At 42.0% G+C, this 72,089-nt stretch overlaps 1 protein-coding gene across 14 annotated transcripts; it reads right to left on the reverse strand.

Annotated features, from left to right (window-relative positions):
• Positions 1-8,763: 8,763 nt before the first annotated feature.
• Positions 8,764-49,224, reverse strand: SNX19 (sorting nexin 19). 14 transcript variants are annotated; one of them, XM_025356699.1, is made up of 12 exons: positions 48,995-49,202; positions 47,411-47,466; positions 44,329-44,467; positions 42,968-43,068; positions 42,716-42,835; positions 40,640-40,770; positions 39,280-39,376; positions 38,611-38,791; positions 35,959-36,088; positions 13,464-13,648; positions 12,471-12,558; positions 8,764-11,404 (listed from the first exon to the last, which is right to left on the reverse strand). In XM_025356699.1, the coding sequence occupies exons 2-12, from the start codon at positions 47,411-47,413 to the stop codon at positions 11,272-11,274; spliced, it is 1,308 nt and encodes a 435-aa protein (XP_025212484.1). In that variant the 5' UTR covers positions 47,414-47,466; positions 48,995-49,202; the 3' UTR covers positions 8,764-11,271. The 14 variants fall into 14 exon arrangements, with proteins under 14 accessions (XP_025212484.1, XP_025212476.1, XP_025212485.1 ...); XM_025356691.1 differs by having other exon boundaries at positions 46,983-49,224; XM_025356700.1 differs by lacking the exon at positions 47,411-47,466 and having other exon boundaries at positions 44,148-44,467.
• Between the last annotated feature and the right edge of the window lie 22,865 nt (positions 49,225-72,089).

The following is a 72,089-nucleotide window of genomic DNA, read 5'->3' on the forward strand; positions in this document are numbered from 1 at the left end:
TGTAGGGCAGCAGAAATGCCACTGAGCTAGAAGCTGGAAGACCCAGGTCCTGGCTTTGCTAATAATAATGACATTTATCATGCACTGTGTGCTAGAGGTTGTTCTTAAATATATTAGCTCATTTAGCTCCCTTGCCCACCCAATCTCTGTGAGGAAAGCACTACTCTTATGAGCATTTAATGGACAAGAAAAACTAAGCCACAGAAGTGTGAAATCACTTTCCTAAGGACACAGAGCTAACTACTGGCAGAGCTGGGATTCTACCTGGTTGGTTGTCAGCATAGCCCATGTTCTTAATCCCTGTGCTGCTGCCTCCCAATAAACTGGGCGAGTGATCTTGGGCAGAAGACAAATTCTCCGCATTTCGGTTTCCTCTTCAGCAAAATGAGGACATGAATATTAATAACTTGCCAAATTACCTTAAACAGTGATTGTCAAGATCTAAATAAGACATTGGAAATGAAATACTTTGTGATATAAAAAGTCCTATACATGTGTGAAGTCTGTTCCTCAGAGCAATGATGAAAAGATGAAATGAGATGGCTGATGGGAAACGCTGTGGGACATGAACATAAGAGTGTGACTTGGATGATCAGTGCCACCACCATCCTGGGAAAGGCTAACTGGTGGTGAGCAGGCTCTTGGACTCCATGAAAATTTAAGGATGCAGCTTCTTTTACATATCTCTATAGTATCTTTAGTCAACTTGATTTTGGCAGGTTTAAAGAGGAAAAATGAAGGATAGGAAGTTTTTATCCTAGAAGCCTAGATAAAGTCAAGTATATTCCTTTCAAGAAGAGAATCCCAAGGTTTCTTTCCTTTCTTCCTTCCTTAAATTGAGACCCAAATGAGGTGGGAGAAATCTCTACTGAGATGAGATTCATTTTTAGGAGAAACATGGGACCATCATCGTTGTTCCGGAATCTGGCCATGCACTAAGAGACAGCTTCCGCTCCCTATCTGATATTACCAAGCTGGACAGCGACTTTTCTATGATCCAGTTCAACTTCTTTGTATGGAAGAAACTGAGGTCCAGGGAAGTGAAGAGATTGGTCCGAGATCACTAGAACCCATGACTACAAGGCAGTTCTTCTGAGGCCAGGCAAATGTGTGTTCCTCCCCATTTCACTGCCTTTCTTTTGGGTGGGTTTCGGGTGAGGGAAATTTTTATGAGAACCCACATCATAATCCTGTGACAATTCCAAAGAACGAAATGATTAAAAAAAAAAAAATCTCTTCTCTGAAATGGCTCCCTCTCTGCCTTCCTATTGCCTGAAGAGTTAGCCACAATCTGGCTGAGTCTCGAAGATACTCTGAATCACCTGTTTTCTTGTGGTAAGAAGGTGCTTCCAGAAGGCTTTTTCCCTTTTCATGCCTTCCCTTTTCACGTACTGGGGGCACAGACTCTCTCCTACTGACAGGAAGAGAATTAGCCTCCTTTGGTGTTACTGCTCCTTCCCACTTTAGCTCAGCATTATACACACAAAACGGGTGGGTGTGGAGCCCTTTCACCAGGGACTGGGTTGCAGAGTCTGTTAGTGGAAAAAAAAGCAACACCCTTTCTGAGCCCAGAATTCATCAGATTTTTTTCCTGTGGCGATACGGAGGCCCCTTCACCCTGGCAACCAAGAGGCTACAGCTGGATATGTGCTTATGAGATGGGTCATAGTTAAGAGCTGCCAGCCTGGGGTCTGTTTCTGGGACATTTCCACCTTAGATTAGACAGGCATTGGAGTCAGGAGCTAGCTGGTTACTGTAGCAACAGGCCTTCAAAGCTTCACATTTCAGATGGGAGCTGCTATGCTATGAAACTTGCTCAGGACATCCTTTTTCTCAGTTTGAGGTTAAGTACTCCCCCGCCCCCCACCCCCCACCCCCAGTATATTTTCACAGCAGAGAGGAGGTCTGGAGGAGACAAGAGCCTAAGGCTTCACCCTTGCTCACTGGAACTAGGCATTCTTGCTGTCATCTGGTTTAGTCAAGGGGGTTGTGAGGGGTGTGGGCTCCACTGTGAGTGTAGAAAAGATAGAAAATTGCCAGATGGGGATGAGGATTCCAAGCCTATCGGGAGGAAAGAAATATGTTACTCACTGCCACAAGAAGGTTGCCAACTTCATTTATGGCTCAGCAACCACTTGCAGGCAAAATCTGTTACATGCCTGTCACTAGGCTATGCACCCGAGGATAGAGGCACTAGATGAGGCTTACAAGATAGGATAAGGAGAAAATTGTCTGCCATGCTATATGCTGGAAAAACTCTGGGAAACAAGACAATCTGCCTCCAAGGGATTAACAGTCCAGTAGGGAAGACAGACCAACAGGCAAACGCTAAGGGCAGGTTAGAAAGCTTGACTAGTGTAGGTGCTTCAAAATGAAGACAGCTGTTTACGTCTCAATCAAGTTGTGTGGGTCCAGCCAATTTAAGATAAGCTTTGTTTAATTACATTTTATGTTTGAAAAGGAAACTTCATTACATTGCCTATCAGTGCAGGTGAGTAAAAAGGCACATGGAACTATATGAACAGATGCCATCAACCGGTTTTTGCTTTTACTTACCATCTTTCCCATTTCAGCATTAATTACTCAGTATTTTCTCATCAGTTTTCAGAAACTTTCTCATGGAGAAACCTGTAGAGGGATTTGGGGAGAGGAAGCTTTATCAGGATCTCTGGGGGCTATTTTATATTTTCCAATGTCTGAACTGTTTTTACAACAGATTTTCCACAGACAGTTCAAGTGACTAAACTTTCTGAGTCTCAGAAGCTGGGACTTAAAACCAGGGGAAGAGATGTGAATGGCTAAACTTCCTAGTTGTGTGAATAGTTTGCAACATATAAAGAATTGGTCAAAATGTTGATTCTTAGGGTCGGTGGTTATTCTGACTTCACAGAAGAGAATATTTGGCCAACTTCCCTCACACAATATCAATTGTGGAATCAAGTACAGGGAATATCATGCATTTAAGGCTCACATATGGCCTTAAGTTGGTGTCCATATTGATTTAACTATCAAAAAGACAATTAGATTAGTGGGGTAGCCAAGTCACCTACAAAGACTGATGAGCTGATATAGAAAAAAAAAAAAAAAAAGGAATAAAGAAAAAGCAATTTTGAAGTTCTGTGAGAACAGGAGAAATGACAGATATAAGAGTTTTTTGAGAAAGTTTCTTCTCTGTTGCTAGTTTTGTTTTTAACAAAGGAGTTTCAGAAATGAACATAGAGATGTAATTGGGTGAGGCTGCCTGCTAGATGAAGAAAATTTCTATCACTTGGGAAAAATCCACAGAAATCCTAATCCTATTAAAAACTTAAGTCATTCCACCCCAAGAGTACTCTTTCTTCCATGTCCAAAACCATACGTGGAGCTTGCTTGTGTTTCAATACAAGCTCTTGCCTCAGTCCTCTCCAGATTTCGAATAGGAGGTATATAACCCTGCTCTTCAGCAGAAAGACCGCAGCTATTCCCGCTGCATCCACATATGCATGCTTACTTCCCTTTGATCTGTGGCAATGAGCTCTGGCGCTGCAAATGTCATATGCCATCCGCAAACCCACATGGATGCAGGGTACACACCTGAACAGGGGGTAGCCTCTGATGAAAACATTTGAGCAACAGATTTCTTTGTCTCATCCAAATAGATTCACTGAAAAGGAAACTTTTTGGGTCCCCACCCACATGTAAGATGTACAAAACTGTCTGGGGCAGGTCTGGTACAAATTAGCCAGTGCCCTCCACTGAAATAAGTGGTTAATCTCAAAGAGGTTTACAGTGGTTTCTCCACGTATCTTCACCCTTCAAGCCTTACCTGCAAGCATTTCCATAAAAGTCACCAGCACACCATCTTTGGGATGTGGAAGGTCGGGAGAAAGGAATAAACGAAATGAAAGGAACAGTATCAAGATCCAGACTTATTCACAAATTTTGCCTCTTAAATAAACAATCTTTAATTAAGTAAACTTTAATATTTATTTTGTACCTATCATGCACTAGGTATATACATATAGTTGGGGGGCATAAGGACATAATAGGACTAAAAAAGATAAAAGTTATGTTTGTTGCCCTTCAAGAATTATAATCTCTTACTGAGGACTTCATATACATGCACATTGACTAGAGAGGCAGTGTAAATAACTAAAGAGAACGTGGGGAGAGTTTTGGCTGGTGCAATAAGACAGTGCTTCTTGAAAAGGGAACTTGAATTGGTCCTTATGGGCAGAGGCAGCCCTACCTGCCCAGCCGGAGGAGAGCAGGTCATCTACCACGTGGAAGGAAGGGCATGAACAAAAAAAATGAAAGCAGGAAGGAACATGGTGGTTTGGGCAGAATAAAAAATCCCTAGATTTTTGTGGAACTTTCTCATCTAACCTCCTGCCTAAATCATCTATAATACATTCTGTCCCCAAGAAAATGTTCTATTGCCAACCAAGCCCATATGATTCTCCTAGAGATGCACAAGTCCTTAATGAAAGCTGCCCTTGCTATTCTTGAATAAGCCACTTGCATTTATAGATAACAGAGGGTCAACTTTATAAAGTGGCAAGGAACTGGCCTGCCGTCAGCTCACTGAATTTGGATTCTATGCAAGCTGCATGTGTAAAGGAGGTAAACTCCAAAAGTGTTTTTCCTTCCTTAATAAGGTCTATTCTCCTTAGTGTCAAGGCATGAAAAGCAGGTATTTCATATCAACATTCATGGTTAATCTTTTTGATAGTTTCAGGAGTAGAATGATTCTTCACCCAGGGGTGCGGGCAAAAGGGCTGATTACCTATGCTCACAAGTCACCACATCCAGTTGAACACAGTATAAACAAATCATTGCTTTTGTTGATATTTGAGTCCTTTTGTCTGCAATCAGGGACTTCTGTGTTTATCAAGCTAGGTCTTTACTCTCATGGGTTAATCAAAGTTTCTGGAAGTAATCACAGTCAACTCTGCCTATAACAGGGTGCAGCATGGAACATAAGGTGGGAAAAAAGACAAAAGTGTGGATGACTCATACATTATTCACAAACTTACCTTCTTAATCACTACAACATTTTAATATTAAAATTAGCTTATACTTCCTAAACAAACACTGGTGACAAAGGGATGGGGTTAAAAGGAGCAGATAATGTCACTTCAAGAAATGTTTTCTAAGTTTGGATCTTGATACTGTTACCTTCGTTTTGTTTTTTTAATTCTTCCCTCCTAACCTTCTGCATCCCAGAGATGGTGCGGTGGTGGCTTTCATGGACGCGCTTGCAGGTAAGGCTTAGAGAGGAAAGACAGGTGGAGAAACCAGGTTTTGTCAAGCTGGTGAAGAGACATCAGAGCCAGGAGTAATTCCCCGCAGCCTGTCACATGCTTGTTTCCGCCTCCAAGAAAGCAGAGTTAAAATGGACTTTCAGACCAGAGACAGGTGAGGATGACAGGGAGGCAGCGCAAAGGCTCCACAAGTCTGAAAATAGCATCGTGTGTCTGCCAAGGTGACTGTGGGTGCCCAAATTTCCCCTACCACTTCACAGTGGCCTTGGCTTTACAGACTGTTGCCACCAAGTCACAGAAGGAAAAAGATTCTGATGATTTTCACTTGTTTCATGCTTGATAATTAAAACATTCTTCTGGATTTCCTTTTTTTTTTTTTTTCTCTTAAACCAGTCAATGTTGTCTTTGTGTAACATGAAATATCAGGCAAGTCTTAGGATGTGGACATCATGTTTGGGGCAATGTCTCCCTCACCGCCTCTCTCATCCTTTATACCATAAAAGAGTGATAGCAATAGGCTAGCTGAAATTCACCCTTTGATGGTTTCATTTTCTTGTCTACAAAGGGAGGTGAGCGACTGCTGCCCTGCGATTTCTGGCACTTCCAGTGGAAAGGAGGCAGAGGGGCCAAGTTATGGCAAAGCGCGCCCAGTTAGGCCTTCATCTACAGAAGTATCATGGTTTCCCTTCCTCCCCAGTTACCATTCTTTCCCTGGTTCCCATTCCCTTCCACATCCAGCAGCGTGGGCTAACCTTCCTCTCCTCATCCTGGGAAAACACATCTTGCTCCGGTGCAAAGTTAGATTGGACAAACAGCTGGTGTGGAGGGAGCTGTGGGAGGTATGGTTTGCCAGGACAGCTTGGCTGAATGGGTTCCTGCAACAAGGCATCTCCAAATGCTCCCTACCCCTCAAACAGCAGAGGAGGGTGATAATCATGCTCTTGACATTTTTAGAGCACAGCACTTACACTTTTACTAGGCCTTACTCCGGACCTATTGAATCAAAATTTGCATTTTAAACTGATCCTACGTGAATCACACAAACATTAAAATTTGGTAAGCAGTATTCTAACTCACTAGACCTCAGGTCCACAAACTATGCCTCATGAGACAAATCTGGTCAGCTGACTATTTTTGTAAATCAAGTTTTACTGGAACACAGCCACACTTGTTTATGACTTGTCTACGACTGTTTTTATACTACAGTGGAAAAGCTGAGTAGTTACAATGGAGACCACACTGCTGCAAAACCTAACATTTAGTCTCCAGACCTTTACAGAGAAAGTTTGCTGGCTCCTATACTAGACTGTAGACTCCTTGAAAGTGAGAACCTGGTCTTGTTCTGCTTTGTAAGGTAGAACGGCAGTTTAGTATAGTGGCTATACATGTAGGCTCAGAGGCAGACTGACATGATTTGTATCTAGGCTCTATCACTCCCTTGCAAATGACTGTGGGTAAGACATAACCACTCTGTGCCTCATGTTCCCCATTTATAAAATGGGGATATATTAGATTGGTACAAAAGTAATTGCATTAAAATGGCAAAACTGCAGTGACTTTTGCATCAACCCACTACATCAGAACCTACCTTTAAAGGTTGATTTGTGGGTTAAATAAGTGAACATATGTAAACTCTAAGTAATGCTCTCAGAAAACGTTAACTATTAGCTGGTACCAGGCATTTTGAGAGTAGACAGAGGATTTGCTGAATGTTGGCAGAATGACCCATCCCTAGAGCAGACACTGTCTATCAACACCCATTCTCTGCTTCTTTCTTGCTAACATCAATTATTTCTGTAGATATCTGACCTTCACGGAAGATGACCTCATTTCTGGGGGCAAATACTATTGAAAGCCAATCACAATGCCATTCTCAGTGTCAGTGGATTGGCATGAGATGGGTAGTTCTAGCCAATGAGTCATTTAAGAGTTTTTTTTTTTTTTCTTTGATTTGGGGTCTAACTCTGTCACTTAGGCGAGAATGCAGTGGTGTGATCATAGCTCACTGCAGCCTCAAATTCCTGGGCTCAAGTGATCCTCCTGCCTCAGCCTCCCTAGCAGATGGAACCACAGGCGAGAGCCACCATGCCCCACTCATTTTTTATATTTTTGTAGAGACAGGGTCTTGATGTGTTCCAGGCTGGTCTTCAACTCCTGCCCTCAAACAATCCCCCTACCTTGGCCTCCCAAAGTGTTGAGATTGTAGGTGTGAGCCACTGTGCCCGGCCTAGAAGAGGATTCTTGAAGGACTTCTGGGAAATGGTTCCTTCATTCCTTAGAAGAAAACACAGAAGAGATGCTCCTGTTCTTTTATGAATGTTATCTCTGGGAGTGATGCCTGAAACTACAGCACCAGGAAGGCCGGCAGTCTGAGAACAAAGCTGACCTAATTAATGGCAAGGAAGAAAGATGGAAAGAATTCAGGCCCCTTAAGAGGTCTCAGAGTTGCTGAATCACCAAACTCCTGGGCTTACTTACTCACATACTAATGTTATGAAAGAAAATAAATTTTCCTCATAATTTCATTCCTGTCCAGAGCATCCTGATTCATATAGCCAGGCACCATAGTTACACATATTTTTACTTCCTCCAGGACCTAACAATTGGTGTTGGGTGCTAAGAGCAAAGGAAGAGCAGTAGCTGGAAATGAATAACCTGGGTAGGACACAGGAAGACTCAAAAATGTTCCAGGCTATGTAAATCAAAACCACAAGATACTAATATCACCTAATACCTTTTAAGATGCCATTATGAAAAAACAAAACATTACAAGTGCTGTATGGGATGTGAAGAAATTGGAACCCTTGTACATTGTTGGTGGGAATGTAAAATGGTCTAGTCAGTATGGAAAACAGTATGAAGGTCTTCAAAAAATTAAAAACAGAATGATATATGATCCAGCAATCCTACTTCTGGGTATTTATCTAAAATAATTAAAAGCAGGGCCTCAAAGAAATATTCATACTCCCATGTTCACTGCAGCATTATTCTTAATAACCAAGGCATGGAGCCAACCCAAATGTCCCTCAATGAATGAACAAAGAAAATGTGGCATAGCCATACAATGGAAGGTTTTCAGCCTTAAAAACAAAATTCTGTCACATGCTATAACACAGATGAACCTGGAAGACATTATGCTAAGTGAAATAAGTCAGTCAAAGGAGGACAAACACTGCATGATTCCACTTATATGAGGCGTCGTCAAACTCACAGAAGCAGAAAGTAGAATAGTGACTGCCAGAAGTTGGTGGGAGGGGAAATGAGGAGATGCTGTTCAATGGGTATAAACTTTTAGTTATGCAAGATGAAAAACCTGTAGCAGTCTGCTACAAAATAGTGTGCTGCTTCTAGTTAATAATGTACTATCTCAAAATAAACAAATAATGTTCTGTACACTTAAGAGGGCAGATCTCACATTATGTGTTTCTTTACAACAATAAGAAAATCACCTTGTAAACTGGAAATTTCCAAAATGGAAATAGGAGTAGCCTGTATTCTTTTTAAAACTTATACATGCTCCTAGGCTCAGGTTTAGGAATTTACTTTCCATTTAGGTTTTATTAAGTCTAATCCAAAAATGTGACAATGAAACTGTGAGTTATATGTGATGAAAAAGTACAGCTTTCTTGAATTCAAATAATCAATGGCAAGGATCACATTTAGAATTGGACAGAAAGAACACCGCATCCCTGCCTCGTCTTTTTTATAGATATTAAGAAAAGGGAAAGTAGTCTTATTTCAAATATCAAAATTCTGACTTAAATGAATAAAATTTAGTCACGAGTACATACAAGAAACAAGCAAACAAAACAACCTTCCTGGATTAGCACAGGCCCAATTCTTCCCTGCCTTTTCTCACCCTGCCAGCTGGGAGCATCTTTTCCAGAACCTGTGGCTCTCTACCAGTTGTTACTCTCTTGTTGTCTGAACCTGCTACCCAAAATTGGCAGGTCATTTTCAAAGTTTTGATTGTTCCCTTGGCAATATCCATTATTTCCCTCCTGGGTAGAAGGAGGATCTGAGGACAGCTTATCTTTTTGGGGTACATGGAGTAGAGGTGGGGACTCTTATATAATATGAAATAAAAATAAGTTCTTTGGGCTGGAAGTGTCAAAAGATTCCTTAGAATTTACAGCCACAGGGATTTCATGGTGTGTCTGATGTACTGATTTTGTGCCACATTTGAGCCAGAACTGGCAGCAGATTCAAAGCAACACAGGTGGCTAAGTACACATGAAAGGAAGGTATGGGGAGAGAAAAGTGGCATAAAACAGGGCTGCCCCCTATGCCCATCGAGAATAGGATCTTAGCCCTCACTGAAGGAGCTGAATGATCAGCTCTAATACATTGGCTGGACTCCTGTAGGTACTCATGGAAGGTAGAGATGCTGAGCAACCTTGTCTTGTCAAAGTCTAGGGCTGGAGATGCTTCAAGAACTTTGGAGCCATAAAGTCACTGTAATGGTCAACTTTTAAGGCTAGAAGGAGCCATGAGACATCTCATTCATCTCCTTGCCTTTGGGCAAGAATTGCACACCTAAGCCTCCCAAATAAATCAGACACAATTTAGGGTTAAAAGCCTCCAGAGGAGCAAAAAAGTAAAAAGATTTTACAAGTTTCTCTCACAAACCACTTTGTGTGCTCATCACCTACTTCAGAATCTAAGAGAACTTTGATACTTGTTTTTGACACCCCGTTGCCTTCTCATCAGTCTAACTCCAAGACCTTCCTTCAAGTGGCAGGCTCTGGTAATTCAGTGAAAGCAAGGCGCTAACAGGCAAGTGTGAAGCCAAAGGGCTCCCAGTGACATCCTTGACACCTTTTTGCCAGCTATTCACATGTGTTTAATATACAGCACTTCCCTGTGACTGTCTGCATCCTTTTCCATCACCGTTTATCCTTCTCCAGCAATTCCCAATTGCTTTGCCTTGCTAATAGATGTTGCAGTCTGACAAAACACCTTTGCCTTCATGCTGGTGTTGTTAAAAGACTAGTTATAACCATAAGGAACGGGAAATAAGAAGCTATTCCTTATAAGTTTGCTAATCTTATCTGTTCAGAATAATAAAAGTTCTCTGTCAAAGACTTACAAAGGGAGGTTTCATCCCCTAGGCTTGCTAGTCCTACTCTTTCTGCATTCTTAAGACAGGAGGCAAGTGCTTTACCTTCTCCTTGGAAAAACTGAGGCTGAATATGCAGCTTGTCATGCAATTTTGCTGAAGATATAGAGAGGGTCACAAATTCAAAAACTCCATTGCTCTAGGGCAGGGGGTTGGGAGAAAAGCCAATAAATGAAATGTGTGGTACAAATGCCTTTCAGGAAAGGGTGTGAAGGGTGGGGTGGATTTACCAGAAGCTTTGGCAGTCAGCTTTGAAGTCTTCTGGAAAGGAGAAGTGTAGCCTCCCAGGGAAGCAGCCTCATGACATCTTCCATAAGGCTGATGTGTTGGGAAACAGCAACACATGAGCAAGAAGTTCCTTGAAAAATTTTCTTCCCTCCTCCTTCTTCTGGAACTGTTGGGAAACTAGATTAGACCCAGGAGTCTGGTTTGTGAGAATGGCCCTGAATGAATTTTTAGTTTCCGGTTAGGAACAGAGAGCTCAGAAGGTTGTTTTCTCCTCCAAGGAAATCTGGCCACGGTTTTTTTCCTGTTCTATCCAGAGCTTGTGTGCTGGTGGATTAAGCACATGTGTGCACAGGGCCAGGATTCTGGCAAACAATCTCAGGGAGGATGGCAAAAAGAGAAGCAAAAGGGGCTCATTCCTTTACCTCACAGCTTCTTTTCCCAAAGGAAACAGGATCTACTCACCAGCAACAATCCCAATGTTCCAAAAGAAACATGGAAATAAATGTGCATGCAACTGGGACACATATACCCCTGCCACCTGCTACAAATGGAGAAGTGGGAGGGAAGTGAGCCACTGAGAACTTAGGCCTTCTTAGCTGTAGAGGGCACAGGCTTCCTGACTGGTCTTTGGTGCTGAGTAACTCTACTTCCCTGAACTGGGAAGAATGCGTGAATAACCAGCTAAGAGGAGACACCCATCCTCTTGGAGTTGCCTGGGGTATCTGAGGCAGAGGTGGTAGCAGCAGACTTCTCAACAGAGGCACTGAGATCCAAGAATTCCAGGATGATGTCCCCAAGACAGTAAATCAAATGCCTGAAACAAATGGGCAAAAAACTTACGGTTTGGCTCAGTCAGGAAACACAAGATCCTGTTTATGACATTTATTTTCTCCTCCCCCATCACCGATATGCTAAACTTCAATAGCTTGATGAAACTTCGCTAAGAAATTAATGTTTTTTGAACTAATAAAGCCTCTGGCCCTGATAAAGGCAAGAACAGTTTTATATAAGACTAGTTTTACATAAGACTAAGTTTTATAAAATTCCATTTCTCTTTACGTAGTTACATTAGCACTGCGCTGAGGAACTGTGATAACAAATCCTTGAGATGTCAGGTTCCTAGACACTTTCAGAGCTCCTGACTATTGCTGTTTCTCATAATTAATTACCTTAAATTTATAGGCTGCCTTACAGGCAGTGAGGCAAAGCCAGGATCCTTGAGGAAGTTAACAAACACAGTCTGCTTTGGGGTAGGGTTTGAATGTAAGATTACTCAATACTTCCAGAAGAGTAACAGCCCACGGGATGGAATCTACCTCTTCTGGATTATTCTAGGACTCCTCACCCAGCATTTCTGGTCCCTTTATGAAATTCCAACCTTACTATCTTGTCTACCTGATATGAAGCAAAGACAACTCCTGGTCCTGACATGAATCACAGCTTTGCTATGAGGCCAGGGGCTTATGGTGAACATCTTTACGTGGTCTATGACACACAGGCCAGGGTATGCTCTTGGAGCATTCACAGCGGCTGGCAGATGTTGGAAAGAGCACTGAGCAAGTATGCTGAACAAGCCTGGAGGATAAGAGGTCATTTTCAGCAGCTCATGTGGGGGCCTGCATAGGGTTCTTCCAAACACAAATGGTGGTTTGTCCAAGAGTGACTTCCTAGCACATGAAGATCTGCTCGGAAGCCTGATGGTGTGGGTTTTACTTAGTGTGTGGATCTGGACATCACACTCTGTACTCAGTGCCCAGATCAAGTAAAGACTACAGTCCTATTCTTCGGACTGTGGGCTTTTCACTCAGAAACCTTGGATACCTCTAAGATCAGAGACGGCTTTAACTATGCTGATGTTGGAATAACATTTTTCCACTTACCTGTTGATAAGCGGTTGTTGTAGTGACTCCAAGACTAGACCCCAGCTCACCTGGCATTTGTTCACCCCAAGAATTTCTACTACGAGATCTGAGGAGGAAAAAACAGATGGAATGTGTGTGTTACCACTGAAGTTTTAGATTCTAAGGACAGTCTCTCCCCAGGATCTCTGCCGTTTTTACATAGGTTCGGTATTTCGGGCATACCTCTAAACCACACAGCCAAACTAAAATCCTCACAAAACAGGGAAAACCTGAGAAAAATTTGTTTCTTAAGTTAGGTGTCTACGTAAGAATGGGCTTCAAAAATTATTTTGTAACCTGTTACTCAAATGCAGGTACTCCTTCCAATGTAACAGTTTAGGTTGGCAAACACAGTTATAATGATAAGGGTAAATAAAATTGATTGTCCAGAGCTAAGTTCACAACTGTTTCCTAGTTATCACAGTCACAGGCAACAAACTGCCTTCCTGGCCCTCTAAAAATACAACGCAAGGAAAAACAACCCTCTCAGATTTTGTTTTTACTTATTGCTAAAGGCCATGTACCATACTCAATGGCTGCAACTTATTAAGTTGGAGCTTCTGTGGGATGTGTGATTTTCTTCCTTGGTCCCAGAATGCTATGAATTGTCAGAGAATCTGAAGTCTTCACCTCCTGGAAATGGCTCTGAGACCTGTCCCTGCAGGCAGACTTCCCCAGACCTGCCTGCAGGTAGAAAGTTATTAATCTAAATATCTGCAGGATTGTCACCTAGTATTTAGGGTGCAGCCATAGAGTTCTTTTCCATTCCCTTGGCATCAGCTGAGCAAGGGATAAAAGAATTGCAGCCCTGTTTATTTTCCTATTAGCCTGAGAAAGGATGGGTCAACAGAGTTTTGAATGTAGCCACATGCAGGGCCCTTTTACAAACAGGAAAAGGTGAAGGGGTAATGGTGGCAAAGCAGAATGGAAGGGAACTGTGACTGGTATAATTGATCTCTTTGGTCCACTTACCTGGGAGGACTCCCATCAGGCTCTGCAAAGCCTGTTTCTCAGCAGCCAGTTTCTGCTCCTGGGTCCTTACAGGCCGTGGAAACTTAGGCAAAACTCCACCAGGCCAGATGGACTCCTGAAGAAGCCTGAGGTACTGCACCCAGCGCTGTGGACTTGTTAAATTAGCTACCTGCACCTCTAGCCACCTGTGGTAGAAGAGAGACGAAAGTTTAGATAAAGCTAAAGGAAAGGAAATAGTAAGGCAGCGGACTGACTGTTTATGTTCCCCTGCAGATTTGTATGTCAAAATCCTAACCCTCAAGGTGATGGTAGGAGGAGGTGGGGCCTTTGGGGAGGTGATCAGGTCATGGGGGCAAAGGTAAATGCCCTTATAATAAGAAACCTGAGAGAGACTTCTCACCCCTTTTGCCATATGAGGACACAGGGAGAAGACAGCTGTCTACGAATCAGGAAAAGGGCCCTCAGCAGACACCAATTCTGCTGGTACTTTGATCTTGAACCTCCCGGCCTTTAGAACTGTGAGAAACAAATTTCTGTTGTTTATAAGCCATTCAGTTTACGATATTTTGTTATAGCAGCCCAAACAGACAAAGATACCATCAGTTACATAAGCTATCAGAACAGGACAAAGTCAGCACTGATTCTTGCAATGGAAACCAAGCCAATTCAACAACCTGGGATAACAGAATTTGAAGAATGAGTAACAATAAGAATCGTGTTATTTACTGAGTGTTCACTATGTGCCACCTACTGTACAAGCGGTTTTACAGAAGAGAACACTAAAAGGGCCTTGGTCTCTGGGCAAGGCTGCACCTATACCTTCTCAGCTCTCCTCTGATGGGAAGCATCATAACCTTCTTGGTAACATGTACACACAGCCTTTAGAACTAAGGGTCTGGCGATCTTTATACAAATTCTTCTCTCTATCCTCCCTAGCCATATCCCCTGGACTTCAAGTCCTCATGACTGTCTTAGGGATTTCCTACATCTGCCCTTTGTTCGTAACAGTTCTCTCACTAACAAGGGCCTCTTCTCGCCTTGCCTGAAGAACAAGTCTCAAGTCTGCTTCTGGCAAGACCTTTTTCAACCCCACCTCCTCCATGAAATCCTTGACCACCACAGCTGGAAGTGCTCTCCTTCTCCACAGACCTCCTTTGGCAGGTAGTTCTGGAACAATTGCTTTTTAAAGGTGTTTATAGCTTTACTTCTTCAACTAAATTATAAGCTGTAAGAGTTCTGTGTCTTGTACTTAAAAAAAAATTTCCCACAGGGCTTGGTGCTCAAGAAACGGTTGACTGACTAACTGTTCTTATTTCAATGAAAAATTTTCCCTTTGTCTTACTTTCAAAAATGAGTCAATTACTCTGAGGGGGAGGTATACCAAATCTGGAGTTCAGCTGGAAACTTAGAAAGTGGTTCAACACTATTCTTTATCTGTTCCTGCATTTTTTTCAAAGTGATATGGTCAGAAGCTGAGGTTCAAGGCTGTTGAGGCCTCCCCTTCACCCACCTCAGTTCAGACTGACTGAGTCATGGATTGGTCATGGATGGACAATCAACCACTTCTATTCATGCGTGGAAGACTCGTTTGATCCTGCACCACATGGCAGCTCATGCCATCGCTCCTCGCTCCTATACTCGAGTCACTTGTCACTCATCCAAGAGCAGAGGGGGCTGCCAAGGCAAACTTTATTTAACCTCCACTCTGCCAGACAGTCTGCATTCCACTCAAGCTGGGCATTCCAGCCATGGGGGCTGCAATCCCCCAAGCCCAAGGCTCACAACTGATTCTAAGAATAGGAAGTGTGTAAGGTAATAGCAGGGCAAGAATGGCAGCCATCGATGGAGATCAAGAGTGGCACAAAGCTGTTCTTGTCCAAAATAGCCATCACGATCGTATTTGTTATTATTAGGGCCACATCTCCTTTTTATAGGGCTTTTCATTCAGCGAGCCTAAGATGCCTGATGAAAGGGATCCAGTAGCAAGAATTCCTGTTCCGGCTTATATAAGAGGGTCACTAGAGGGAGGTGGCTGCAATGACCTGATCGGCTTCTCTGCAGGGAATTAAGTGACCCAAGGTCTCCCTTCTTCACCTCAAGACGTGTATACTTCTGCAACTTTTGCTGAGGAGAATGACGTGTCTTAGGGTCTCATCTAAGTGTCTTGAGGGAGAGGGGCAAAGTCTTGCAAACTAAAATCTTCAGCCACATGATCCTCCCTAGACTGAACATATTACACACCAGCAAACCTGCGTACCTCAGCCATCTTCTGGGCATGTCTTACAAAGCAAGAGTTAGATTCTTCTGAATGAACATTAATTTATCTGATGGGACAGGACCTCACACGACATTATGACAAGGATATCCTCCTTGTTCTCTTGCATGCTGATTAAGTGTCACATGTACATGTGTTGGGTGCAAAATGAATTTTATCATGTGGCAAAATATAAATTTATAAACTTATATGAATCTATAAGACAGTTTTTCAAACTCTAAATGGAAATGTTGGGGAGACACATAAAAGTATGAAAAGGTAAAAATAAGCACCTGATGATAAGGATGAGTCTATGAGTCAAACAAATTTGTGGGAGCTAATAAGCACAACTCACTGACGAAAAGGACTGCCACCTCTGAGTAAGTATCAACTGCTGACGAGACAAATACACTGTCAAGCACTGTACACACAAGGCACAGAACTGGCCAACAGGAGGCCCTGGAAAAAGTCAGGCCCAGGAATGTAAGAAACAGGACTTCTATAAACTAGCAGAAATAAACTCCCTCCAGGCCTACAAAGAGGGACAGAGTTTAGAAAGTGGCTTCCAGTCCCTGGGAGCTGCAGAGTGCCAGCTTTCCTTATTCTTCTCCATACTCTGAAGATAAAAGACACAAACCACACACTTGCACCACACACAATTTAAACATTTGCTCTCTTTCCTGGATTCTCCTCTTGCCTACGTTCTGCCCACCCTTCCCCCTGTTGGCAAACAGAAGCTTTATCCTAGGCCTCTGGGCTCACATGGTCTTATTTCCTAGCCCCAGGCAGCCTGTGTAGAAGACCAAGTGCAACACATCTTTCTTGTTCGCAGAACTTCTGAGCGACGGTGTCTCGTTAAAAATGATGAGCGTGCCAATCTGGAAGGAAAACATGATAAAGCCCAAACCAAAAACATCACCACCACTACTGCCACTGTCCTCACACAATACAATCTCGACGTTTTTTAAGCTGTAATTCAACTTCTAAGACATACTTTATTATCACCCACAATGCCTTTCTCAAGTTGTAAATGACCATGTTCAGGGATTTGGTAGACTCTGCCTTGCCCAACACCTGGATGGAACCAGCTGCCACAGGTTCTTGAGAGCAATGAAGAAGGTGGAGATCTCTTCATCCAAAGATCTCTCCTCTCCCTTCCATCCCCACCTTCCCTTCCTTTGGTTCTGTCATCCTTCTCTAAGGTAAAACTCCATACACACCACCATTTCATTATCTAGCTTTATTAACTCCCCTAATCATGCTTGGTGTATTTGGAAACTGGCTACAACATGGAAGACAAAGAGATTAGGTGTAGGATCGTTAAAAGGGACAGACGTCGCAACCTCTCCATTAACTCTCTTCATCTCGCTATTCTACACTGCATCTTTCTATTCTTATCATAGGAGTGGGAAGGTTAAAAGGAGATTTGTATCACTATAGAGCTCTCTTTAAATGGAAAGGATGGAATTTATGTGTCTGAAATCTAATACATCATAGGAGCTTTTCCAGCATCAGTTTCTGGAATTTGCTGGTACCACTTACTATTAGGCTGACAGAAACCTAAAGCTTCAAGGTCAAAACACACACATGTTCCTCTTACTATTCATTAGAAATTACTTATAATAGGCTGGGCACAGTGGCTCACGCCTGTAATCCCAGCACTTTGGGAGGCTGAGGCGGGCAGATAACCTGAGGTCAAGAGTTGGAGACCAGCCTGGCCAACATGGTGAAGCCTCGTCTCTACTAAAAATACAAAAAAAATTAGCTGGGCATGGTGGTGCACACCTGTAGTCCCAGCTACTCAGGAAGGCTGAGGCAGGAGAATCCCTTGAACCCAGAGGCAGAAGTTGCAGTGAACCAAGATTGCGCCACTGCGCTCCAGCCTGGACGACAGAGGGAGATTCCATCTCAAAAGAAAAAAAAAAAAAAAAGAAAAGAAAAAGAAACTACTTATAATAAATCATTTACTAAATACAAATGCTATTGTTTGTGTAATACAAGATGCATGAAGTAAATACGCTAAAATAAATATGGTAGGGAATAGCCTCAGATAGCACTGGTTTTATTTTCCACTCTACTACTCCAGGTCTGATACTTGATTTAGAGATACCTCTTTCTATTATCCTGCCTTCATCCTAAAGAAGAGAAGAAAAAAGAACCCAAACCAGGTCTCTCTCTAAGCCACCTCTGAATGATTCAGAGCCTTACCAGGGGGCCTGGAAATAGCCAATAAAATGGCAAGAAAACCCCACCATACAACACCATTTTGACCCCAAGACATTCAAAAGCTTCACTTATGCCAGGCAGGGGAGAAGAGAGGATGTGGAGATCAGGGCTTATCAGTACGCTGGGACTGCACATCTACTCCATGTTCAAGGGAACCTGGTCTGAAATAGCCACAGATACAGGAATGAAGCAATGACTAAAAAGGAGACAGTTTAATACTAGGGCTTAAGATGGCACTTCAAGGTTAGCAGAAGGTCATTTCCCATCAAAACAGCAGAATCAAATCTCATGAGTAAGAGGAGAAGGCTTTAGAGACCATGTCTAATCCAATTAGCCAAATCCCCTTCACTTCTTTTCTAAGACAGCAGCTATAGCTGAGTGAGAAAGGGTCTTGAATCAGTACGGCTTAATGAAGAGGAGAAAGGGAAGAAGATACTAAAATCATGAAACAGAAAATATTCATAAGATCCACAACAATATTCTAAATGAAAATGCCTGGTGCAGTCTAAATACAAGAAAAATAACAGGTCCATTCCTTCCAGCCTATTTATCTATTGGCTGTACCTCTATAGACAATCCAAGGGCAATTATGCTCCAACCTTATCTTAAGATACCAAATATAGTTCAAAGGAAAAGAGACAGAAAAGGAAGATCAAGTTAAAACTTCTGTCATCCTAAATACATCTTCAATAAATTAGAATTATTGACTTATTTCATTACCCTTAGAGCAGGGTTTTCAACCTTGGTACTACTGATATTTCGGACTGCAAAATCTTTGTCATGGGGCTTTCCTGTGCATTATAAAACATTCCACAACATCCCTGCCCCTCCTCCCCTCAAACTAGATGCTAGTTGTGCCAACCAAACATGTCTCCAAACATTGCCGCATGTCCCCTGAGGACAAAGTTGCTCCAGTTGAGAATCCTGCCTTAGACTTAGGGACTTTTGGATGCAATTGTATCAGGCTACTTTCATAGCCATTTTAAACCCGATGGCTATAGCGCAGTGTTTTTCGAACTGTGGGCTGGACATCATTAGAGGTCATATAATCTGTTTTGCTATTTGTGATAACATAAAGATGCATCTCATGTTTGCAGACACTTTTTTCGTATGTATGTACATATATATGTATACATCAGATATGCGTGCATGCATATGTGTGTATGTGCCTGTGCCTATGTGTATGCTCATAGTGGGCTGCAATGTACAATGCATTTTTTACTGTAGGTTGAAGTTTTTTAAAAAGTTTGAAAAACACTCATATAGAGTCAAGAATTAGGAGTTCCGTTCAGAGGAGAAGCCCAAGCCATATTTTTAGCTTCCTGGAAACGCTCCCCATCTCCACCCACCAAGCACCCAGTAAAATGTTTGCAGGGGCCTCAACCACGAACACGGTGTTCTATACTGCCAGTCCTAGCACAGAAGTATGAGTATTGGCTCATCCAATCAGTAGCAGCAATCTATAGGGTGGGAGAGAAGGGAGGTCTTGGAGGTGATGGTGTAGATTCGGGACATTCTCCATTAAACAAACTGTTTTTGCCAATTTCACACCTGATAAAAGTTACACTTCTTTTCTCTCTGATGCCATTCCCAGGCCTCTGTCTTCCTGCCATGGCCCCTTCTTGTGTTTACAGACAGTTCCCCCTGTCAGCTCTCAGCTCTAGGCTTCTGTCCTGTAACTATCCAGACCCAAGTTACTCAGCTGTGTCTGAGAAAGTTCAACACTGCTGCCCTCTGACTGTGTATCTAGGTCACCATCCTTTCCTGCCCGGTGCTGGGGAAGAATGAGGAGGAAATGAACCCTGAGGGCAAGAAACTACTTCTTTCTCCCAATGACTACTGTGAAATCTAAAATGGCTCAGAGTTTGCACAATTTCTTCCCTGATTTTCGCTTTCATGTTTTAAATCATGGATCTACACCTTTGAATCATGTATTCAAGGGAAGACTTGACACTCTCCTAAATACCACAGTATAAGAATCTGAGTTTCATACATTTATATCTAGCCACAGTTTTCATTTTTGATTAGTAGAGTACACATCACAGATATGAAATTAATACGTATTAAAAAATGGAAGGATTCTTAAGGAAGGAATTTCAACAAATCATCTGTTCAACCTTAGTGGTTTTTCCAATCTCACCAACTCCGAATATGGAAATACTGGGCCCCAAAAGGAAATATTTTACATCAAGTGGCTTCTATGAACATACAACTTGAGAGTTGAAAGGAAACTTAAGAGGTTCTTTTATCCAGTCTCCTCCCAAAGCAGAAACCTCCTCTGTCATATAATGGCATAGACAAGGGTTGGGTCCTGTGAATTCAGAAACTTGGGCTTTTATCTTAGTTCTGCGACCCAATTAGCAATGTGACCTCAGGGAAGTGGCTTAATTCCTTCAAAGCATAATCGGAATTCGCTGAAGATGCTCCTTAAACCTTGCCAGCCCAAATCTGCCTCCTTGTGTCAATAAGTTCCAGTCATTGGTGCTAGTTCTACTCTCTGGAGTTACCGGATACTACGTTAAATCTCTTCCAAAAGACGACAGTTTGCATTTTAAAATTCAGCTATTATTTCTCCCCTACCTCCATTTTACCACCTATACATCCTCGATTTTGCCAACCTCAAACACACTCAATAATGTCTGATGAATGAAGGAGAGAATGAACCACTGCTTATCCTGGCTCCATCCTCTGGGTATGCTGCTTTGTTTTTCTTTTAAAATGACGTGCCCAGAACCAAACAGCTCTGAGATGTGACCTGACCAGCAAAGAATATAGGGGATTGATGGCTTCCTTGATTTAGACGCTATACTTCTTATATAGCCGAAGATTGTGTGAGCTTTTTGGCACACACGTCAAAAGCACTGACTCATACTGCGTTTTCAGTCAACTAAAATTCTAAGTCCACATATGAACATTAAAAAAAAAAAAAATCGTGTGCCCCTCTGTTAAGTATAGTCTTGTCCTTCTTTATTTGTGAAATTAAAAAAAAATCTAAATTATAGCTTACAATATTTATTTCTACCAAATTCCATCTTGTTGGCTTTAGATTATCATTCTAAGTTTTCTAAATGTTTTTGAATCTTAATTTTTGTCATCCAGAGTATTAACTACTCCTCTAAGATTAGAATTACTTGCAAATTTTCTGACAAAAAAATTGATCAGAATAAGATGAAGAGCAGTGCTCTATCACTAGAAATTTCCCTCTAAGATGGCATCAGTTTATGATATTATTTAATACTCTTGGGCTAAAGACACTCGACTAGCCACAAATTACTTAAAAGTACTATAGTGCAGGCAACATACTCCATTCTGTCCATATGGATATTATGGCAAAAGTTTGTTGAAATCCATATACAATGTAACTACAACTGCATACTAATCAGGCAGGGCACATTTCTACTGAACCATAATGGTTTCTAGGGTTCCCCATTTCCCTTCCCAAATGCTCACAAACATCTACTTCATCATCTGCTTCAGAACTTTCCAGAGATAAATGTTGGAGTCAAGAACCTGTAACCATTTTTTTAAAAAGGCAAGATACCTGTGCATCTCTAACCCATATGGACAAATGGCAGTGTTTCTTAATGACCTTAGGTCTTTAATGTTAAATATAAATTTGTTAAGTTTCATGGGATATAATTCATTTAGGCCATGTACAGGTTTAAATGTACAAACTTTAAAATAGGTTACACGCTCTGTTATTTTCATTTCTATTTTGGTCATCAATTCTACTTTAATCATGTCTGTTCAATTCTTCTTGCTAGGGCATTTTCCTTGACAAAGAAAATAGAAAACAGCCTAGCAAATAATAGACCCATTCATTCATTGTTGAGTGAATGAATAAATGCTTTTACCATGTAATCAGTTAATACTACAGCATCTGTCCCAAACAATTACCTATATATATTTTTTCTTGTTAGTAACATGTGACATGTGTGTTTTTCACCTAAGTCTTTTCCCTTAATATTTATCTACAACCTCAGCTCCTTCTGAGTTGAAGCTTACTAGACCCTGTTCTTGTTAGTTCTACTACTACTATTTTTGCATTATTCAGTATGTGTCCCCTCTTTCTATTTTTTAAATATCTTCACCTAGAATCTGATCGCAGTTTAACTACCCTGGTTTCATTTGATGTTGATTCTTTTTCTTCCTCATTGGAAATATGTGTTTAATTTGTTCATTCATTTACTCAAAGCATTGGCTGAGCTTCTTGTAAATGCCCCCCAAACCCCCAAAAAAGACTATTAAGGTTTTGAAGTCAGAAATCTTATATAATTCATTTTGACATCTCCTTTAGCATTTAATAGTGTCATTCACAAATAAACAATCAAATATTTACTGAATGAATCAATCCTGTTGCAAAACTTTCAGTGATACCTTCTGATGTGAATTTTAAGTTAATCTGTTCTTACAGCATGTAAAACAGTTTTTATCTCATTCTGTTATGCTCCTATGAATTCCAGTACCTCTCATCTATCTCTGCTTTCCTTTGTCAGCTGTTTTTCACAATATCCAGTTTTAACTTTATCTGAATTTTTTTGTCAATGTCTTACTCTTCACTGGGTTGATGGTCTGCTGACAAATACATTCTTTCTGCTATTTTTGAGTTGTATTCTGTCTGTAGTCAAAAGTCCACCATGTGAATAATCACATGTCATGGCACAGAAAATTTAAAAACCTTGCCTTGGTACCAGCTACATAGTTAGCTACTCATTCCATGTTTTCTTTTTTCTTCTAAAGAAACTTACAGATAGAAAAAAAGTTGAAAATATAATCTGGGCCTTAAGTTTTCTATTAAAAAGAATCTCAAAATTATTAGAGATACAGTATAGGCTTCTTCGGGTGTCATCATTTATTTTTATATAAATCAGAGTAGATACTAATCTATCACTTTAGTAAGCAATAGGATTTTAACCACAACCCAGATATGCTGTTCAGAAAGATATTACCACATCTTTTTAGTTATCTTCTCAGTCTGCAAGGCGAAAAATTATGTGTGAGTCATTCTTGATTTCTCTTTTTCTCAACTTTAAATAGTCCCTAAATATAGGTGATCCTACCTCCTTAATATCTCATGAATCTATTACCCCTTTACCATCTCTATAGCAATGATCTTAGTTGAATGCCTCATCACCTTTTCTATCAATGAAACCCCTTCCTAATTTGTCTTTCTAACTTTGGCCCCTTCAATTAATTATTCCTCCACAGCACTATTTAACTAATTGTTCTCAATTGCAAATTTGCTCATGTCATCATCTGTTTATGTTTCGTAAATTGTTTCCTATCAAATGAGTGACAAATGTTTTGTTCTTGGAATGACTCACAGGACTCTGAATGAGCAGACTCCCATTAAACTCTTCACCGTTATTATCAGCCATTATTCTTGCATATCATATATTCCTAATCAATCATACTCAACTTCTTTGAGTACCACAAATACATTATATTGTTTTACTGCTCTGCCTTGAATGCTGTCTCTCTCTCTCTCACTGTCTGCTGGCAACTCCCCTCATTCTTTAAATCTCATCTCTGATGTCATCTACTATAAGCCTTCTCTGGACCTCTCATAATCCTTAAATCCCTTCTCTGAATCACATATAGAGTTATTTTCAAAGCACTGATTTTATACTGCAACTCCTATTTATAAGTTTGCACCTCCAATTGATATTAAACTTCCTATGGTAGGGGTTTTGGGTCTTTTTCTGTATTTTGATCACTTAACAAAGTGCCTGCCACAGAGAAGGCAATCAATAAATACTGGTTACTGAGTGAATTCATGCTGTATACGGGACAAACACTAGTCTTAAAGCATGGCACACTGTTCAAAATAGGTTCTGCAGAAAGCACACATCCCAATACTTAAAACAGCAAAAACACTGAGCTCTTAATTATTCATGCTTACGGAGGAAGACAACGATAGATTTTTAAAAATCATGGACAATATAAAAATCCTTTGTATGTGGCATCCCATAAGTGTTTATATACACATCTGGCAGATTTGCTTTCCTAATAATCTTTTGTTTAGGCTAATAATAAAATTAAACTGTGGGCCAATACACCAGTGATAGAGCTGATGTTGTAAGGGGTATGCTAGGTAAGAAGTCAGGTGATCTAGAACTAAGTAATCCATGAAATGGACATTCACATCTGGCTATGCATTCCTCTGGAAGGGAAGAGAGCTGGATGGCAAGGGAGTGGGTCAGCCATGCTTCTTATCTCACACTATAAATCCTGGAGGAGAGAGACAGCTGCCAGTAGCCTATGTTTGGTCAGTTTTCCTGGGAAATAGGCCCAGAGGATAGAAGAGATTGAAAGTCAAACAAAAGCGAAGGGGGTTTATGAGGACTATGAGTCACACTTGTATTTTGGGAAGTGCCTCTGATGGATGGAGCAGCATCAAATTGATGCCCCCATTATCTGAAACTAGTAAGAAGAGAGGAAGGTAGCCGAATGGGGGAGGAAAGACCAAAAGCAAAGCTCAGGTTACCTTTCTAACAAGTGCAGAAGGAGAAAAACACACTTGGGGATTGTGTATTTTTAGGGTAAATAAGACTGATAGGAAAGAGAAAGCTCCAAAAATTTCTTCTATATTTGAGTATTGTGACATGTTTAAGATTTCAGTCTGAAAGTTTTCTTTTCTTTCTTTCTTTTTTTTTTTTTTTTGAGACAGTCTCATTCTGTTGTCCAGGCTGGAGTGCAGTGGCACAATCTTGGCTCACTAAAATCTCTACCTCCTGGGTTCAAGCGATTCTCATGCCTCAGCCTCCCAAGTAGCTGGGACTAAGGGCATGCGCCACCATGCCCGGCAAATTTTTTTTGTATTTTTAGTAGAGATGGGGTTTCACCATGTTGGTCAGGTTGGTCTCAAACTCCTGACCTCAAATGATCTGCCCACCTTGGCCTCCCAAAGTGCTGGGATTACAGGCAATAAGCCACCGTGCCCAGTCAATCTGAAAGTTTTCTATACACAAATCTAGTGTGCCTCTAAAGTCTTTCAAGTCAACCTTTTTTTGGCCTCATACTATGTTGCTATTGACTTACTATAATCCAGTTCTGAGAAAATCAGGACTGACAGACTTTAAAAATAACACTGAAAAGCTACAGACAGGTTTGAACCTGGCTTAACCACATAAAAGTTTAACGAACTCTCTGAGCTCTAGTTTCCTTCATTATAAAATGGGCAAATTCTTGCCTTGCCTTTTTCACAAAGTTATCATCAAGATGAAATAAGAAAAATAAAAAGCATTTCTAAAGTGCCTGTGCGTTTGCACATGTAAAAGAGAAAAAGACTCCTTTAGACCTTCTTTAAAAATTCAACCAGGTCCAGGGAACTAATGACAGCTGGATCTGGAGTAAGTTTTGCATTTCGTGCCTCAGTTTTCTCCCTGTAAAGCTTATTCTCCTGGCAGGCTCAGGGAAGTAAACACTGAAACCGGTAAAGCATTTGGTACTGAGTGGTTAAGAAAATTGGGAAGAGGCCCCAGGGGGTTTTGGATAATATGAAAACTCTCTCTCTGAATCCTTGCGACAACCAGACCTCTATATACTAAACAATAAAACTTTCACTGCAGAGACTACAGGATCCAAAATGTCTCTGTCTCTTCTTTCCTTGTCCCCGTGTGAACAGCAAGCCTGGCTCATTCTCAGTCCCCAGGTAGTTATCCTGACCCTGCCTTTCTCAGCAGCAAGGGCAAGGGCAGAGAGGTGGGGTGGGGAAGGGGGAAGGTAATTAAAATGGCCACCCATTCAGAAGAAAATTGAGTCCGTGGAGGGGAAAGGGCAGGGAGAGGGACCAAAACCCTTAGTGCTGAAGCACCAGGAAGAAAGGCAAGACACAAAAGAGGGAAGAAGGCAGTAATTTAGTGGTTGTCTTGACAACCAGAGCTCCTATTGTTCATGGGGGCTTTACCTCACAGGGAGATCTCCCTGTTCTGCTCTGCACATAGAACTCCCACCACAGGAAAGGAGGATGGGAAGGGAATGGTTGGAGGAGGCAGAAGTGATAAGTAATTATGTGCTCGCAGAAGGGGCTGACCTCCAAATTTCCATAAATATTACAGATAACAGATTTAGAGTGTGCTCAGCCATGATTTGGAAGAAAATTATTAGGGATTTATTTAAATCAGCAGACATTGTAGGACTTCAAATTATGCTGTGAAAATGGCCAGAGGAGGCTGGAAAAGACCAGCCTTGAGGAGAATCAAGAATACATATGAGAAGCAGATGCCCAAGATAAACAGAGAAAAAACACTGAGGGGGTGTAGAGGAGAAGGAAAAGTGACTATCATTAACACCATCACCTTGGTGTAGAAGAGCTCCCCAACAGTATTTCCAGTTTCCTGTCTACAGCCTGAATTGTAAAACCTTTCCAAGTAGAAGGCCATTTATCCTGATATGAAGGATGTAGGGACACCGAAGTGGTAACTCCAGAATCTCCACAGAATAAGAACTTTGGGAGCACTGACTATGGGTAGAAAACACAGAGGAGTAATAAATAAAACTGGAAAAACAACAAAAAGGAAACCTGGGGGAGAGAGGAGGTGGGTGTTGAGAAACTCATCTTGATGCTGCATTTGCACACCAGCCTCCCTCCCAAGAAGGCTGAATTCCCCCCGAGAAATCAGGGCCAGCATTATATTAGAGCTAAAGTATATTTTCCACCAATTAATCCAACTGTCTCCCTGCTCCAGTACCAAATAGCTCTGCTTCTCCAAAGGGCACTTGGAAAAGCCTGCAAGGACAGAGGTAAAGATCAAAAGTAAGCATTAACATATGGTTGCTTCTCTAAAACCAAATTAATGGGAGATAGTCAAACAGTCTCCATCCATGGCCTAAAGCAATAGGAAACGTCCTTGAATATGTAACAGGTTGATAAGATCCTAATATCAGGGCTATTCAGCACTGACAATCTCCACCTTAGTGAATACATAATGTATAAGATTTTAGGATCACAAGAGACCCTGAATATAGGTCCAAGTAGTTTATAGAGAATATTGACAAAATTCTTTCAATTCAGATGTCTAGCTGGTCTCATCACCACAGACTCTGTTCTGCTCACTCTGTTCTGAATGAATCAGCTTCAACATTGAATTTTTAATGGTGGGATCCACTCAAAGGGGCAACTTCTGGTCATCCACACCGCTCAGAGAAGCAAGCACATGCTGAAGACGCATTAGAGCAGAAGGAAGAAGGGTGAAAGATGAAAGAAACAGGGCTTATCTAAAAGTCACTGGCACTAAGGAGTAGGCAGATAAGTGGCCTCTAAATCATGGAGCAAGCCAGGGAATGGCTTCAATACTGCTGTATGAACATCAGGGCAGGGGACCTGTAACTGCAAAACAAACAGGTCTTCCTCAAAGGACAGTGAATGGTATTGTTTACCCTGCAGCGCCACCTGGTGCCCAGAGGGAGAATTCCTGTACCCATGCCATGCAGCAGGAGTTAGGTAGGCTTTTTGTCACCTATTTGAAACAACAAAAGCAACACACATTCAGAAAGAAGCTGGCTAAAAATATTCCAGATTACTTTTTATTTGAAAGTAGAAATAATGCCCCTCCACTTGCTTTAAAAATGTCTTAGTGTATAGAATATTATTTAGTCTAAACCAGTCTAAACGACACCTATCTCACAAGATCTAGCTTTGTTATACCTTCCTCTATAAAGCCTCCCGAACATTTATCTCTACATTCTCTCTTACACCCCCAAAAAACTGCATGCACTAGGCTATGATTCCCATTTGGACAGTAACAGGCAAAGGTGGTTGGGTGGTGTATTCTAAGTCACATAGCCTCAAAGCAAGATCTGAATTCAGTTCTGACTTCAAAGTCCATGTTCTTGCTTTCCATGTGGAAGGAAAGAGGTGGAGAAGGCACAACGGCAGGAGATGCTTCCAGAGAGGGCAGGCTCGGTGGGGCTTCATACTGGGAGGCCCAGGTTGGGGAGGGGCGTCGTACTCTTTGGAAAGGAGAGAGCCATTAGAATGGGAGATGGCCTGAAGGGCCCCCAAACCTCTTTGCTTAGGCTGTACCATGGCTCTGGGAATCAGAATTCCCCAACTAATTGAAGAGCTGGGTATGCCCTGTGTGAAGGGAATGAAAGATTCAGTTTCCATTTTGCTTCTGGTCCCCCAGCACTATTGACGAACTCTTAAGATTCTTAATAGTGAAAAGCAGAGGGACTGCCTCCAGTAGAACGATGAGTGATCTTCTGTGTTCATTTATTTGACACAAATTTATTAAGTGTCTTCTATGTATGGGGCTGGGTGTTGAAGACATGATGGTAAATAAGACACAGTCCCTGCCCTCAGGATGCTGACATACATTCTAAAGCTGTCATCAAAATGTCAAAATCTTAGGCTCCTGGTGCAGTCACAGATGGGCAAGGGACACCAAGAACCCGACTTGGAAAAAAAGGCTCTGAGGTTTAAATATCTCATGATATTCTGTTTTTTGTTAACTTTTACAATGAGCAATTTTGTACCTCTATTTGAGTATATGAGACTTCAAGAGCACACACACAGAAATGCAAACACAATGCACAAGCACACGGCTGTCAGCTGCCATCCACCTGCTACAATCTCAAAGATACATTCCAGTAGAGACTGTCACTACGTGACAGGGAAGGCATGATGTCTTTATCCTAAGATGGATGTAGAATAAGTGACACCCAAGAAATACGACAGGCAGACCACTCATATGACAGGGGAAACTGCTAGGGCCCATCCTGACCCAGTCTACAGCAGTCAAGAGCTTCCCTTTGGCATGGCCTAATGAAAGAGGCCTGGGACAAGCAGCAGTCCTTCCCAAGGAGCCACAATACAATCTGAGCAAAGTCATCAATGAGAAAAATTAATTTCAGCACCTCTAAAAACAGCCCAAGCCAATGATTAGAGAGCCAGAAAATAACTGAGAATTCTGAAGACTTAGCTTGAGTTAATTTTGTATTTGGGGGTCTTGCAAAAGTGTGCGTATTTCTAGAAAAGCTGTGCATAGGAAGAGATCGGGTATAAGACATAGCCAGGCACCAGAGCTGAACTGGAAGAAAAAGTTACACAGCAAAGGAAAAAATTGTAATCTATGTTTCCTGAGAAACTCTGAGTCTTAACGTTAATAATCTTTTCCTGATTGTGAATAGGATGTAAATAGAGATACCTAAGAGGCAATCTCTGGCTCAGAAGTACTTTAAAAATAAAATCAGAATATGCAGACAAAAATAATTTATATGCTACCATCAGATGCATGTGTCCCTGAGACCAGCCGGATAGAAAGCGAGAGAGGCGAGATGGGAGTAAGGCAAGGGAACTTTCAGGTGCACCCAGCTCTACTGAACACTGCTTTGTGGGGAAGCTTGCATGGAGGGGAGGCAGGGCAGAGCAGTGGGAAACACATGAGCTCTGCGGCTAGGATGACTTAAGTGGAATCTTAAGGTGTGGTTGTTAACGACTTTTATGATTTTGGGAATGTTATTTTACCTGAATGTAATTTTCTTCACTTATAAAATGTAGAACTATATGTCTATCTCATAGAGCTGAACATTAATACAAACAGTACATAGCTGCTTTCCTGGTATTAATATTGTAATAAACGTCAGTTCCTTTCCCATTGCAATTACTTGTGCCCTTTTGGTGGCAGACCTGGAGGTTCTCTTAAGAAATAACCAATGTCACAAAGAACTGTAATCCACCTGCTACTTAGACATGCCCAACCAAGAAGGAGGCCCTGGAAGCAGAGTTCCACTCAGAAAGCACCTTGATTCTGGAGCATCCTAAGAGAATAGTGGAAGCAAGAGGGTTCATGGTCAACTTTTCCCAACTGTCCTTAAGGGAGATGGACGTTGTGCCTTGCAGCACAGCACTCTCCAGTTCTCCCAGACTCTGCCACAACTCTCCTGACCTTTTCTAGGAGATGGTTTATAGAGCGACATCTTCTCTAAGAAAGTGATTCCAAGGTCTGGTGTAAGGTCCAGAGCTTGCCATCAAGTTTCTCCTGGGTTCCCTGCTTGTTGGACCCTTAAACCTGCACATCCTTTCTTTTCTTCTTCCTCTCTGTATACTTCCTAACTTTACACACTTTACACTCCCCTCTGCCAGAACCTTCCCCCCCGCTTTCTGCCAAGCCATTCCATTCCCACATGCCCCAAACACTCACACTCTCTGTCTCTATCTTAGACACACACATACACACACTCCCTCTTTAACTGAGAAATCCTGACGCAGATGCCAGGAATGTGTCTGCTGCCCTTTTGACACAGGTCAGATGCCATCGTCGGGGCCATGGGGAGGGCAGCGCCATGGACGTGGCATTCACGCATTCTGTTGCTGGCGTGGTTCCTATTTTTATCGTGGCATTACTCTGGGTGTCCAGGCAGGGCGCCGGTCCAGCTTCTTCTCATTCCTTCACTCTCCATCAGGGCTCCACACCAATCCTACCCCTTACCTGGGCTGGATCTTCCTGCCCCAAACGCCCTAACATCAATGGAGCACAGTATATCTCTCCTCTTTCCCTCCAACCCAGTCTAGCTCTGAGGACTTGCCCAATTTGCTAAATCTGATTCTGATGTTCGTAGAGATATTTACAAGTTTCTTCTGTTTTCGGGCATGAGCAGAGTTTGCACAAGGCGGATTTGCTCCTTGGCTCAGACTGCCACCCGCTCTCCCCTTCCCCTCCCTTTGTCTCTCATTCCAAATAAGGAGTGCTTCTTGTTACATAATTGGATGTTCCCAGCACAGAAGCTGACACAAGAGGTTAGGCGCACATGCATGCAAGACTTCCCTTTGACTTAACAATGCCTTTTTTGGGCATCTAACTTCTCTTCAGCTCCCCTCCCACTTCTCTCCACATCATCAACAATCAAGGGAGATTTACAAGCCTGGCTCAGATCAGAGCTCTTCCAACTTTGGCTTAGAAGGAGGGGTTATGAGGTCGAACTTACTCTGGGTTTTTGTTTTTTTTTTTCCCTTTGCAGGATAGAGTGTGCTTATAATTTGACAGAAGTCTATGGTGTCCAAGGCAGTAATGTATATAGGTCTTTTGAAGATGCAAGGAGGGTACACAAAGTTGGAAGCAGAGGAAATAAACTTGCCTGCTTGGGGATAATAATACTGGAGGCTGGAAAATGAGGACATTTTAAGGAGGAGATGCACTCAAATCTGGTGACTTTAGCATCCCTGATGGTCAAACTGCAGTGTGTTCCAAATAACTAGAGAAGTGGCAGTACCACCTGTGGCACCAACACCAATTATCCTGCTCTTTTAAGCACGGAACTTAAAGGAAGAGAACCCAAGTACCCTGCAAAAGCATGTGGCTCAGCTATCTATGGTTTCAGGGAGGGCAAAGATGTAGCCTCCTAGGCAGCAGTCATGGAGATGGAAGACAACGGGACCTCATATCATGCCTCTTGTGGGAGAGGCAGGGGGTGCAGTGAAGAGGTGCTGCAGCTCTGGAGATGTTAAGTTTCCAGCACACTGGCTTACCAAAGCAAATAAAGCTGAAGCATGTAGCAATGCATACACCACTTTTAAAAATTAAAACCTGCAATTGTCCTGGGGACAGTAACATGGGCTGCCTTTGGACTGCAGCAGTGCCCTTATGTTAGATGCAAGTGTGTAGATACGGAGACGCAGTTTGGATTCTACAAACTGCCTGATAATCTCCAGTACTTGGAGACAAAGATTTTTGGGTTGGCTTTTATCCTGCTGAATTGCAGGGCAAAGATCTGATCCTGAAATTTAGACAATCATCACAGCTATAAATCAGAAAAACCTGGGTTCAAATTCTGCCTGTGATATTTATTAACTCTGTGATTTTGATTAGATAACCCACATTCTTTATAAGCTTTAGTTTCCTCGTCTTTAAAATGAGGGTCATAATACCTCTTTTGCAGGACTTTTGGAGGAATTAAATATTAGGTTGGTACAAAAGTAACTGTGGCTTTTGAACAGCATGTGCATGTAGTGTTCAGTACAGTATTTGCACTAAGTAAACTCTCGATAAACATTTGCTGGACAGTAAATACGCTGATGCTGATGAGATTATCAATGTGTACACTCTGAACGCTAAAATGAGTTAGTCCCATGTCTACAATGCACAGGGCGCTTGCAGGTGTGAGACCATGGGCCACTGATGCCAGATCTTTGGAAGCTCTGGTGGAAGAACCGGTTCTTTCTTTAGATACCATGACTTCTAGCTTCCTATCTTAAGGAGGCTTCAGGAAAACTGTGAAATCAGCTATAAGGTACTTCAGAAGAGGGCCAAAAATGTCATTAAAAAGATGGCAAAAATGATTTGTAGGGATACATGATTGGCTTCAAACAGAGAAGTATGAGATTCTTCATTTAATTCTAGTCTGTGGAAGCTTGGGTGAGGAGACTGCTAACCAGATGTGGTCCTATTTTCATTGCAGCTAATACAAAACCAAATGGGTTACGGATAAAGTTGGATACTTAGATATAAGTAAGAACTTGTTGACAGGAAGGGATATGAGATAACTGAACATGTATAAAACATCTTCACCCAGAAATATGTATGATGAACAAAGGTAATAGGCCACAGTTACACGTTTTTCAAAAGTAGCTGCAAAATTCTGTTCTTGCACAATATTCAGTGGCTTCATTCAAATTCACCAAATATATTCAGAGTTCTCCCACTTTTCCCATCACAATAGTGATGCTTTTCCATAAAATAGAATAAGACAAAACAAAAAACCAGAAACTCAGAATGTAAAAAGAGGAGAAAGTCAAGGGAAATTCAGCTGTAAGCCCTCTCCCCGATTTCCTTTATGGCATGAACTACACTTGGGTTTTGCTAGTCTTCATTCACCAGACTTTACCCAGCTAACTGGAGTTGTGGTTGTAGCTGGGGAGTGTCAGGTATAGGAATGGAAAGATGAGGAACCTGCCTGGGCAACATAGTCTCAACTGAAAACTTAAAAAAATTAGCCAAGCATGGGGGTGGTGCCTGTAGTCCTAGCTACCTGGGAGGCTGAGGTGGGAGGATGGCTTGAGCCCAGGAGGAGTGAGCCCAGTGAACTACGATTGCAATGCCACTGCACTCCACCTTGGCGACAGAATGAAATCCCATCTCACTGGTATTTCATATATTGACATTTTATCCTCAATATATGAAAAATGAAAAACAAAGAAGTCTCAGTCTCTGCTCTGAACTCTAAAATGAGCCCTGTCTTTTCCATGTCTGCCATGCACCTGGAGCTTGCTTCCTTCGTATTTAACTTTTCTGCCTTAGATCTCCCAGGACCCTGGCTACATGAAATAGTATTTCTGTGATCATTCTCTAACTCCCAGAATATAGGTATCTCTCCTCTATGTGGACTAGCCCAAGCCCTTGAATATTCTGAGTTATTCAAACTTCAGGTAAACTTTTTCCTACCTCTTTTATATATGGATCTCAATCTTCTTTGAATTGCTCCTAACTCATCTATACTTTCATCCTCATACTGAATAATTTCTTGTGTTCTGAAACCAATTTGTCATGTAAATGACCTCAAGGAGAAGGGGTCATTAATGATCACATACTAGCTAGTTTTGGGATCTTCTCTTTTTTTTTTTTTTTCTTTAAACCACTTAGAAGATTAACAAAGGGAAATCCAAAAGAAGAAGAAAAATGAAGGCCTAATTAGTGACATACAGAGGTGACAGAATACAACTAAAGAGACTATACTTTCAAGTGTAAAGGTACTGGGAAGGGAAATGTTTATTTCTTTATTAAATATTTAATGAGTACCTACTATGTCCAGGCCCTGTATAAGCTGCTGGGGACACAAAGCTAGTTCTGGTCCTTAAAGAAATAATAGTCTACACAGGGTTTCTCAAGCTCAGTAATACTGACATTTTGGGCAGGATAATTCGTTTGGCACGGTGGACTGTCCTGTGTAGCTGAAGGATATCTGGCAGCATGCCTACACCCACTAGATGCCAGTAGGCATCCCACATCCCCTTCCCAGTTGTGACAACCAAAAATATCTCCCGATACTGGCAAGTGTCCCCCAGTTGACAACCACTGGTGTAGGAAAAGCAGATCATTTATATAACACACTGTGATAAGCACTATTATCAAAACTTTGCGAGTTAGGGAAGAGGACTCCTTAATTCTGGGAGAAAGAGAGCAGATGCTACAGAAGGTTTCACAGAATAAATGACATTTTATGCTTAATATATGAAAAATGTTTTGCAGTAGGCCAAGCAGACAAGAAGAGGGAAAGTTAGGAACACATGGAAGGAACAGGGAAAGAACAGGTAGAGAAAGACCATTCGAAGTCAGATACAGGAAGATGAGCAAAGGCCTGGGGGTAAAAGACCACAGAATATTCAGGCAATGATGGACAGTTTACATGGTGGAAAATGAAAAATAAGACTGAAACCAGATCACGCCAAGTAAGAAAGGAGGTGGAATTTTAATATAAATTTAATATAAATAAAGAAATAAGTGCATACTTTAAACAGAGTGGAGCCCTTTTCCAAACAAAGCCTTACCTAGATCCCCAGTATATGAAACGGATTGAAGTGGAGCTTCTGTGGTTGGGTCATGGTCCACTCAGTTTTCCCTTAGCTTCTAAGTTAGCTTCCGAAGCACTTCTGCAGAACCCTACACCCTAGGACACATACTGGAAAAACCACTTTGGTAGGGAATAGGATACTACTGAAAGATTCTAAGTGCAGAATATATGTTCAGATTTGTTTTTCAGAAAAAGGCACTCTAGTGGCAGAGCTGAATATCGAGCAGGTACAAGGGGAAAAGCGTCAAGGGACAAAGACCAGTCAGCATTTTATATGCAGGTTTCACTTGGAGATCAGTCTTAAGGCTACAAGATACATGAAAAAAGCACACTGGGGTTGAAGTTGTACAAATCTGGCTTAAAATTCTAAGTGTGCTACTAATGATGACCTTGGGCGTGTTAGTTGACTTTGCCAAGCTCTATTTTCTCATTCTGTAAAATGGGGCTACCTACCTCACTTGACCACTATAAAAAAATACATGTAAATGGAGATTGGGTGCTGGCATACATAAGCACTTAGCAAATATAGATGTGCATCATCTTCTTTCACTTGGCCTCTTTATGATTCAAGTTCATTAAACCTCCCTGATCCTATGCAACTTAGAAAAGGGGGATTTAATTGCTTGCTGTTAATAACTTTTCAACTTGGTAAAGAATAGACACATAATTTTTTTTTATAAGGATATATTTTTTGAGTGACCTGTTAGCATGAGCCTCATGCTAAGAGAAGGTCAGCATTTGGCTTCCTCTTACTTTGGGATGTGCCAGGATGTCTCATAAGAGGGAGTTCAAAACAAGAGTAGCCAAAACCCAAGCACTACGTGTATCTGCCTGGCTCAGAGAGAGTGTTTCTGGCCTACTTCAGGTTAGCAAAGCTTACATCAGTTCCACAGTTAGAAAGTCAGCAGCTAAAAACTCCACCTGTGTACAAATCTTTCAGGAGATCAAATGGTGTGAGGATTACAAAGCCTGGATTAGAAAAGCCAGCTTGCAAATCCAAATTTCCCTCTATTCTTTACCATCCTGTGTCAGTCAGTACTTCAGCTGTGAATATTTATGCCCCTCTCAGAGAAAACAATCTTTATTTCAAGAGCACTGATGTTTTCTCCTTTTCTTTCCCACTGTTTATCATCACACTGGTGACATAATGTCAGTTAAGACAAATGTCCACCATAACCAAGTGAAAGGTGCGGGGCTGGAGGATAAAACTGGGTGGAAAATTGAGAGGAGGAAGAGTTCAGCTAAGTATTTTAGGATCACACACAGTGTCTGCAACTCAGTACACTATGCCAGAAATCTTACAGAACTGGATACTTTCAAATTGTAGACAACTAGGTAGTTAATAAAAGCTTTCTGATACTCTCAAGGCATTTTTGATTCCTGTAACCCCTGTAACGAGAATCTATCTTCTCTTACGACCGCAGATTCCCTGGACACTATTCAGCATCGCATCCACCTTTTCTGCAATTTGAGATTCTGATGTGGGGGGGAATTCAGCAGTCTTACCTTTGAACTAGGGTCCCAAAGATAAGACGAAGAAACTTCTGCATGTTTTCGGTACACAGCCATTTCCACTGTTCCGTTAGTAGCAAGAGAAGCAGATCTAGGGCTGTGTCAGCTAACTCTGTCTCTGTTCCTGAGGGACAAAATGGCATCAAGAGTAACTCAGAAAAGACCCATACTTGAGGAACATCTTTCAAGGTACTGGGTGGCACCTGTGTCTCTCTACCTTCATGCCGATCATCTGGTATTTCTGCAATCCCTCTCCACTCAAATCAAGAGATGTTTAACTCATATCTAGAAGGCTCAGTGACAGGCTCGGCATTTCTTCACATTTTTAATTAATGTTTCTGATATTGTTACCTAATGAATGTTTCTATGTTTTTAAAAGATATATATATATCTTCTAATTATATATATACACACACATATATATGTATGTATACACACACACACACACACACACACACACACACACGCACTTATTTTGCCTACTTAGTTTCTATTTCTTCTATATTTCCCCAGGATGCTGAATACTTTCTGTTCCAAATAAAAGCTCACAACTAGTGACTAAGTGCAACTGGCAAGGCCTCCTCTCTTTCCAACCTTGCATTCCACTCACCCCCACAAAGCATTATGGAAACACCAGGAGCAGAAGGGGGGAAAGATTTGGCATTCACTTTCCTGAAAAACCTCCATTACACAGAGCTGTAGGGTTAGGATTCAGGAGGCTTCAGCCTGATTTTGAGATAACATTTGGTTCTAGGAAGAACACCACACCTCTGGTAAAATGCCATAACAATTACTACATTCTTCCTGTTTCAAAGACTGGAAGGGCCACCCATGAGCTTACACCCATGCTAAACTAAGGTTTCCTGAACAAATGTATTTTGTGGAAGGAAGCATGTGTTGTTTAAACCTGTCCTGGGGTTCCAATGTCACTTCTGATTTGCCTCCAAGTATGTGATGTTACAGAATGAATCTGAGATATCTGGTGCTACTGCTGTGATTAATATTATAAGTAGTATCAACAATGACTTTATTAGTGTAGGACCAATGGGTATTCTCTGGGTCACCTTGCCCCAGCTCTCCTTGAACACGAATGACTTCTGATTTGGACAGATCTACTAGAACTGAATCATACTTCCCTCTTAACCCCATATAATATATATTTTCTTTTCTGTTTGTATTGCCAAGATTGGGAGCTGACATGTTGTTTGATTTCTGATCATCTTCTCAAAGATGGGATATTGCATTCCTTGTGAGACAGCATCATCCTGAGCCCTAGTCCTCAATTGTGTGATTCTCTCAGGTTTTGCATTTGCCTGGAGCTGCCACCATGTGGTAAGAATTAGTTATAGCAGTGAAAAATAAGAAAGCAAACAAGGTACCACCAAGTCAGTTCTCTTAAAGAAAATGACGGATTTTTTTTTTTTTTTAAATCATATGAGCATTTTGAGTCTCTCAGAGATAGAAGAAGGGTTTCAGGCCTAAATCATCCCTCTAGAGATACTATGTTCAACATGTACAGGCTGGACTTTGCCTAGAATGATATTCTTACCGCACTGCCTCCGCCCCCCCGCCATCTTTACAGTCTCTTAGAGTTCTCTGATGCTTTCACTGTCGTATTACTTTATATACTTAATTGTGAGATATGTGTGAAGGGATGGGGCTGTCAATCCCATTTTTCACAGACTTAAATTGAGGCCCTCAGAAGAGATGTCAGGTGATTTGTTCATGGGCACCTGAGAAAGAATAAGCTTTTTCCCCATTTTTGAATCCAAGATTTTGCGATCTTTTATTCTCAACAGAGGGCTTTATCTTGATGGAACCGATATACTTATTTTAAGTTCTAGTTCAGTAAACATGCTAATTAATATCTAGAGCTTTGAATTTTTCTTCTACAGAGTACACATCTGCTCTTCTCCTGGAAGGTGAACTTGCTCTGCTTCCAATGCAAATAAGGGAAGAAGCTTTCATCTCTTCTCCCTCCCTACTTTATGTTGGGTAACTAGGTGGTATCATCTGCCATGGCAGTAAATACAGAAAAAAGAATAGATCTGGGGAAATAAGACAATTTCCATCTTGAACACATTATATTTCAGTTGCCCTATGGTATATCCAAGTGAAGATATACAATATTCAATATTTAAGGCATCACCACACATGCCTTACAGCTGAAGCCAAGAGTACAGCTGGGGTTACCCTGGAAGAGTATGTAGAATAGGAACAGTGAGCCAAAAATCAAGCTCTGGCAGGCGGATCATGGGGCCAAGAGACTGGACTAAGAAGCCACAAGAAGGGCATGAAGGAAACCAGGAAACTGGGACACTAAAGGAAGAAAGTTTCTAAAGAAATCCAAGAGTCTGATATGCCAAAAATAAGTTCAATGAGCTATCAATCTTATCAGCATGATCTCGTCCTGCTGGATTAGAACTCCCTGTGTTTGTGCCCTGCTCTGCTGCTTGATTCCGCTCTGGCAACTGTGTCCTACTCATCTCTGTGCCCCAACACAGCACCTCCAACACTGGAGTTCAACACATGGCATGCTCAGCTGAATGGAACAGAAATCAAAGTTACAAACTCCAACTATCCCAAGTCCCAAGTGGATGCCACCCTGGCTCCCTTCTCCATGGGAGCAGAGACCTCGCCACTCACCTGGATCGCTGTTGCTGGGGTCTTGGGCTGGCACAGCTGCATCTGACAAGCAACTGTCCACATGTCCTTTAGGGGGCTGTTCAGGATCTTTTTCTGGGGCTTTTGTTGGCTGCATTTCCAGTGACTTTGTCTGTTTTTCAACAAAAGATTCCATCCCAGACATGGATAGGGTCTCGGACTCCTAAGAAATAGCCAGTGGCATATCACATATGGAATGCTGACAGTAGGGGAGCAAATGTGGCACTCTAGGTTTCCCTGCCTCTCCCTTGCATAAGTACCTTGGGTATAAAAGCCAACTGATGCTATGACTACTTTAGGAAAGATTTTATTTTTTACCCAAGTTGCAGGTAATACAGGCCTGCCCTGGGATTATCAAATCTGCACACATTTTTGGTCATCCATTTTTTTCCAGGAACTAGCTTTCTTTCTCATCTTGTCATCCACTATCCCAAACCCACCATGGTTGAGAAGCCAACCTGCCAAGCCAGAACTGGTAGGAATTCCAAACCACTCAGAGAAAATACTTTTAGCATAAAAGTTGGAGATCCAAAGGCTGATGAAGTCATTTAGCAGGACATTTCTGACTTAGAGAATATCTCAACTGCCTATAACTGTAGGACCAATATCTCAGATATTTTTGCCCCACATTCTTTGGGTTTTGGTTCTTACCACATTGCCTTCCTGGAGACAATAAAGAATCTTGTCTTGTGCTTCAGTCACACTTAGTGCTGGAGAAATTTTACTGGATGAGAACCTCAGCCTGGACCTGGTACAGAAACAAAGAGCAGAAAAAGGATGTAATTTATGGTCTTGAGCCCCACACAAAGGGCTGGCAAGTACTGATAATAAATGACAACAAGAATATCCGTACGTATTCTGGGGACCTTACTGTGGTCAGATGGTCAGAGCTGCCAGGAAAGCCTTGGCCCTGCAATCTCCCAGTGTATATTCTCGCAATTCTTAATAGACAATGTAACGCATACACTAAGCTAGGTCTACAGTGCACTTGTGAAATGGCTTCTGCTAAGTAAAACTGGCATCAGTCTGCATCATGGTTATATTCCCACAGGAAAGATTAGCTAACACATACTAGGTACTCATTAAAAATTTGCTGAAGATTAAACAGACAGGTGGCATAGACCAAGTTTTTATATCGCAGTTCATGGAGTATCCTTTTTGGACATCCATTTATTCCCCGTGTTCCAAATAAAACTAGAGAAGGAACTGCAAGTGATAACATCAATGTTTCAAGGGACAGAGACTCATAAGCACAGGTATCATGGTCATCCTTCAATAGATGGGCCCAGTTAAGAAAAGGTTAGGTGCTGTGAGTCTGTTATTGCTGGCCCACGAAACATAAGCACAGAGACAAAGAGTCAGACACTCAGACACACACACACACACACACACACACACACACACACACACAGATGCTCTTTCTTCATAAGGACCAGACACAGATGAAATTTGCAGTAAGGGTACATGTGGTGCCCTTGCTTGCCACATGTTGGCTTTGAAGGCTGCCAGGAAACAGCTGGGGCCCTAGTGCAGGAGAGAGTAGCAGGAGTCAACCAGTTACTAAAATAGGCCCTGTGGGTTTCCATTCTAGCCCTTTCCTGTTTATTGCTAATATATGCAACTTCTGAGTCAAGATTTCCAGAAATGATGGCAAACAGAGATCAGTTATAAGCCTTAATTCTTAGTAGGAAAGAAACATCTCAATTTTCCAGGAAAAGAGAAAAGAGAATATCCTATTCAAAAGAGAGTATTCCTCCTAGTCAAACATCCCTGGTCAGTTGGGCCCCAGGTTCCCATGGCAAAACCAAACATTCAGCAGTGCTGCCTCTGCAGCACCACAGGCTCCTCCAGGTGGAGCACCGAGGAGCCTGGGGGCTAGCTTCGCCTAAAAACTGGTATGTCTGACCCACCTCTCTCCTCTAGGGCTTGAGAATAGGGTGAGTGTTGGCTGAGGATTGGGGATCAATCTGGGAACTGGGGAAAGGTCCCTGGGTGACTCAGGGCTTCTCACTTGCCAGCCTTCTTGCCTTCTGTCTGGGACTTGCTTTCGGTCTCGGCCTCACTCAGCTCCTCTGTTGGGCTCTGGGGTTCAGAGCGAGGAAACGCTGTCTTCAAGGTGTCCACAATGGCACTCACCACCATCTGCAGGGGTCAGAGGTGCAGGGTCAGTAAGGCCATCCACATCCACAGATGGAAACTGCCAAGCAAGCAGTCGCCTCACAGCACTTTATGCAACAGGATGAGGAGAGGGGCCAGGCTCTCTAGCAAAGCCTTATCCAGTAGCAAGGTCGAATACCAGCTAATGACTTAGTGACAACTATCTTTCCTTTTTTCCATGGCCATAAATATCTTTTTCCTTGAGGAGTAAAACAAACAATGCCCTGGGAAAAGAAGCCAAAACCAACAGTGAGAGAAATAAAAACCTAGGAGTTATGCGGGCTGATGATGTATCTTTCAATTTCTTTCTTTTTATATAAAAAAGTGATTTCTAGTTTCCAAATTGATAACAACTTCATCAACATGTGCACCAGCAGAAGTACATAGGTAGGAGTATAAAGAGAAAGGAAGAGTGAAGAAGATGATCAAAAATAAAAATACGGTTTAGGGGCATAGGTAATATTAACATGCTTAGAGTAACTTACACAGAGCAAACAATCAGTTTTTCTAGTCAATTCAAACAATTTCTTTCTTTAAGTACAGAAAAAAATAACAAAAATCACTCAGGTCAAAACTAAGATCTCTGGAGTTGAGTTGTTTTAACTTCTCTACTCATAAGGACCAAATAAAATAATCCTCACTGAAGATTAAGAATAACCTCTATTTCTTCAGAATGGCAAGATGACATACAGATATTTGCTAAAAAGGACAATGTACAAACGAAACCTTAAACGATCAAAGAAACAGAATGAAACATTTACTCTTCCTCTGGTGCTTCCTGCTAATTAACACTGCTGGCTCAGAGCAGCACCATGCCTTCTTTGACTCGTTCTTGTCGTATTCCTCCACAAGGAGTAAGCTAGCATAGCCAAGACAAGGCTGAAGAGAGTGGTCAGCAGACTACAGTAAAGACTGGGGGAGAACAAACCAGGGAAAGAACACTGAGGATGCATGAATTTAGATAATGCAGCTTAGAAAATACAACTTGTTCTCCAGGATCACAGAATTGTAGTCTGTGAGGGTGGGGAGGTCCTCATCTGTCTCATTCACTGATGTATGAACAGCAACTAGTAGAGTGCCTGGCTCAAAACAGGCATCCAATAAGTAGATGTGGAAATAATGGATGAATGATATCTGCATGGAACTCTGGGCATTTACCCAGTTGATCCCTTTTTAGTTTGTAGTTTTTTCCATAGCAGTGGATATCCCCTAACACCTACTACATGAAATTCTATTTTATTTGTCACTGTAAGCCTAGATGAGAAGAGGGAGGCTCCTCTTCCGCCAATGCGTGTTTCTCAACCTGATAAAATACACATCACTTTTGACAAACTTAAGCCTCAGACTTCTGCCCCAGAGACGCTCATATCAGTTGGTAATCACTGCTTACAAGCTCCAACATGTTACACAAACGTCCTTCTTCCTACCATCTCCATAGGTGCTGAGACAACTTCTTGAAGAAGGTACAATTCTCTCCATACTGTGTTCTCTAGCGGAGAACCATGACACCACTTTAAATCCAGCCTCGTGTCCTGTCTTACGGCTCTCTTTCCTGGGTGACCCAACACTGGAAATGACCTTTACCCTCTGAAAGACCACCCTTCCTGCCAGCTATCTGTGAAGACATAGATTGATCTTTACATGACTCCAACAGTGTAACAATACAGTAATACCCCCAGGAGATACGTGTACACTTAAGAGTGTTGGGGTACTGTTTCCCACCAGCTGTTCCCTGTGATTCAGTGAGCTGATGATTCACCCAATATTTGGCAACAGGTCTTGACAATTTGAGTCCGTGTTCTATTGACGCCTCTGTGCTGCCCCTTCCCACACCCTACTGCTCTTGTTTTTCAAGCACTGCCTCCATTCTGATGAATCCTCCTCATTTATAGATCAAAACTAAAGCTGAGCACAGTGGCCCTGCTGGTACCTTGTCTATTCTAGAGACCATAAATGGTTTCTTGACAAAGGCAATACGAGCATCTGTGTTCAGAGCAAGGAACTCCTGCACCTCCTCACTGTTAGCGATCTCCGGAATGGCACAGAGTTGCTGCAAAAATAAAACACACAAAAATTTTAAAGAGAAATTTCAGTCCCCAGATCTCTCTGCTTTGGCTTGGGTGTTCTGGGGTTAGACACCCAGGTTAAAATGAGAACAAGGCCAAAAGAGAAGGATGCTGACCTTTAGGAATGATTCTAGGAGGCTCTTACGGGCTTCTACTCTGTCACTGTCCATATTTCCAAATGGAAGATCTGGAAAGAGCTTTTTAGGACCCTTCACATCTAAAAAAAACCCAAAATATTCACTCATTTAACATTCACAGAGAGCTATTCCATATAAAACATATAAAGAAAACAGAACTATTGAATATATTTCCTTGGATTAAAAAAAAATTTCAGGAGTTCCAAATATACATATGATCCATATGATCCACACAACACTAACTTGTTACAAGAGAGGGTTCTAAAGTGCAGAGACCCAAGTTTAAATTTGGGCTAAATTCCTACTATAATAACGATCTTAGACCATTTGTGTTATCTTTCTGACTTTGTTTCTCTTCTGTAAGATGAGGACAATGAGGGTACCTATCTCATAGGCTGATGGGAGCATTAAAAGAGCTAACATGTATAAAGTGCTTAGGAGAGAACCTGGCACACATTTTCAAGCTTGGCTCAGTATTAGCTATTATATTAAGAAAGAAAATGCATAATATATGCCCAAACTTGTTAAACTGTTTATTTGGGTAATCACCACTATTTTTAAAAAACAAAGTAACCAGTTACTAGCTAATTCTTAGAGTGAAATTTTATTACATTAAAAAAATATTTAGAGAGGGGTGGTGGCTCACGTCTATAATCCTAGCACTTTGGGAGGCCGAGGCAGGTGAACTGCTTGAGGTCAGGAGTTCAAGACCATCCTGACCAATATGAGGAAACCCCATCTCTACTAAAACAACAATTAGCCAGGCGTAATGGCAGGCTCCTGTAATCCTAGCTACTCTGAAGGCCGAGGCAGGAGAATCGCCTGAACCTGGGAGGCGGAGGTTGCAGTGAGCCAAGATCGTGACATTGCACTCCAGCCTGGGTGATGAGAACAAGACTCCGTCTTAAAAAAAAAAAAAGGTCCCCCGTGCCTGAGAGTTGTCAGACAGCACACAAAAGATCTGGGTATTAAAGGAAAGAAGGTGGCAACAACTTCTGTGTAATATTTTAATATTTAAGAACCACCTATCTATGAATCTGGAAAAGTTAATTTAACTCCTGACACTAACTTACAGGCACAGGTGGAAATGTGAACACTTATTTTTTAATCTTAAGCTAGATGGGGCTCCAGAACAAAGCAGTTGGCAGTAAAGGACTACCTCTGAAAGAATGTGATTGCTGCTGCCCAGCACTAAACCTCAGAACTCCTGAAGCAAACCCAGGGAGCAGAGAACCTTGAAACGGCATTCTCCTCTCCAGTCCCTCCCGTAAACCAACAGGCCAGCCAGGGTGGCTTGACGTGGGAAGCAAGTGGCAGTAGGGGTTGGGGAAACTCCTGACTTTTGATGAACTTTCGTAGATCTGGTTTCTCCTCCAGACGGGTCTGCAGATTCAAGAACTCTCGATAGCGACGATTCACGGTGTGGTAGGCCAGCTGCTGCAGGCCGCTGCTGTTTTCACCATCAAGGGCTGTCTCGTACTGTTCAATGAACAAATTGATTGACTGAATCAGCCGGGTTTCAGCAATCTTCTATTCTGGCTTTACTGACTACTTGGTCAATGGCCACATAGCAAGAGTAAGAAACTAAGAACAAAGGGAGGGATGTTCCTATTCTATTCCAGAACCTCCTATATCTAATTGCTCAGAAAGTCAGAAATGAGTTTCACTCCTCCACACTACTACTTTCATCTGAAAGCTCCCTCTCCCAGATACTTCCTTTACTTACAAAAATGGCTACATAACTATTTTTCAAATGAATATTTGAATAGAAGGCATAACATCCATAAAAATGATACTGCCTCTATCACCTTTAAATTACAGGGCTAAACATTATAAGGGGAAAACCATTTTTCCATTATACTCCCCCGTGACTATTTATATTAGTTAAGGGAAGAACAAGTAATCCAAACAGGAGATAAAAATCATTTGTTTATCTGGAATAAATTAAAGGGTATTTGTTTTGTTTCAGGCAGATTAATTTTCCTGATTGTTACTCTTAGAGCTAAACTGAATTTTTCCTAAGTACCTATCATCTGTATCATAGAAGTCACAGGAAAATTGGAGATGTGATAAGGGGTCAAAGTCCGCTGTCTTCCTAAGCTTAGAGGGGTTGGTATGTGGAAAAGATGACTTACACCTCATGTTCCCCAAAGAGTGAACACCACGGATAGCATGGAATCTGCAACTCAGCTTGGGGGCGCGCTTCTTGACAGGGTAGTTAAGACACAATGAAACGTTGTGGGAGAAGTATATATGTGCACCCTCTCATTAGGAATAGGTTATTATTTTTTGGTTGAGGTATACTGTGGGCAAGAGATGGAAAACATGAACTCCTTGTTGGTGGGACTTGTGGCTGGTGCTTTACAATTTTTTGGAGACAGAGAGGGTATTCATTATGAGCTGATGTGAGCAAAGCAGTCTCTCAGAACAGTACTGAGGAGGAAAAGACCAGATAAGAGAGACAGGTGACATTCAGGGTGGGGCTCTCAAGCCTAGAGCATTTGGGAACTATGAGGCTTTCTGCGGAATGTTGCTCCTCGAGGGCCAATTTCAACACTGTTATGGTTACTTCCATCACATAAACTGAAAACTATTTACTATCAGAAAGTATAATAATATTGATATACAATTTAAAATCAGTTATATGTCCATATAAAAATCTAAAACCAATTTCAAACTACTCATAATTGGCTATATTACTTTGTTCTCATTTTTTACTTTACTCTTTTCTAATGCTTAATTGAAGTAGTAGCAGATGTCAAAAACTAGCAACAACAAAAAAGAACAAATAATGGGAGAAAGACTGTGAACTTAAACATTCTATTCACCAACTTAATTTTTCTGCTAATGAGGAGGAAAAAAAATCTGCTGTTTAATGTCAGTATAGGAATAGTCATTAAAAAAAGATGAAATAACCAAAGCCAACACTTAAATGTGAGAAAGATGCATGGCATAGGGACATCCAGAATTAGAACAAAAAGGCAGGAAAATGTTAACAAAGTTATACCAGTCATTTGAGGCTAGTCTCAGTTATTTTATGACCAGTACTGATCTGTACTTCTACAATTTGCCTACAAGGAGTGTGAGTGTGTTTGTGTGTTCACATACAGGCATTTCTAATTACTTCCATTCTGTCTTACTTGAAAATGTCATAATGTTACTTTCTAAAATGCTAAGTCATGATGCAGCTGTGTTGAGCAGATCAAGGAAGGCCTTCTCCCTCTCACCTGGATTGGGAGTTCTTGGGGAGGAGTGAAGCAAGCAGGCTGTGCCTGGTGGTAGCTTCTGGACTCAAATGAGAGAAATTCAAGTGGAAGGCAAGGAAAATCCAATGGGTAGGATCTTGCCCAAGAATTTTCTAAACTTCTTCCCTGCTCATTTCTTTTTCAAAATACTAGTATATTTTGTACTTTGTTTTAGGAAGGTAGGTTATTTACCTATATCTATCTCAGAAGACAGCAAGTTTTTGACTCTTGTAGGTGTTTAAGCACAGACTTGGGAGGAACTTGACAACAGATAATATGAAGAGGGTTGGTTGGATTAGAGAGGCAATTCTCCCAAAATGGCCGTAGGACAGGCTGACTCCATGTTATCTGGAGAGTTCTATTTGAAATATAAAATAAATAAATAAAATAAAGAGAGAATCCAGGGACCCCTCCTTAGAAATTCTCATCTGAACCCATCAGTGCGTGTCAGAATCTGTATATATACAAGGCAGCTCAAGTGATTTTGAGGTGCAGCCAAGTTTGGGAACCACTGAAAATATAACCCTCAGCACTCTAGCAGCTCTGAAGTTCCAGGATTGTTTGTGTGAGTACAGGATAAATGCTACTCTGCTTTACACATTAGCTTCAGACCATTCACAGAGACAGATGCCTATTGAGAGAAACACTTCAAACTAAGAGCGTCTCTCCCCAGAGAACATTTGCTTCACTGACTGCTTTCCAAACCCACTGCTAGCCCGGGTGAGCACCCACAGTTTTAATCCTGTTACCTTCACAGTATAGAGTGTATATGGGTGGAATCCAGTGCCACTGTGCTCTCGGGCTGTAATGGTGCCAGTGATACGAAGGTTCTGGATGATAACTGGGCCATCTGGACTGCTTAGGGGCTCAAAGCTGAAGGTGGCTGAGCTGAGAGGACCAGGTGGAGAGGAGGAAAGCAGAACTGGTGGCAGAGTAGGATCAAGGGAGCTCATATCATGGGTGAGATCCTTCTCTAAGCATGAGGGCCGTGAGGGGCAGGTCTTTTCTGGCCCCTCCAGCAACGCTGTAACAGAGGTGGTAACATCTCCTTGTTCTATCTCCTTGTCTGCTGTGTCGATCTGGATCTCTGGGTAGGAATTCAGTGTGGAGACCGGCAGGCCTGTCTCTGTTTCAGTCCCTGGACCCTCCTCAGCATCTGCTCCTTCAGATGCCTCACCATCTTTGGGTTCCAGAGCCTGGGAACCCTCTAGGGCACACAGGGCATCCTGAATCCTGTCAGAGAGAAAGTTGCCTGGAGTCATGAGCATGATGGTTTCTTTGCCCAGTTCAGACAGCGGAGACTCCAGCTCTGAGTCTTCACATAAGAACAGGGGACCTCGAAGATTTGGCTGTAGGAAATGAGATGAGTTGTTTCCTACTTTTCTTTCTTCACACATCCCACCCAAATCTCCCTCTACAGCTTCGTGGCCTTCTTCAACCTCTGGGGAGGGGCCTGCAGGACCCTCTGGCTCACTGTAACTTAGAAATACTGGGGCTGCTACTGGAGAAGTTCTCCCTTCTGGAAGCTGCTCTACCTCAGCAATCAGTGGCAGAGATGTGGGCACTGAGGGCTGTTCGGGGGCACTGGCTGGGCAAGGTGCTGGATCTCTGGCCTTGGAAAAGATACCCACGAGTACAAGATGGATCCAGTCAGGATCTGACAGCCTGCTGATCAGTGGTAAGATTACATTGCATGTGATGAGTTCGACCACTACATGGCGTCCGGTACGAGTCTCCAAGTGGGGCTTGGGCACCAGCCCTTGAAGCAACAAATTCACGACGCCACGTGTATAGGTGACTTCAGCACTGGGGCTGTGCACAGCAGGATGTGGGGCAGTAGCCCGACAGTAAGCCTCCCAGAGGTGAGAAGGCTCAACTGGACCATTCTTCCCTGCAGTGGCCTCCTTTGCCTGAATGTAGCTCTGCAGGTGACAACCGCAGAGAGTCAGAACACTCTGGGCAAGAGCATGACAGTCCATCATGCTCATCCTTCTCCGAAGCTCCTGGACCAACCCTTTCATGGCTGCCTCCATTTCCTCCTCAAAGGCTGGCTCCTGGCTCACGGAACGGTACCAGGATAATACAAAATCTCGAATAATCATCTGGATGGTGCGGTTGATCTCCTGTTCCAGCTGCCTTTCTGCCTCAGGGCATGGAGGACAGGTGGCCAATGGGATGAAGCGTTCCAGATGCAGTCGACCCGAAGCCGCTCCAGCGACGCTGGAGCCCAGCCATCCTCCCAGCACCACTAGCAATGCAGACAGAAGGCACAGCAGCCACACATTGACCAGAAGGTGTATGACCAGGAGCCAGCCGAGCAAGACCCCCACAGCCATCAGCTTCCGGCTACTCAACAGGTTACTGAGGTGACAGCTGGATCCAGCTGGAGTCTCCTGGAACGGTGGTACTGTTTCTGTCTTCATGGCTGATTGGCCAAGGTGGCTTCCCCAGATGACAGCCCTCAAGATTTTACTTCAGAGTCAGGGAAGGGGGGCACGAACTGTGTCTCATATGGGGCGATCTGGGTGTTCTTCAGGGAACCGGGGCTCCGGGCCCTCAAAGTCCTACAGGCACTGCAAAGCGACAGCGGCAGCTCCGCGTCTCCCCACTGCTAACACTAACAGAGCCCTCGAATTCGCCCCTTCCAGCCGAGGTGCGGCTTTGGAGGAAAACTCTGCGGCCTTCATACTGCCCCAGGCGGAGGGCCTCTTCGCGGCCTCGGGGCGGGCGGTGCAGGGCCCTGGGGCCCACGGACACTTACACACGCAGAGGGCAGCGGCCGGCAGAGACTGGGTCCCACGCCGCCGGGAACCGCGCGCCCACACTCAGCCCCGACCTGAAGTGGGCTCATCCAGGTCCTCTCCGCTGGCCTCGGCCCGCTGCCGCCGCAAACCTCGGCGACCGCGCTCCGCAGCCCGGCCTGTGTTAAGGCTGACCGCCGGCCCGCCGCCGGCGACAGCTTCCGGGTCGACGTCGACGGGAGCGAGGCATGCTGGGAGAGCGGCCGCGCGGGCCCTGAAGAGCGGCGCTGCCCGGCGCCCTCTGCTGGAGAGGAGCCGCCCTGACGGCAGCTGCGCGCGGTAGTCTCTGAGCCTGAGCCTGAGCCTGAGCGCGCACAGGGCGCATGCTCGGCAAGAGCGGGCGCGGATTCCTGAAGCGCCGCGGAACAGCCGCCTGCAGCAGTCACCGCTAAGACCCAGACTTCCAGACGCTTTAAAACGCTTCCTAGTTCTGGTAATTAAATGAAGTCTGTCCGTTACTGCTTAGGCACGCCGTCAGTAATCCGGTTTATTTTAATTTCATGGAGGCGTAGTTTCATTGGCCTGGTGTGTCTTAACATTTACCCGGTTTCCCCTAGAGCCAGGAGCCCGCGTCCCCAGTACACAGCTTACCTCGTTTGTTGTCAGGAATTGCAGAATATAAGGCATGAAACAATACAGAGATAGGTTTATGTTTTAAATTTCGTATACTGTATCACAAAAGCAAATTTGTGATTGAGGGTTATTTGCTGGTGGCATTACACAAACAATCAACTATTTTGAGCATCAGCTGTCTTCAATGTGAGAGGCAGGGTGGACGAATAGAAGCAGACCTTGTCCTCTAGGATCCCCTGCTAACCGGGGAGGCCAGCGCTTTGAATGCGATTGGCTATCTAATAATGCCAGTCAGCGTGCGATATAGTAAAACACAAAATCTGACAGGAATTCAGGGGAAGGAAAGATCACTGTGGGTTGCAACGGTTAAGGAGAAGCTCACAGAGAAGCTGCCTTTATACTGAGTCTTCAAGGATGAGGGTTTCTATTCACCTCTATCTCTTCTCACTTTATCCTCCCCAAAAACATAGGAAAGGAAAGCAGAGATAGAGGTGTTCTTTCAGATAATCCTGTAATATATTTGCTTTGGAATATGCTCTATGTTGGATTGTTTTTAGTTTTAGCAAATTTGACTTCAGTTGTCTACACGGGAACTTATAGGAAGACAAAGTACTGGAAGCACTGACCAGGTGTAAAAAGTGTTAGTGTCAGTTTTGCCTGAAGCTAGCTTCCATATCCACCTTGGGCCCTAGGAGCCGCGCCTGCAGGTGGGTCTCCTTTCCATTTAGGCATAGGATGCACATTGTTTGCACAGAGCTGCTCATGGTTGCCCCTTGTCCATCTTCTCTGTGCTGTAAGCAGTCTTTCATCATCAGGGACTACTCCCTAGATGTTTAAAGGAATCTTCAAACAAATCCCAACCCAAAACTCTGCCAACAAGAAGTGCATTGCAGCTTCCCATCTCTTCCATTGCTACTTTTGGGGCAGAGACTTCCTTTGAATACAAAAGAAGCCATCATTTAGATGTGACCCATAGTTAATGATTAACCACTTCTAAAGCAAATGGTTTGATTTAGGATCAGTGTCCACTAAGCAGACTGGGCACTCCCCTGAGATGGCAGAATGTGAGTCCATGTTTTCATGGTCCATACCTTTTCACTGCTGCCTGCCTTCCCACAGAAAAGGAACCCGAGAAGTGGGCTCTGCCCCTCTCTACCTTCCCAGACCATTCTAACGTCCTCAGGAACACTTAGAAAATGGCAACAATCCTCTGGAAAATGTCCCTGCCACCTAGATGGGAGCTAAAACAGAAATGTGAATGATGAAGGGACTAACGACAGTGCTGAAGACTTTCTGTGGCAGTTCAAAGAGAAAGTTTACTTGGCAGCATAATCTGGAGTGTTCAGGGCAGTAAGGAAGTGACCTTGCAAGTGGGCGCTATGCCACCTGACCAGATGGTCTGGAGCATCAAGGTAGCCAACAGTGCCTTCCTGATTCTGAAGCGGGTTTGATGGACATGCCCATGCACTTGTCATTTGGACGGGTGTGAGCTCCTGCCTGGGGGTCTGGGCAGGCCTCGGTCTCCAAACAGATTAATCACCGGGAGGAGGCGCGAGTCAGGACTGATGTGTCCTGGTGTGTGTATGTGGGGTGGGGAGACTTGGCCACACTACTCACCATCTGGAGACGTCCTTCCTTCTTTCCTTTTCCCTATTTCTCAAAACATTAAAGGCATAGTGCTCGAGTGTTGGAGAAAACAAGACAAATAAGATACAATACTTCTCCTCAAGGGACTCTCAGTCTAGTTAAAGGAGAGACACATAAATATATAAATGTAATGAAACATGACCACGTATGTAATGTGATGTGTTCTGATGTGTTTTAATAGAAGTGCATATAATAAAATTGAAACACAAAGGGGGTGGTTAGCTGTGGAAGGGGGTGGCTCATAGACAGTTTTCCCTTAAGTTGGGAGATGAAAAAGAATTGATTGTATTTTAGGAAATGTAGGGTAGCGAGAGCAAGGGGCAAACGGAGGAAAGGTCTTTCAGGCAGAGGCCTGCTCGTAAGAAACAGGCAAGGACCATGAGAGCAAGGAGCCCAATGACACAGGCCCTGCCGAAGCCAGCCCGCACCCCACTTCAATTTTCTCTCAAAATAGAAGGCCAGGTGGCTTCCTAAAGAGAAGCTCAGTGATGGGGCAGGTGAGTGAGAAGAGGTGATGGTATGGAATTATTGCTGTGGGATATAGAAAGGGAGCTATTGAAGGTCAGGTAAAAAGATAAAGTTGGGGCTGGGCGCGGTGGCTCACGCCTGTAATCCCAGCACTCTGGAAAGCTGAGGCAGGCAGATCACAAGGTCAGGAGTTCAAGATCAGTCTGGCTAACACAGTGAAACCCCGTCTTTACTAAAAATACAAAAAATTAGCCAGGTGTGATGGTGTGCACCTGTAATCCCAGCTACTCCCTTGCGTGAATCCAGGGGTCTGAGGTTGCAGTGATCCAAGATTGTGACATTGCACTCCAGCAGCCCGGGCAACAGTGCGAGACTCCGTCTGAAGAAAAAAAAAAAAAAGAGAGAAAGCAGGGCTGAGGGACCTATTTGTAGTGACACCAGTACATATGGTTGAGTTATTTTCTCTAGAGGTGTTTAGTATTGTATTAGTCCATTTTCATGCTGCTGATAAAGACACACTGGAGACTGGGCAATTTACAAAAGAAAGAGGCTTAATTGGATTTGCAGTTCCACGTGGCTGGAGAAGCCTCACAATTATGGCGAAAGGCAAGGAGGAGCAAGTCACATCTTCCATGAATGGCAGCAGGCAAAAAGAGAAATGAACTTGTGTGGGAGAACTCTTCTTTATAAAACCATCAGATCTCATGAGACTTATTCACTATGATGAGAATACAATGGGAAAGACTTGCCCCCATGATTCAATTATCCCTCACCGGGTTCCTCCCATGACACATGGGAATTGTGGGAGTTACAATTCATGATGAGATCTGGGTGAGGACACAGCCAAACCATATCATTCTACCCCTGGCCCCTCCCAAATCTCATATCCTCACATTTCAAAACGAATCATTCCTTCCCAACAGTCCCTCAAAGTCTTAACTCATTTCAGCATTAACTCAGAATTCTACAGTCCACAGTCTCATCCAAAACAAGGCAAGTCCCTTCTGCCTATGAACTTCCAAAATCAAAAGCAAGTTAGTTACTTCTTAGATACTATGGGAGTACAGGATTGGGTAAATACAGCCATTTCAAATGGGATAAATGGCCAAAACAAAGGGGCTACAGGCCCCATGAAAGGCCGAAATCCAGTGGGGCAGTCAAATCTTAACACTCCAAAATTGATTCAAAAAGTGGGTTCCTGTGGTCTTGGGTAGCTCCACTCCTGTGACTTTGCAGGGTAGAGTCTCTCTTCCAGCTACTTTCATGAGCTGGCATTGAGTGTCTGGCTTTTCAAGGTGAATGGTGCAAGCTGTTGGTCAGTCTACCATTCTGCGGTCTGGAGGACAGTGGCCCTCTTCTCACAGATCCACTAGGTGGTGCCCAAGTAGGGACTCTGTGTAGGGGCTTTCACCCACATTTCCCTTCCTCACTGACCTAGCAGAGGTTCTCCATGAGGGCCATGCCCCTGAAGCAAACTTCTGCCTGGGCATCTAGGCATTTCCATACATCCTTTGAAATCTAGATGGAGTTTTCCAAACTATAGTTCTTGACTTTTGTGCACTCACAGGCTCAATGTCGTGTGGAAGCTGCCAAGGCTTGAGGCTTGCACCCTCTGAAGCCACAGCCTAAGCTCTACATTGGCCCCTTTCAGCCATGCCTGGAGCAGCTGGGATGCAGGGCAGCAAGTCCCTAGACCACACACAACACTGGGACCCTGGTCCCTGGCCTATGAAACTATATTTTCCTTCTAGACCTCTAGGCCTGTGATGGGATGGGCTGCTACAAAGGTGTCTGACATGCCCTGGATACATTTTCCTCATTGTCTTAGGGATTAACATTTGGCTCCTCGTTACTTATGCAAATTTCTGCAGCTGGCTTGAATTTCTCCTCAGAAAATGGGATTTTCTTTTCTAATGCATTGTCTGGCTCTACATCTTCCAAACTTTTATGCTATGCTTCCCTTATGAAACTGAATGCTTTTAACAGCACCCAAGTCACCTCTTGAATGCTTTGCTACTTAGAAATTTTTTTCTGCCAGATATCCTAAGTCATCTCTCTCAAGTTCAAGGTTCCACAAATCTCTAGAACAGGGACAAAATGTCACCAGTCTCTTTGCTAAAACATAACGAGGGTCACCTTTGCTCCAGTTCCCAGTAAGTTCCTCGTCTCCATCTGAGAACACCTCAGTCTGTATTTCATTGTCCATATCATTGGCAGTATTTTGGTCAAAACCTTTCTACAAGTCTCTAGGGAGTTCCAAACTTTCCCACATTTTCCTGTCTTCTTCTGAGCCCTCCAAACTGTTCCAACCTGTGCCTGTTACCCAGTCCCAAAGCTGCTTCCACATTTTCAGGTATCTTTTCAGCAGCCCCACTCTACTGGTACCAATTTACTGTATTAGTTCCTTTTCATGCTGCTAATAAAGACATACCCGAGACTGGGCAATTTACAAAAGAAAGAGGTTTAATTTGACTTACAGTTCCATGTGGCTGGGGAAGCCTCACAATCACGGCGGAAGGCAAAGAAGAGCATGTCTTCCATGGATGGCAGCAGGCCAAAAGAGAAATGAACTTGTGGAGGGAAACTCTTCTTTATAAAACCATCAGATCTTGTGAGACTTATTCACTATCATGAGAACAGCATGGAAAAGACTTACCTCCATGATTCAATTACCTCCCACTGGGTCCCTCCCACAACATGTGGGAATTCAAGATGAGATTTGGGTGGGGACCCAGCCAAGCCATATCAAGTGTCCTCAGTAGAGAAGCAAGCAGGAGGTATCGAGGTACATGAAGTGAAAGGAGAAAAGGTTAGGACCTTCACATCCTGGGAAGAGAGTGGTTACAGTGGGAAATCATGGTGTCTAGGTATCTGGGAAGGAAAACGAAGCCAGGAGAGAGACAAACAGCTGTGAGGAGAAGATGGGCTGTACCAGGAGGAAGTAAGAACCAGAAGAAAAAGGCCTGTGGCTCAAGATTGGTCCATCAGAGCCTGTGTTGGTTCTTATAGCTGTTCTACCAAATTACCATCAACTTAGCAGCTTGCAGTACACATGTTTATTCTCTTACAGTTCTGAAAGTCAGGAGTCTAAAATGGATTGAGAGGGCTTGTTCCTGTTGGAGGTTCTAAGGGGGAAATCTCTTTTTTGTCCTTTCCAGCTTCTACAGGCTGCCTGTGTTCTTTGGCTCATGGCACCACATGCTCCAACCTCTGCTTCTGTGGTCACATCTCTTTCTCCCACCTTGACCCTCCTGCCTTCTTCTTAAAAGGGCCCTGTGATTACCTTGAGCCCTCCCCAATTATCTGGGAGAATCTTCCCATCTCAAGACCCTTAACTTAGTCTTATCTTTTGTTTCTTTTGCCAAGTAAAACAACGTACCCACAGGTTCTGGGTGTCTAGATGTGAACATATTTTGGTGGAAGGGGGGATTGTGTGACCTACTACAGAGCCTACGCACCTAAAGATGAAAATGTTTGTGTGACCTACTACAGAGCCTATGTACCTAAAGATGAAAACATTTTTGTGGCCAGATGAGTTACTGAAGTAGGGTCTGGATAACCCAGGGCTAGGGTTGAGTCTATGTTTTGGAGAAGGATGATCTACATGGCAAGGAAGTCACTAATGTTAGGGTAGAGAGGACCAGGATCTTGGTACAAATGTTCTCAATAAATGAGAAGAATGACCAGGAAGTTGGAAGGTGATGTAATACGAGGAGTGATATGGTTTGACTCTGTGTCCCCACCCAAACCTCATGTAGCACTGTGATCCTGAGTGTTGGAGGTGGGGCCTGCTGGGAGGTGATTGGATCATGGGGGTGGTTTCTAATGGTTTAGCACCATCACCCTAGTGCTGTTTCATGATAGAGTTCTCATGGGATCTGGTTGTTTAAAAGTGTATAGTGCCTCCCCCTTTACTCTCTCTCTCTCCTGCTGCCTTGTGAAGACACGCTTGCTTCCCCTTTGCCTTCTGCCATGATTTTAAGTTCCCTGAGGCCTCCCCAGCCATGCCGAACTGTGAGTCAATTAAATCTCTTTTCTTCATAAATTACCCAGTCTCAGGTAGTTCTTTATAGCAATGTGACAACAGACTAATACAAGGAGTAAAGAAAGTATGGTGATACCAAAATAAAAGAAGGAATTTGTGCATAATTTGGGAAAGAATCATCTAAAAGCATCCGTGAAGAACTAGGATATTGCCAGGACAATATCGCCTTAGGCACAGTGATGGAGAAAAATAGCCACCAGAGGGCAGCAGAAAGTATGGCATCTTAAGGAGAAACCATCTCATTTATTCGTTCGTCATTCACATGTCTATCCATTCACCCCAAGAGGATTAAGCCAGATATTGGGAATTCAAAAATGGTCTTTATATAGTTTATCTTCTTAAAGAAGTCACAATCTAATGCAAGAGATGGATATTGACACAATGTAAAAAGTTCTATAATCAAAATATGTCAAAATATGGGAAGGCAGAAAATTAGGAACAATTGCACACAAGAGATGACATTTGAGCTGGCCTTAAAGGATGGGTTGAATTTCCCATAAAGACAAGAGTAACAGGTCATACTCAGAATAAAGGAGACATGAGAAATACTGAGTAAGCTCCCATACTTGTTTGCTAGGACTCAGAACAAACTACTACAGACTGGGTGGCTTAAACAACAGAAATTTATTTCTCGCAGTTCTGGAGACTGGAAGTCTAAGATCAAGGTATTGGCAGATTTGGTTTCTCCTGAGGCCTCCCTTCTTGCCTAGCAGAAGGCCACCTTTTCACGGTCTTCCTTCTGGGCACACACATCCCTGGTGACTCTTCCTCTTCTTATAGGGACAGAGTCATATTCGATTAAGGCCCACCCATAAGACCTTATTTAATCCTAGTTACCTCTTTACATGCCTATCTCCAAATAGAGCCACATTCTGAGGTGTACTGGCTTCAACATATGAGTTTTGAAGGGACAGAGTTCAGTCCATACTACCTCTTTTCTGTGGGTTATGTGAATAATCTGTGGGTTATGTGAATGGTCATATTTTGATTATGAGGATACTAAAAAGGAAGATCATAATTTTGATAGTTCCCAATATTTTTTTTCATTTCATTCAAAAGTGGAAAAAGCACTGAACTACAAGTTAAGGAGATCCAGGCTTAACTTCCTCGTCTAGCTGTATACAACACTAAATGCTCGAATAGCCCCTCCCTCTGCAGAACAACCAGGCCCTGAATAGGAAACAGTTTTTGATGAGTTAATGGGTTCAGATGAGGACATAAAGTAGGTGAGAAGTCCAAGGTACACTATCCCATCACACTCTAAAAACAAAACTATTAAATAAGTGCAAAATGAAACAGAAAACAACTCTGAGATGAGGGTGGAACCGTCAGTAGTGAGCAGATGAAAGGAGCAGGGTGGCCCCAGGGACAGATCCTTATCAGATCTGTAATTCAGGTTCTGAGCCCTGTTCCAGCAGGAGGAGGTGAAACTGAGCCCCTGACTCCACTTTGAGCCACAATCCTTGAAGGGGTTTGAAGAAGCTCCAGATCAGTGGCATTTCCAAGCTTCTGGAAAACACAGAAGCAAATCCATTCTGGAAGAAAATATTCTCATGATAAGACCATGAAATAAGCACACATTTAATATAGAGTACTATAAACTCTAAATCCAAACCATCAATTATGAGAAGGAAGGCTAACATGAGTGAGAATCAGAAAAAATAAACAACAGATTGAGAACACAAGAACTGTGGATATGAGTATTGTCTGCTGCTTAAGATAGAAGATCCGTGTATGAGCTCAAAAGGAATGGAATACAAGCATGTTCTAGCAATAACAGATTGTCAAAGATGCCCATCCAGTTTCAAAACATAGCCAAATGAAACTTTTATAAATGAAAAATAGGACTACTGAAATAAAATCTTAATGTATGTGTTAAATAGTTGATTATATATAGCCAAAGAAAAAATTAATAACCTACAGTATATGTTGAAAAAAATTACTTAGACTATAGCATAGAGAACTAGGGAATTGAATATATGAAAAAAAAATGAAGCGAAATGAATGCTAGAATAAAAATTCTAATATTTATATAATCAAGAGTTCCAGGAAGATAATAAAGAGAATAGAGAATGATACAAATTTAAAGAGATATTGGCAGATAATGTTCTAAAACTGGATGAAAACATAGATTCAGGAAGCATCAATAATATAAAGTAGATCAAAAGGCCAAAAGTTGATTGTTTTAAAAGACCAGCAAAAAAGAAAAAAATTTAGGTTAAATTAATTGAGAATGAAACAGAGATAAATAGTAATTAATATGGAAACTGATAAAGGAGACATAATTATGTATGTAGTAGAGTTAAAGGCATAACTTAATGACAGCAAATTTAAACTCTAAAACAAAATGGAAGAAGTTTTAGAAAAATATAAATTACAAAATAATCTAAGAAGAAATAGGATGTTTGAATAAGTCTATACCTATTGAGAAATTAAGTAACATTTTAAGGTTTCTCTCAAAGCAAATACCAGATAATTTTATAGGCCAATTCTCCTAAACCTATTCCAAATAGAATAGGTCATTCCAAATTTATATAATCTTATATAAACTCCTTAAGATTTTTTAAAAGTACATACTTTGCAACTCACGAATATAGTGTAACCTTGAAATCAAGACTAGACAAGACAGAAAACGAAAGAAAATGTACAGGTTAACCTCTCCCATCAACTTTTTTATCTTCTTTTCTCTTTCTTTCTGTCTGTCTGTCTGCCTGTCTATCTGTCTTTCTGTGTTTCTTTCTTGACAGACTCTTGCTCTGTCACCCAGGCTATATTGCAGTGGCATGATCTCAGCTCGCTGCTGCCTCCTCAACCTCCTAGGCTCAAGTGATCCTCCCACCCCAACCTCCCCAGTAGCTGGGGCTACAAGCACACACTACCATGCCCAGGGACTAATTTTTAAATATTTGATAGAGACGAAGGGGGTCTCCTCATGTTGCCCAGGCTGGCCTCAAACTCCTGGGCTCAAGCAATTCTCCCTCCTCAGCTTCCCAAAGAGCTGGGATTACATGTGTGAGCCACCACGTCAAGCTAGATGCAAACATTTCTTAAAGTATTAGGCAACTAAATCCAGCAGAGTACTTAGGTGAAACCCCGTCTCTACTAAAAATACAAAAAGTTAGCCGGGCGAGGAGGCGCGCGCCTGTAGTCCCAGCTACTCGGGAGGCTGAGGCAGGAGAATGGCGGGAACCCCGGGGGCGGAGCTTGCAGTGAGCTGAGATCCGGCCACTGCACTCCAGCCTGGGTGACAGAGCGAGACTGTCTCAAAAACAAACAAACAAACAAACAAAAAACCAAAAAACATAAAAACATGAGGGTGGTTTAATATTAAAAATTCTGTAATTGGCCAGGCATGGTGGCTCACGCCGGTAATTCCAGCACTTTGGGAGGCCGAGGCAGGCGGCTTTAGCTCAGGAGTTTGAGACCAGGCTGGGGAACATGGTGAAACCCCGTCTCAACCAAAAATGTAAAAATTAGCCAGGAGTGGTGGCGCATGCCTGTAATCTCAACTACGTGGGAGGCTGAGGTGGAGAATGGCTTGAACCCAGGAGGCAGAGGCTGCAGTGAGCCGAGATCACACCACTGCACTCCAGCCTGGGCGACAGAGCGAGACTCTCTCAAAAACAACAAAACAAAAAACCTCTGGAATCATCACCCGCTACATTAAATGAGAAAATCTTTACGTTGTCTCAGTAGATGTGGTAGAAACGTTTAACAGCATTCAATATTCGTTCATGATTTCAAGGAACAAACAGCTATAGGAAGGCATTTCCTTACCTCAAAATATTATTCTGAATGGGAAACATTAGAAGCATTTCCCCGGTTCAGTTATTTTCTTATATTTAAATATTTTAACAGCTCTATTGAGGTATAATTGACATAAGATAAATTGCAAATACTTAAAGTGCACACTTTGATAAGTTTTGACATAAATATATGCCAATGAAACCATCACCACAATAAAGGTAACTAACACATCCATCATCTTCAAGTTCCTCCTGCTCTCCCAGCATCACCCTGCCCCCTTTCCTAGGCAACTACTGATTTGATTTCTGTCACTTTAGACTAGTTTATCTTTTCCAGAATTTTGCATACATGAAATCACATATAATGTACCTTTTTGTGTCTGACTTCTCTCACCCAGCATACATAATTATTTTAAGGTGCATCCACGTTGTTATATAAATCAGTAGTTTATTTTTTTATAGCTGAGTAGTATTCCATAATATGGGTGTATGATAATGAGTTTATTCTTTACCTGTTGATGAATATTGTCTTGCTTTTTTGTTTTTGTTTATTATGGATAAGGCTGGTGTGAGCATTTCTGTGCAAGCCTTTGAAGATGTCCTTTCATTACTCTTGGGAAAATACAGGTTAAGCATTCCTGACTCAAAAATTCAAAATCTGAAATACTCCCAAATCCAAAACTTTTAAAGTACTGACATGATGCCACAAGTGGAAAATTCCAACGTGACCTCACATGACAGGTCTTAGAGCACAGTCAAACTTTTGTTTTGTGTTTATAATCATTGAAAATATTGTATAAAATTAGTTTAGGCTATGTGTATAAGGTGTATATGAAACACAAACGAATTTTGTATTTAGACTTGAATCCTATTCCAAAGATTTCTTATTATGTATATGCAAATATTATTCAAAAATTCAAAAAAATTCAAAATCCGAAACGCTTCTGGTCTCACGCATTTTGAATAAGGGATACTTAACCTGTACCTATCAATAATGTGATAGGGTTGTGTGATAGGCATATGTTGAACTATTTAAGAGGCGGATAACCTGTTTTCTAAGGTAATTATACCATTTTATATTCCCTCCAGGAGTATACGAGGCTCCCAGTTACTCCACAGCCTTTCACATGCTTGGTATGGGACTTTTTTTTGTATGGTCTTTTTTATTTCAAACACTCTAATATGCAATTGTGTGTTTATATGCGTTATTCTAATGAATAACAATGCTGAACATCCTACAATGTGCTTATTGATACCTGTATATATGTATTTTTTATGAAATGTGTGTTACAGTCTTTTGCCTGTTTTTATTGAATTTTTAAAATTTTTGAGTTGTAAAAGTTCTTTTTATATTATAGATGCAGGTGCTTTACCAGTACCTTCTCCCAGCCTATGGCTTGCTTTACATTATCTTTTGAAGAACAAAAGTCCTTAATTTTGAAGAAGCCCAATTTTTCATGCCTCTTCCCACACCTCTTTGTCACCAACTTTCCAATCATGGTCCACCCAAGTCCCTGACCATCTAGCCTCACCACTGGCCACAGCCTGTGAGTTGGTATATGATTGCACGACTGGCCACTTTCCTTCTGTGATGGTTACTTTTGGTTGTCAACTTGACTGGATGAAGGACTATGTAGAGAATTGGTAATGCATGATTTCTGGGTGTGTGAGTGGTGGTGTTCTCAGAGAAGACTGACATGTGAGTTGGTGAGCTGAGTTGGGAAGGTTCTCTCTCAATGTGGACTGGTACCATCCAATCAGCTGGGGGCTCCAATAGAACAAATCGATGGTTTCTTCTCTCTGCTAGGGCTGGGGTGCAGTTTTTTTCCTCCTGTCCTTGGACATCAGAACTCCAGGCTCTCTGGACTTTGAACTCTAGGACTGACAACAGCACCCGTCACCTCCCAGGTTCTCAGGCATTCATCCTTCTAGGACTGAGAGTTACACCATGGGCTTTCCTGTGTTCTGAGGTTCTTGGACTTGGATTGAGGCGCGCTATCAAAGTCCCAGGATCCCCAGCTTGCAGATGAATTCTCATGAAACTTCTCAGTTTCTATAATCACATGAGCCAGTTCCCCAAATAAAGCCCCTCACATATATGTGTATATATGTAATACGTACATAGATATGTGTGTATACATATGGATTTTATCCTATTCATATATAATCATGTCTGGCCACTTTCCTTCTGTGATGGTTAATTTTGGGTGTCAACTCTCTTTATATCCTATTGGTTCTGTCACTCTGGAAAACTCTAATATACCTTCCAAGCAAAATGAACAACTAGGTGCACTGCTTGAGTTCTGTTCCATGGAAAGATGTCCCCTCACCACCATCTTCAGGGGTGTCTCAGAAAGGGGCTCTGGTACTGCAGTTGTCCATTCTGCATGGTGCTTGTATATCAGGCAGAATCGTCTGGAAACCAAGCCTGAGTTTTCTCTTCCTCCATCAGCTGATAATGGGTAACTCCCCATGAGGCCATAAGTATAGGCGGGGAGAAAGAAGGCAGTGTGGCAGGAGAGAAACCAAAGGCATTTGGGCCACTTCTTCATGTAACTTACTTGTACCTTCCACTTCAGGGGTCAATTATGTTTATACCACTGCTATTTGGTAATGGAGTACCACTGTGTACACCCAGTTTTATGGCTTGTTAGTCTGGATAATATTCAGCTCATGATGGGCAACTCAGATTGCAGGTGAATATGGCTAAGCATTCAGTCTCTACTAAGAACCAGTTTCAAGCCAAAAACTGTTCCTCAAAAGGAGACTAGTTGTGTGTATAAGATGGCAGGGCTTCGCTTTAAAATCCTGAGTCTGAACTGTGATACACCTTTGCTCTAAAATCCTGAGTCAACATTGTGATATGCCAGCCAAAGACTCCAAATAACATCTTTACCTGACACTGACTCCCCAACCACCATTGGATCTGATGGATCACTGGGCCTACCTTGCAGGGCAGTTTTCATGTCAGCCTGGATGTGTCGCAGAGCCTTCTCTTGTCCTAGGCCCCACTAAGAAATAGTAGCTGTTTGGGTGATTCAATAAATGGATTGGAGGAACACATCCATACGAGAAATATTTTTCTTCTAAATCTAGGGGGTCACTAGGCATTGTGCATAGGATATTTAGGGATATTTTGACATGTGTTACACAACTAGACTCCCAGAAATTTCAAGGATACAGAAGACATCTGAATTTTTATCAGATTTATTTCTCATCCTCTGACATACAAATGTGTTTTAGCAATTAATCCACAGTAGCTGCCACTTCTAACTTACTAGATCCAATCAACATAATATAATCAAGCCATCACTGTAATGGACCTGAGCAATATCTCGGTGAAAGGAAAACTGATCAAGATCTCTGTGTACTAAATTGTGACATAGGACTGGAAAGGTGATAACACTCCTGAAATAAGACAGTGAAGGTGTATTGCAAGTTGAAAGTAAATGACTGCTAGTGGTCTTTAGTAACAGGTATGGAGAAAAAAACATTTTCCAGCTTAATAATTGTATACCAGGTGTCAGGGTTTATGTCAATTTGTTCAAGCAATGAAATAACATCTGGAATAGCAGGTGCAATTCGAATCACCACCTGGTTGAGTTTATAATAACCCACTGCATTCTCCAAGATCTGTCGGTTTCAACTTTCCAAATAGAAGAGTGGGACTGTGGTGAACATCACCCCCCAGCCCCCAAACTCAAGTCCTTGGAGTGGCACCAATCTCTGAAATCCTTCAAGGGATGTGGTATTGCTTTTGTTTTACTATTTTCCCAGGGATTCTGCCTGTTGCTGAGATGTCCAAACCAAGTATGCATTCCCGAACTGCAGAAATAACTACAGTGTGGACCCATGGTGAGATGTACCTTAGCTAAAACTTCATTGATTACCTGATCTCCATAAGACTCTACACTGATTGATGAGCCACAGTGACATTTTGGGTCTCCTGGAATTAGTGACAGTTTAGAGCCAGTGTTTAGTAATCCTCCAAAAGTCTGATCATTTCCTTTTCCCCAGTGCACAGTTACCTTGGTAAAACTGGGTCAAATTTGGGAATTGATTGAGGGGCCATAACTCTGTTCTGGTGATTGAAGTTAGACTTCTCTTCACTTGATATAGAACTCTTCCGCTTAATTTAGTAGACCGCCCATCTATTTCATTTTATTTTTAAGGACAACAATCAGCTAGTGATACCATAGGTCTCTGTGAGTTAGACTATTCTGATTGCTGCTTTTACTCTGCTATCCATAATGGTAGCCACATGGACCTCATTTTTGGTGATTAAGTGCCACCACTTGGCCCCTTCTACCCTGTGAGCCAGTTCTTTCTGGATCTTGCAATCTCTTACATTGCATGTAAGTATCCTGCCTCTGAGGTAGTGGTTCCTACTGTTATTTCTGGGCTGCAGAGAAGAGTGACTACAGACCTCGTGAAAGATGCCAGGGCTACCTTCACAATTTATTTCTCATAGCTGTGGTGAAAGGCATGCCCCTTGGACCTTCCCAGGGTGGGTAAGCAGGCCTTATTTGATAAATGCACTCTGACATTCTAATCTCCCCAAGCCTTTGGGTACCTTCCTGTACCATATAACAAGGAAGAAGTTCTTCACTTAGTGTTAGCCCACTTTTGGCTCATGCTTCAGCCAACCAACCAAACAAACATTTAGAGCCTTTTCTAACCCCTTGAGCTATAGTTTTGAATCTAGATTCTGCTCAGAGAGCCCATATCAATAAATTTGTCCTGATGCAACTTTATGTTCCCTTTACTATTTTCCCACATGTTTAGTATTCATTCACACATGTATTCTGCAGGTTTCTGTGTGTATTAATTTAAAACACATCCACTTCATTTGGAGTGTAGCATACCACCTCACGGGTCACACCTTGCACTGCACCGTTTGAGGCCTGCTGGGACTTGAATCTAGCCAAAGGCCTAGAAGCAAAGAAGAGTGGTGGGACGTTTCTGAGGAGAGTCAGCAGTGTCTTACAAGGCAATTACCTGGGGAGGACGTTAAGCTCCCTCAGGAAAAGCAGGGCTAACCTCCTTATACAAAGGTGGGAGGGCTGCTGCTTCTATTGGCAAAGGAGATTCAGGGGAATTTAAGGGTCAGATATCCCCAGCTTCATGGGCCTGTTAGGAACCAGGCTGCACAGCAGAAGGTGAGTGGGAGGCAAAACAGCAAAGCTTCATCTGTATTTATAGCCGCTCCCCATTGCTTGCATTACTGCCTGAGCTCCACCTCCTGTCAGTGGCATTAGATTCTCACAGGGTGTGAACCCTATTGTGAACTGCTCATGCAAGGAATCCAGGTTGAGCACTTCTTTTTTTTTTTAGGACTTAAAAAAATGATATTATTGATTTTAAAATGTAAAATTTTGTTAACTTCTACAGTCCAAATTAATTAAATTTAGAGGTTCTTTAGAAGACAATTTTAAAAAATAATTTTTCTTTTTTATTATACTTTAAGTTCTAGGGTACATGTGCACAATGTGCAGGTTTGGTACATATGTATACTTGTGCCATGTTGGTGTGCTGCACCCATCAACTCGTCAGCACCCATCAACTCGTCATTTATGTCCGGTATAACTCCCTGTGCCATCCCTCCTCCTTCCCCCCTCCCCATAATAGGCCCCAGTGTGTGATGTTCCCCTTCCAGAGTCCAAGTAATCTCATTGTTCAATTGCCACCTATGAGTGAGAACATGTGGTGTTTGGTTTTCTGTTCTTGCGATAGTTTGCTGAGAATGATGGTTTCCAGCTGCATCCATGTCCCTACAAAGGACACGAACTCATCCTTTTTTATGGCTGCGTCGTATTCCATGGTGCATATGTGCCACATTTTCTTAATCCAGTCTGTCACTGATGGACATTTGGGTTGATTCCAAGCCTTTGCTATTGTGAATAGTGCCGTAATAAACATACGTGTGCATGTGTCTTTATAGCAGCATGATTTATAATCCTTTGGGTATATACCCAGTAATAGTATGGCTGGGTCATATGGTATTTCTAGTTCTAGATCCTTGAGGAATCGCCATACTGTTTTCCACAATGGTTGAACCAGTTTACAATCCCACCAACAGTGTAAAAGTGTTCCTATTTCTCCACATCCTTTCCAGCACCTGTTGTTTCCTGACTTTTTAATGATTGCCATTCTAACTGGTGTGAGATGGTATCTCATTGTGGTTTTGATTTGCATTTCTCTGATGGCCAGTGATGATGATCATTTTTTCATGTATGTGTTGGCTATATGAATGTCCTCTTTTGAGAAATGTCTGTTCATATGCTTTGCCCACTCTTTGATGGGGTTGTTTGCTTTTTCTTGTAAATTTGTTGGAGTTATTTGTAGGTTCTGGATATTAGCACTTTGTCAGATGAGTAGATTGCAAAAATGTTCTGCCATTCTGTAGGTTACCTGTTCACTCTGATGGTAGTTTCTTTTGCTGTGCAGAAGCTCTTTAGTTTAATGAGATCCCATTTGTCAATTTTGGCTTTTGTTGCTGTTGCTTTTGGTGTTTTAGACATGAAGTCCTTGCCCATGCCTATGTCCTAAATGGTATTACCTAGGTTTTCTTCTAGGGTTTTTATGGTTCTAGGTCTAACATTTAAGTCTCTAATCCATCTTGAATTAATTTTCGTATAAGGGGTAAGGAAAGGATCCAGTTTCAGCTTTCTACTTATGGCTAGCCAATTTTCCCAGCACCATTTATTAAATAGGGAATCCTTTCCCCATTTTTTGTTTTTGTCAGGTTTGTCAAAGATCAGATGGCTGTAGATGTGTGGTATTATTTCTGAGGGCTCTGTTCTGTTCCATTGGTCTATATCTCTGTTTTGGTACCAGTACCATGCTGTTTTTGTTACTGTAGCCTTGTAGTATAGTTTGAAGTCAGGTAGTGTGATGCCTCCAGCTTTGTTCTTTTGACTTAGGATTGTCTTGCCAATGTGGGCTTTTTTTTGGTTCCATATGAACCTTAAAGCAGTTTTTTCCAATTCTATGAAGAAAGTCGTTGGTAGCTTGATGGGAATGGCATTGAATCTATAAATTACCTTGGGCAGTATGGCCATTTGCACGATATTGATTCTTCCTATCCATGAGCATGGTATGTTCTTCCATTTGTTTGTGTCCTCTTTAATTTCACTGAGCAGTGGTTTGTAGTTCTCCTTGAAGAGGTCCTTTACATCCCTTGTAAGTTGGATTCCTAGGTATTTTATTATCTTTGAAGCAATTGTGAATGGAAGTTCATTCATGATTTGGCTCTCTGTTTGTCTGTTACTGGTGTATAAGAATGCTTGTGATTTTTGCACATTGATTTTGTATCCTGAGACTTTGCTGAAGTTGTTCATCAGCTTAAGGAGATTTTGGGCCGAGACAATGGGGTTTTCTAAATATACAATCATGTCATCTGCAAACAGGGACAATTTGACTTCTTCTTTTCCTAACTGAATACCTTTTCTTTCTCTTGCCTGATTGCCCTAGCCAGAACTTCCAACACTATGTTGAATAGGAGTCGTGAGAGAGGGCATCCCTGTCTTGTGCCAGTTTTCAAAGGGAATACGTCCAGTTTTTGCCCATTCAGTATGATATTGGCTGTGGGTTTGTCATAAATAGCTCTTATGATTTTGAGATACGTTCCATCAATACCGAATTTATTGAGAGTTTTTAGCATGAAGGGCTGTTGAATTTTGTGAAAGACCTTTTCTGCATCTATTGAGATAATCATATGGTTTTTGTCTTTGGTTCTGTTTATATGCTGGATTACGTTTATTGATTTGTGTATGTCAAACCAGCCTTGCATCCCAGGGATGAAGCCCACTTGATCATGGTGGATAAGCTTTTTGATGTGCTGCTGGATTCAGTTTGCCAGTATTTTATTGAGGATTTTTGCATCGATGTTCATCAGGGATATTGGTCTAAAATTCTCTTTTTTTTGTTGTATCTCTGCTAGGCTTTGGTATCAGGATGATGTTGGCCTCATAAAATGAGTTAGGGAGGATTCCCTCTTTTTCTATTGATTGGAATAGTTTCAGAAGGAATGGTACCAGCTTCTCCTTGTACCTCTGGTAGAATTCGGCTGTGAATCTGTCTGGTCCTGGACTTCTTTTGGTTGGTAGAGTGCAGTGGCATGATCTCGGCTCACCGCAAGCCTCGCCTCCCAGGTTCACACCGTTCTCCTGCCTCAACCTCCCCAAGCTTGGACTACAGGTGCCTGCCACCATGCCCGGCTAATTTTTTGTATTTTTAGTAGAGACGGAGTTTCACTGTGTTAGCCAGGATGGTCTCGATATCCTGACCTTGTGATCTGCCCGCCTCGGCCTTGCAAAGTGCTGGGATTACAGGCATGAGCCACTGCACCTGGCCCCAAAAGTGTATTTTCAATGTGATGCTTTCAAGTTATGGTTGGTTTATCTGGACATAACCCCATCATAGGTTGGCACCATTGTAAAGTAAAAAAAATGGTAAGTTGAATCATCGTAAGTTGAAGACCAATTGTGTGTGTGTGTGTGTGTGTGTGTGTGTGTGTGTGTTTTATTTTTTTCTTGTAATGTCTTTGGTTTGGAAATCAAAGTAATGCTGTCCTTATAGAGTGAGTTGAGAAGAAGTCCCTCATTTTCAATTTTCTGCCATTATTCTTTTTGGTGCCCTGCTCCAAAATTGCCTAATGGTATTCCTTTCAAATTGTGTTCCAGCTTTTTTTCTTGATTAGTGTTAGAATGTTATGCAGTGTTCCATGTATTTACTCTTAACATATTTGTGTTAATATATCTAATGTGGGTTTTTATAGGTAGTTCATAGTTAGTTCTTGCTTTTTTTTAATCCAATATGTCAACCTCTGCCTTTTAATTATGATGTTTAGACTGCTAACATTTATTATAATCATATATAAGGAGTTTAAATCTGCCATCTTGCTATTTATTTTTCATTTTTTCCATCTACACTTTGTTTTCTGTTTCATTTTCTTGGATTGTGAGCATTTTAATTATACCAAATTGTCTCCTTTGTTGCTTCATTTGCTATAATTTATTAGTGTATTTTTAGAGTTTATAATATATATATTTAACTTAATAACATCTATCATGTAATGTCATACCACTTTACATATAGTTTAAGAGAATTATAACAGTATATATCAATTTCTCTATTTTTGGCTATTGTAATGTTGTTGTTCTACATTTAATGTCAGCATATCTTCCGAGCTCTAGAATATATTTATTATTATTTTCTGCTTTAAAGAGATTCAATTAATAAAATAGATTTTATATTTTTCCATGTGGTTACCATGTCTAGAAGCTCTTAATTTCTTTGTGTGGATCCACGTTTCTTTCTGATATAATTTTCTTTCTGCCTAAAGGACTTCCTGAACATTTTTTTATAGCTCAGCTCTGTTGGAAATAAAAAATTTTACCTTTTGTATGCCTGAAAAAGTCTTTACCTGTGAAATATATATTTTCTGTCTATAGACTTCTAGATTGAAATTTTTTTCTCTTAGTACTTTAAAGATATTGCTTCACATTCTTCTGGTTTTCATTTTTTCTGACTAGAAATCTGCTATCATCCTTAGCTTCATTACTCTGTATAAAATATGCTTTAAGATTTTTTCTTGAATTTGGTTTATAGTAATTTGATTATAATGTGGCTTTATATAGTTTTCTTCATGTTTCTTGTGCTTGGGGTTTATTAAGCTTCTTGGATCTGAGATTTTAGAGTTTTTATCAGATTTGCAATTTTTTGACCATTATTATTCAACTCTTTTTCTGTCCTCTAAATTTTCTCCTTCAGAAACTCCAAAAGATGTGTGTATGAGCCCCTTGACATTGCCACACGGCTCATTGATACTCTGTCTATGTTCATCCTTCTGTCAGTGCTTAGCACTATTTGCTTTGTTCTGTGGTGGGCAGGTGGACACAAACCTATCCCCAACAACTGAGGGAGCTGAGAGGTCAAAGGAAGAGGCTGACAAATCCAGCTTCTCAAAAAGAAACATTCAATAGGGACTTACAAACAGAAACTAGGTCTCAGACAGCGGGGAGTTGGTGAGTCCCCACGCCCACTCTGAAGAAAGTCTTTTTTGGCCGGGCGCAGTGGCTCACACCTGTAATCCCAGCACTTTGGGAGGCCGAGGCAGGCTGATCACGAGGTCAGGAGATTGAGACCATCCCGGCTCACACAGTGAAACCCCATCTCTACTAAAAGTACAAAAACATTAGCCGGGCATGGTGACGGGTGCCTGTAGTCCCAGCTATTCGGGAGGCTGAGGCAGGAGAATGGTGTGAACCCGGGAGGCGCAGCTTGCAGTGAGCAGAGATTGCACCTCTGCATTCCAGCCTGGGTGACAGAGCAAGACTCTGTCTCAAAAAAAAAAAAAAAAAAAAAAAAGTATCTTTTTTATAGCAAGCTTTTAGGGTAAAACATGTTGCAGCTGGTCATGCCTCAGACTTTCTTGCAAAACTTGTGACCACTGGAGGGGTTAGATAAATATCTTTATGAAGGGTTACCTATACTTCAGGCAGTGTTTCTTCATGAGGGATTTTCTATCCTATGAGAATTCCTTGGAATACAGCAGCCTAACATTGCTCATCATGGTGAATTCACTTCAAGACAGTTTGACTCTTTCCATGCAATAGGCTGTTTTCCTATAGCTATGATCCTTTCAAGTGTGTTTTTCTCTCTGGGCGTGGTAGTTTCTTTCTTGCATTCACCAACTGGTACTCAGTTGAAGATTTGTAAATATTCAGAGTCCTTTCTGTTAACCTTTCTCTTCTCCAGTACTCTGTGAACTGTAGCCATCTTGGCCTTCAGACTTCAGTCCATCTTCTTCACTCAGGAAAACTACCTATTTCTGTTTGTAGTGTGACCTGGAATCTCTCTTCAGGCCATTAGCAGGGTAATTTTAGAATTCGCCTTGTTTGGTTCTGTACCACAGGGATGATTTTGTTTTGTTGTTTAATGTCCATTGGCTCAGGAAGCATTGTTTTGTATATTTTTTTCTGGTTGTTATAGGAGTGAGAATAGGATGATCTTGCTCCACCTTTATCAGTCATGGAGGTCCTGTTTGCTTCCTACTGTTGCATAAATCACCCTTTTTGTACATTAGGCCTCAGATGTACAGGACTGAGTTAATCATTCTTCGCAGTTCACGCCAGGACACTTTGGCATATGTAAAAATCCCCTCATTTTAATTTTCCATTTTTTCTTTTGATGCCTACTCTCAGTTCTTTCCTTTACCATAGGTAATCATTTTAGTGGGTTTATATGTATATTGAGTCTTACAAATATGTATTGCAGATTTTGGGGAATATTTTAAATGTATGTAAATGCCATTAGTATGTAATTACTCTTTAAAAAGGATTTATTACTTTGCACCGTCTTTAAGGTTCATTCATATTACCATGTACACATCTAGTCTATTACTGCTCTCTGATGGCAGTAAACCACTGTATGCATCTACCACATCTAAGCAGTTACCCTCCTAGAAGTGAACACTCAGCTTTTCTTCAATATTCTATCACTAAATAATGTTGGGATTAATATCCTTGTCCACTTTCCCTTATAGACCTGAGTCAGAAAACTGCTAGTTTCACCCTTATGGCAAGTGTTCATGTGTCCTCTTTTTCCCACACATAGAGTAAACCTCTTCTCTAATAACTCAGAGTCTCATTCAGCTAATGCATCTGGTTCAAAATACAGGTCACTTGGGTGATGCTTATTTCTTTCCATCATATCTTATTATAACTTCTTATAGTTTGCTAATAAAAAATGGCAAAGTACATTCATCCCAATACTTCACACACAACATGAAATAGGGGATTAATGTGACTGCCTGTTGTCTTTGGAAATTCATTCTCTCTTCCATTTAACAGTAGAGTTTTAGGCAGGCACATGGGCACTCAGCTACAGACCACATTATCTAAACTTTCCTGCAGCTAGATGTGGACATGTGACAAATTTAAGTCAATGAGACATATGCAAAAGCAATGTGTGCACGTCTGTGTTACCACCTCAGGGACAGGATACTCACTCTGGACTTCCAGTTTGCAAGAAATTGACAAAAACTTAGATAAAAAAGGAGAAGCAACAGCTATATGTTAAGGATAACAGCTCTGACCTTTCACCATAAGGCCATGGGTTGCCTCTTAGAATCTGCTTGCTTTGGAAAATTAACTCAACGATATAAACTTCCATTTTGGGATATTTTAGCTATAACAGCTTAGTCTATATCTTTACTAATGAAAAAGATAATTACAAAGAAAACTACCACTTGGAAAGCAAAGAATGAGAAACTTGAAAAGTCATTAAATCTTGGGGGGCATGAATTGCAAAGGCTCCATACCCTGGCAGCAAAGCAGGTTCTCTGCTTAGCACACCTGGCCACCATTAATCCTGTTTTCTGGAAGTAAATCCATCGTCCATTTTTACTTACTTTTGTTCTCTTGAGTTTTCTTCCTCTTTCCACATTCTCTGTGTATGTGTCAATGGGAAAATATGCCTTACAGAACTGCACACTCTTCACAGTCTAATTTCTGCTAGTGCAGTTTTGGGGGGCCCAAGTGTGGCTTCAGGCATTGAATAATCTCATGCTTC

Source organism: Theropithecus gelada, chromosome 14, assembly GCF_003255815.1.
Source record: "Theropithecus gelada isolate Dixy chromosome 14, Tgel_1.0, whole genome shotgun sequence".
Lineage (NCBI taxonomy): Eukaryota > Metazoa > Chordata > Mammalia > Primates > Cercopithecidae > Theropithecus > Theropithecus gelada.

Coding starts and splice junctions, on each gene's coding strand:
- SNX19 (XM_025356691.1), bottom strand. CDS start 48,656: ATGAAGACAGAAACAGTACCACCGTTCCAGGAGACTCCAGCTGGATCC. Junction 40,771..42,715: donor TGGTCTCTAGAATAGACAAG/GTACCAGCAGGG, acceptor TGACCCCTGCAG/ATGGTGGTGAGTGCCATTGT. Junction 39,377..40,639: donor GAAGGCAAGAAGGCTGGCAA/GTGAGAAGCCCT, acceptor TTTCTGTACCAG/GTCCAGGCTGAGGTTCTCAT.